Source organism: Rutidosis leptorrhynchoides, chromosome 10 (assembly GCF_046630445.1).
Source record: "Rutidosis leptorrhynchoides isolate AG116_Rl617_1_P2 chromosome 10, CSIRO_AGI_Rlap_v1, whole genome shotgun sequence".
NCBI classification, from domain to species: Eukaryota; Viridiplantae; Streptophyta; class Magnoliopsida; order Asterales; family Asteraceae; genus Rutidosis; species Rutidosis leptorrhynchoides.
Genome location: NC_092342.1, coordinates 107,802,456 through 107,874,544, shown reverse-complemented (window position 1 = coordinate 107,874,544; position 72,089 = coordinate 107,802,456).

Genomic DNA, 72,089 nt, shown 5'->3' with positions numbered 1-72,089 from the left:
TTTGTTTTGCGCAATTATAATATTAATTTATTTAAATTAACTAAATAGCATGTTCTAACTAAATTAATATAAATTAAGAGGAAGTATAATATTTAACTAATTATAAACTAATTACTAATTATAAATTATCATAATTAATACTAATTATAAATTAATAACTTAAATATAATAATAAAATATTTAAAACCCTAAATTTTAACCTAGTATGCTACAGTATTCGTATTATACTTACGCATTACGCGTAATGATGTACGCGTTCCGCGTATGTTTTGAATGATACGTGTATTGTGTAGAATTATACGCGATCCGCGTATGTTATAATCCAGGTGACAAACAGTACTGGTACAAACTTGAATTATTATGTTGTATTTTTTTTCTTTTTAGTTTTACTGAATAAATGTACGTGAATAATAAAAATAATAATTAACAATAAATAAATGGGAGTGTTTACTTAAATGTGTCACCTCTAGATCCATGGATTGTTTTAAGTTTAAGCTCGTATTAAAATGTTTATTATAAAACTTATATTTTCCTTTCGAAAAAATAATAAGTTTGACTAACTAAATTAAGTCTAATTTTCATTGGATTATATTTAGATAGTTACTAGTCCTTAAGTATTTAAATTGAGACCCAACCCAGTTTTGACCTTCGCCAAAACCCAAATCATAACGGTTTCCCTTTTTACAATTTCATTATTATATGACTCGTGATATTACCCAAACCACCGAACCTTACTTTTTAATTTAGTGTTAGTAAATTAGTTATAAGTTCGTCTAGATCACTTTTAATGTTGAAGCTTAATTTTTATAAATAAAAATAACTTTCGTTATTTTAATCTTACAAATTAAGTGACAGGAGTAAAATATCCAAATACATAATAATGGTTCTTTTAATTAGGCTCAATGTTAAAAAATACTAAAGTTACATTTTAATTTTTACAAGTGATAACAATCCATTTCACTAGGGGCTCTACATTTAAGCAAACACTAGGGAGATTAGTGAAACGACCCATCCTAATCCATTCAGACGAAGTCCGTATCGATTATAAACGATTCACAACAGTTGATTATATCGCGAGGTACTTGACCTCTATATGTGATAATGCTAAAAACGAACATATATTTCATAGCATTATTCCTCAAGAAAGACAAGCTTTTAGTTGCAATTGTTCTATTTACAAGTGATATTCGTTTAAATAATAAAAGGTGAAGACAAAAGACAGATTCGACGAATTGAAGACGCAAACGACCAAAAAGCTCAAAAGTACAAAAGACAATCAAAAAAGGTTCCAATTATTGATAAGAAACGTCTCGAAATTACAAGAGTACAAGATTCAAAACGCAAAGTACAAGATATTAAATTGTACGCAAGGACGTTCGAAAATCCGGAACCGGGACCAGAGTCAACTCTTAACGCTCGACGCAACGGACTAAAAATTACAAGTTAACTAGGCATATAAATATAATATAATATATAATTAATTATATTAATTATATATATATTATATATATATTATAAAACCGTCGGCAGAGAAAGACTCCAAGGGTGTGAGCTGTAAATTCATTCTCCGCGACTCGCGGAGTTTGAAGAGGATTTTGCCGCGAGTCGCGGAGCCCCAAAAATCAACTTTTCCTATAAAAGCAACCGAATTCTGATCGCAATTTTATCTATCTTTCTCTCTTCTCTCATATATACGTAAAATATATATATATAATTTATATTTTAATTTTAATTTTAATTATAATTCTAATAATAAGGGTATGTTAGCGAATGTTGTAAGGGTGTAAGTCGAAATTCTGTCCGTGTAACGCTACGCTATTTTTAATCATTGTAAGTTATGTTCAACCTTTTTATATTAATGTCTCGTAGCTAAGTTATTATTATGCTTATTTAAAACGAAGTAATCATGATGTTGGGCTAATTACTAAAATTGGGTAATTGGGCTTTGTACCATAATTGGGGTTTGGACAAAAGAACGACACTTGTGGAAATTAGACTATGGGCTATTAATGGGCTTTATATTTGTTTAACTAAATGATAGTTTGTTAATGTTAATATAAAGATTTACAATTGGGCGTCCCTATAAATTACCATATACACTCAATCGGACACGATGGGCGGGGTATTTATATGTACGAATAATCGTTCATTTAACCGGACACGGGAATGGATTAATAGCCACTAGAATAATTAAAACAGGGGTGAAATTACATTCAAGGGTAATTGGTGTAATTGTTAACAAAGTAGTAAAACCTTGGTTTACACGCAGTCGATAACCTGGTGTATTCATTAAACAAAGTATTAAAACCTTGTTACAATTCGAATCCCCAATTAGTTGGAATATTTAACTTCGGGTATAAGAATAATTTGATGAGGACACTCGCACTTTATATTTATGACTGATGGACTGTTATGGACAAAAACCAGACGGACATATTAAATAATCCAGGACAAAGGACAATTAACCCATGGGCATAAAACTAAAATCAACACGTCAAACATCATGATTACGGAAGTTTAAATAAGCATAATTCTTTTATTTCATATTTAATTTCCTTTATTTTATATTTAATTGCACTTCTAATTATCGCATTTTTTATTGTTATTATATTTAATTGCATTTTTAATTATCGTACTTTTTAATTATCGCAAGTTTATTTTATCGCACTTTTATTATTCGCAATTTCATTATCGTTATTTACTTTACGCTTTAAATTAAGTCTTTTATTTATTTAATATTTTACATTAGGTTTTAACTGCGAATAAAGTTTTAAAATCGACAAACCGGTCATTAAACGGTAAAAAACCCCCCTTTATAATAATAATATTACATATATATATATTTGTATTTTTATAAAAGTAAACTAATATAGCGTTGAGCTTTGTTTAAAGATTTCCCTGTGGAACGAACCGGACTTACTAAAAACTACACTACTGTACGATTAGGTACACTGCCTATAAGTGTTGTAGCAAGGTTTAAGTATATCCATTCTATAAATAAATAAATATCTTGTGTAAAATTGTATCGTATTTAATAGTATTTTCTGCTAAAATTAATAACTATTTTATATACACCTCGCATAACATCAAGTATTTTTGGCGCCGCTGCCGGGGACACTCTTAAACGCCAGAAGCGCAACGCTAATATAAAAAAAAAAAAAAAAGATTTTTAGTTAACTTTTATTAAAATTCGTTTTTATAAAAATACGTTTTAATTATTCAAAAATATAAAAAGAAAAACAAAAATATAAGTATTTTTAAGATTTTGTTAAATATTTAAGTTTTATAAGTTTCTTTATTTTTATTTTAGTTTATAAAAATATAAGTTTTATTAACTATCTTTTATTTATAGAAAAAAAAATTAAAAACAGAAAAAAAAAAAAAAAAAACGAGTAAAAATTTCAAACTGCTCCAGATCTGAAATTCTGAACCCCGCGACTCGCGGGTTTTGAAGCATTAAATACCGCGACTCGCGGAGACTTTCTGACACGCCGACAGAAGCCCTAATTCAGCATTTATTACGGATTATTATTAATTATTATTAATATAAACCCTAATTATGTATTATTATTATAATTAAGTTTTATTTTAAAATTTCTTTTTATTTAATTTGTTTTATTTTGTTTAAATTAGTTTTATTAAATTGTAAAATTAGTAGTTTTATTAAAAAAATAATAATATAAAAATAATATTTTTATAAAAATTGTACTTTTTACAACTTTTTGTATATTTTTATATTTTGTCCCTTTTTAATCGTTGTAGCGTAATATTTGTATTTTTAGCTCATATTTAATTTTAAACTTAGTTTTTGCTATAGTAATTTTTACTCCTAGATTTTTAGGCTTTGCCGTAGAATTCCTTAAGTTCTTTTTCTTTAGACTAAGATTTAGGTACTTTAAAATTTTGCGACGCCTTTTTAAGTTTTAGTTTCTTTTTAAGTTATTTCCATTTGGGATTTAGTTTTTCCTGTAAGCTTTAATATTTTTAGACGACTTTTACTATGTACCAATTATCATTCCAATTAGTAATTTCAATTTGCGATTATAATTTTAAGTTAGTTGTAGTAATAAGATTAGGTTAGTTAAGTATTTTTAAGTTTTTATAAGTTTCTTTTATTTTTCCGTCACCTTTTATTTTTCAACCATTTTTTTTCTTTTTTGACCTTTTGCGACGAACTCTTTTTCTCTCTTATTTCTCGCCATTCTAGTTTTTAGGACTTAGAATTTTTTCTACTTCTTATCTAAATTTCTTAAAATTACGAAAATTTATTTTAAGTGGTTAAATTAATAGACATCAAAATTTTCTGGTTCGTAGTAATAGTTGGATTTGTACGTGGACCGGGTTATTGGAGCCAAACAGTCCTCAATTATATTGAGACCAAACGAATCCTGCCCCTCTGCTGCATCTTTTGGCTATTCGAAACGTGGGCAAAATCAGAAAAGTCTATTGATTGGATAACTTATTATATTTTTTCTTTCCTTTTTAAAAACTAATAGGATATTCAGTGAATGCACCGAGCAAGACGTTCATCACCTTTTGTACGTTCACCACCTGTAACTAGATCAAGACATTTAGCAAATATAACCGCCGTTGATTTTTCTTTAGAATCGTCATCCAGTCGACCAAGTACTTCAGTTCAAATTTCCGATAATCCATTTTTTGAACCCAACCTCACAATTGAGACTCCGGAAAATATTCAGGAACGGTTCGTAGATCCTGAACCACTAAACTTTCCTCCGGAGCCACCAATCATTCAAACAGAGATTGTTGAGGAACGAACCATTAAATCAGAATCATCTAGTGATACCGATTCAACAAATTCAATTATGGAGAATCTGGAACCTCTAAGTATGGAAGACCGAATGAGAGCTAAACGCACTGGCCAAGGTCACGCAATTACTCATCCAGACATTAATGCGCCAGATTATGAAATCAAAGGACAAATTCTACACATGGTGACTAATCAATGCCAATTTAGTGGTGCGCCGAAGGAAGATCCAAATGAACATCTACGTACCTTTAATAGGATCTGCACACTATTTAAAATCCGAGAAGTAGAGGATGAACAGATATATCTCATGTTATTTCCCTGGACTTTAAAGGGAGAAGCCAAAGATTGGTTGGAATCGTTACCTGAAGGGGCGATTGATACATGGGATGTTTTAGTTGACAAATTTCTTAAACAATTCTTTCCTGCATCTAAAGCTGTAAGACTTCAAGCAGAAATTGTTACGTTCACACAGAAACCAAATGAAACTCTATATGAGGCGTGGACAAGATATGGAAAGTTGTTAAGAGGATGTCCGCAACATGGTTTAGACACCTGTCAAATAGTACAAATATTCTACCAAGGATGCGACATCACTACAAGGAAAGACATAGATATAGCAGCTGGTGGTTCTATTATGAAGAAAACCGAAACTGATGCTTACAAAATTATTGATAACACTGCTTCCCACTCACATGAGTGGCACCAAGAAAAAGATATCATTAGATCATCTAAAGCAGCTAGAGCCGATTCTAGTCATGACTTAGATTCCATTTCCGCAAAGATAGATGCTGTGGAGAGACGAATGGAAAAGATGACTAAAGATATTCACTCAATACGAATTAGTTGTGAGCAGTGTGGAGGACCACATTTGACAAAAGATTGTCTCAGTATTGAATTAACAATGGAACAAAGAGAGAATATTTCATACATAAACCAAAGGCCTGGAAATAATTATCAGAATAATTATCAACCGCCAAGACCGATTTACAATCAAAACCAGAATTATAACCGAAATATTCCATACAACAACCAACAAGGTCCTAGCAATCAACAAGTATCCAATAATACTTACAATCAGCAAAGACCAAATTTTCAAAACAAACCACCACAACAAACCGATGATAAAAAGCCGAATTTAGAAGATATGATGACGAAGCTAGTTGAAACTCAAACGCAGTTTTTCACATCTCAAAAACAAACTAATGAACAAAATGCTCAAGCATTTAGAAATCAACAAGCTTCTATTCAAAATCTGGAACAAGAAGTAAGTAACCTAGCAAGGTTAATAGGTGAAAGAAAACCGGGAAGTCTACCTAGTGATACAAATGCTAACCCCCGGAATGAAACAGCTAAAGCTATTACCACAAGAAGTGGTACAACACTTAAATCACCTGAAATACCTGTAACTTCTGATGAAACTATTCCTACTCCACAAGAACCACAACCTGATCAAGATAAGGAAAAAGAATCGGTAGTTGAGAAGGTTAATGAAGATAACACAGTTAAGGATAAACCTTATGTTAAACCATACCAACCACCACTTCCTTACCCGAGTAAAATGAAGAAAGAAAAACTTGAAGCCGAGCAATCCAAATTTTTGGATATGTTTAAACAGATAAATGTAAATCTTCCTTTCATTGATGTGATTTCAGGAATGCCAAGATATGCTAAATTCTTGAAAGATCTAATCTCAAATAGAAAGAAAATGGAAGAACTCTCGGCTGTTACTATGAATGCTAATTGTTCAGCAGTGTTGTTGAATAAGATACCAGAAAAATTATCTGATCCAGGAAGTTTCACAATTCCATGTTTTCTGGGTAGTCTTAGTTCAATAGAAGCATTGGCAGACTTAGGTGCTAGTATAAATCTAATGCCGTATTCACTATACGCTAAACTAGACCTTGGAGAATTGAAACCAACCAGAATAAGCATACAACTAGCCGATAGATCAATAAAATATCCTAGAGGGATAATGGAGAACATGCTAGTTAAAGTTGGTACTTTAGTATTTCCAGTAGATTTTGTTGTTTTGGACATGGAAGAAGATTCTCAAGTTCCTCTCATATTAGGAAGACCATTCTTAAACACGGCTAAAGCAATGATAGACGTGTTCGGTAAGAAATTGACCCTAAGTATAGAGGATGAGAGTGTTACCATTTCAGTTGATAGAGCAATGCAACAACCACAATCTGCAGATGATACATGTTATTATATTCAAACTATAGATGCACATGCAGAATTATTAGAAGAATTTCCAGAATTACAAGGAACAGGAGAATGTTCTTTAGGAGAAGGTAATGAACCAATTGATAAAGCTGAAATGTTAGCTACACTTATAGCTAATGGATATGAACCAACAACAGAAGAAATTCAAATGCTAAAAGAAGAAGACAGATATCGATATAAATCATCGATAGAAGAACCTCCGAAATTAGAGTTAAAGCCACTTCCAAACCATTTGGAATACGCTTATTTACATGGTGAATCTGAATTACCTGTAATAATATCGTCTTCTCTTACTGAAAATGAGAAATCACAACTCATTTCTGTGTTGAAAGCTCATAAACCAGCCATTGCATGGAAGATTCATGATATTAAAGGAATAAGTCCTTCGTATTGCACACATAAAATCCTTATGGAAGAAGGTCATAACACGTATGTGCAACGCCAACGAAGACTAAATCCTAATATGCAAGATGTAGTTAAGAAAGAGATTATTAAACTGCTAGATGCAGGTTTGATATATCCAATTTCTGATAGTCCATGGGTAAGCCCAGTTCAATGCGTACCTAAGAAGGGTGGGATGACTGTCATTACAAATGAGAAAAATGAGCTTATTCCTACTAGGACTGTAACAGGATGGCGTGTATGTATTGATTATAGAAAATTAAATGACGCCACCAGAAAAGATCACTTTCCCTTACCTTTCATAGATCAAATGTTGGAAAGATTAGCCGGAAATAGTTACTATTGTTTTCTAGATGGATTTTCCGGATATTTTCAAATTCCAATAGCACCCGAAGATCAAGAGAAAACCACATTCACGTGCCCTTATGGTACTTTTGCTTACAAACGCATGCCATTTGGACTTTGTAACGCCCCTGCAACCTTTCAAAGGTGCATGATGGCGATTTTTCACGACATGATAGAAGAATGCATGGAAGTATTCATGGATGACTTTTCAGTCTTCGGTGATACATTTAAATCATGTCTAGTTAATCTGGAACGAATGCTAATTAGATGCGAACAATCAAATCTAGTACTTAATTGGGAGAAATGCCATTTCATGGTTAAAGAAGGCATCGTTCTTGGACATAAAATTTCAAAAGAAGGAATTGAAGTGGATAGAGCTAAAGTAGATGTAATTGCTAAACTTCCACATCCCACCAATGTTAGAGGAGTTAGGAGTTTTCTAGGGCATGCCGGTTTTTACCGACGTTTCATAAAAGATTTTTCTAAAATTGCCACTCCTATGAATAAACTCCTAGAAAAGGATGCACCATTCATCTTTTCAGATGAGTGTATCAAATCTTTTAATATTCTTAAAGAGAAACTCACTAATGCACCGATCATGATAACACCAAATTGGAATCTACCATTTGAACTAATGTGCGATGCAAGTGATTTTGCAATGGGAGCCGTTTTAGGACAAAGGATTGAAAAACGATTTCAACCTATATATTATGCTAGTAAGACGTTACAAGGAGCACAAACGAACTATACAACTACTGAAAAAGAACTCCTTGCTATTGTCTTTGCTTTTGACAAATTTCGATCATATCTCGTTCTAGCAAAAACGGTGGTCTATACTGACCATTCTGCTCTTAGATACCTATTTTCAAAACAAGATGCTAAACCAGGATTAATCCGTTGGATCTTACTCTTACAAGAGTTTGATATTGAAATCCGAGATAAAAGAGGAGCAGAAAATCTCGCCGCTGATCATCTTTCTCGTCTTGAAAATCCTGAGTTAGAAGTTCTAAATGAATCGGCCATACAAGACAACTTTCCTGATGAATATCTATTGAAGATAGATTATAAAGAAATCCCATGGTTTGCAGACTATGCAAACTACTTAGTTTGTGGATTCCTTGAAAAAGGATTATCGTACCAAAGACGAAAGAAATTCTTCAGTGATATAAAACACTATTTTTGGGAAGATCCACATCTGTTTAAAAGTTGTCCCGATGGAATAATACGCCGATGTGTATTTGGAGATGAAGCTAGTAAAATTTTAAACCATTGTCACACAGGACCAACAGGAGGGCATTATGGGCCTCAACTAACAGCAAGAAAAGTTTATGAAGCTGGATTCTATTGGCCTACAATTTACAAAGACGCACACCTTCTTTGCAAATCTTGTGATGCATGTCAAAGGGCCGGAAAAATAAGTCAACGTGATGAAATGCCACAAAATGTCATCCAAGTATGTGAAGTATTTGACATTTGGGGTATTGACTTTATGGGTCCATTTCCAAAATCTAATAATAATCTATATATACTCGTAGCCATTGATTATGTATCTAAATGGGCGGAAGCACAAGCTCTCCCAACTAATGATGCACGAGTTGTAGTCAACTTTTTAAAACGTCTTTTTGCAAGGTTTGAAACACCGAAAGCTTTAATAAGTGATCGGGGTACTCATTTCTGTAATAATCAACTTGAAAAAGTTCTTAAAAGATATGGAGTAACTCATAAAATCTCCACCGCATATCATCCACAAACAAGTGGACAAGTTGAAAATACCAACCGAGCTTTAAAACGTATTCTAGAGAAAACCGTAGGATCAAATCCGAAGGAATGGTCCATTAAATTGGAGGATGCACTCTGGGCTTTTAGAACAGCCTACAAAACTCCAATTGGAACCACACCTTTTAGACTTGTTTATGGAAAAGCATGTCATCTTCCAGTAGAAATTGAACACAAAGCATTTTGGGCTTTGAAAACATGTAATCTTGATTTACATGAAGCTGGATGTCTACGATTAAGTCAACTAAACAAATTAGAAGAATTAAGACATGAAGCATACGAAAATTCGTTAATCTATAAAGAAAGAACGAAGAAATGGCATGATAAAAGAATCAGAAGTTCAAAAGAATTTAAAGAAGGAGACAGAGTTCTTCTTTTCAATTCACGATTCAAGCTATTTCCTGGAAAATTGAAATCAAGATGGTCTGGACCATTCATAGTCAAAAGAGTTTTCCCATACGGAACGATAGAATTAATAAATTCAAATGGGATTGAATTTAAAGTTAATGGTCACAGAGTTAAATATTACATACATGGTCCGATGGAAGTCGACAACGAAGTTAATCACAATTTCGACACCACAGCTAACTAAGTGTGGGGAGAATCAAGTCTTTAAAGGATAATATGTATTTCTGTTAGAGTTATATTGTCTGTTTTCGTGTAGTTCTCGAAAATGGAACCCGAATGGTCTTTCCCTAGCAGACCCTAAAGAACTAGTCTTCTCCCCCCATTCTGAATTTTTATTTTTTTTAGGTTTTTACAAAATGAAGACTGCCTGTGAGCTAAACCATGGTCTAATGCTACACGCTTTGATCACTAAACGTAATAATGACATACTACCGAGTGAAATAGTATCAGTAATCAGAGAAAGAATGGACGGAGTTAGAAAAGAATCCAGATGCGAAGATAATAAGTTACAATTTGGTAAAGGAAAATCAAAATTCGCAGCGAAAAGAAGAGCACGACACCTAGAACGATGTCACAAATGCGGAAAATGGTCACATGGAGGTAAATGTTCAAATAATCAAACCTATTCAAATACCGAATTTGTTACTTTATGTAGAGACGGACCGTTCATATGTTTAGAAGAAAAGATACTGAATGCTCGAGGTTACGCCTATGTAGCCATGGAAAACCAATTAAACCGACTATCTTATGAATGGGATAGATCATATAACTAAGAAATCTATTTCACAGGTATGTCTGTACAGTTTTTATTTTTATTTTTATTTTTAACCTTTTGATAATAAACGCTAATTTGTTCGCTAAAAAGTATTAAATTGGTATTAAATAAAATTAGGTTTGGCGACCGAAATTATTGATATCATTCAAAAATTTATTACATCACTGCGAAATTTAACGTTTATTCTTAAGGTATAAATATCTTTAAACAATCAAACCAAAATATTTCAAAAATTCGTCATGAGTTAAATTAGGTCTTGAAACCGAAATTACTTTACCGAAAAGAGGGGCGCATATTTTTGATAATATTTGATTGATTAAAGTGGGATAAAAAGACAAAAAGATTTTTAATTTTATTTTTACCATGTTTTTAATCTTAATATTTAAATCTTAAATTAATATTGTAAACTTTGTAAAAACAATATATTTAAAATTGTAAATATTTGAAAAATTAATATAAGTTTGGTGTGAATTTATAATATGAATTTTTAAATTAAGATTGGTGTGAACTTTTAATTTTTAAAATATGAATTTTTAATTTTATGCATTTCAAATTTTAAGTTTGGTGTGAATTTTTAATTTTGAATTTTATATTTAAGTTGTGTGAATTTAAAAACAAAAATTTACTTTATCTCATTAAGTTAAGAATATGATTTTTAAAATTCGTCGTAAGTTGAAGACTAGGTCTTTGAACCGAAATTGCTTTACCCGAGGGAGGGACGAGAACTTTTATTATCATTATTTTTAATCTTATTGAATTAGAGTATGCCAAAAACATTGAAAAAACCCAAAAATCTTAGCTTTTAAAACAATCGCTACAAAAAGACAAATTTTAAAATTTTGTCGAAGGACGGACTAGGACATCGATCCGAAACGACCTCGTCCTAAATAACAAGGGAAACAAAATTTTAAAATTAATTACTTAATTGTTTTAATAAGTTAATGATTATAAAAAAAAAAAAAAAAAATACCAAACTCCGCGAGTCGCGGAGTTTGGAGGGTAAATCCCCGCGACTCGCGGGAGGACCGGATTACAGAAAAAAAATAAGAGCTGCAACAGCTCAGTTTCACACTCAACAAACTCAAAAACAGCTGCGAAATACTCCGAAAAACCACCCAAAAACACCCCAAAAATCACAATTTTTAACCGTTAATCACCAAATCTTTTGCTAAAATCATGTTGAGAAGGATGCTATCTAAGAATTACTCAAGAAAAACGGTAAATTTCTACACCTAAACACCATTTAATTCGAAATTTGATGTTCTTGAGCAATTTTGTCCCCAATTTGATTTTGATGCTTTTTAGTGTAATTAGGCTTAAATTGTTTATGTATTATGCTTGTATAACCTAGATTGATGCTGTTTAACATGATTAGAAGCCTTAAACTTCAAATTTTGAGTAATCTAGGGTTTGTGTTCTTGAGCAATTTGGGGCTTTTTGATATAAACAGGTTATGGCCGATTTTTGTCATGAATTGTTGCTAAATTGAGTAGTGTAACATGTCTAGGTAGTTAAATGATCCAAACTTTGAGCCTAAACATGATTTTGAGAATTAAAGTGGACTTTTTCAAGTCTAAAATTCATGAACTTGATTTTTGAAAGATAATGCCATTTGAGACTTGTTTAATTGCTAGTAATGATTATTTTGACATGTTATTTAAGTTGAATGCTTATGAACTTGGCGAACATTTTCGTATATGCTTATTTGAAAAAGTGTAGATTTGATAAAAATGTGAAAATGAGCTTAAGTTTGATATAAATTGATAATGTCATTGTAATTATTTTGATTGATGATTTTGCTGACACTAATGCATATTTGGATGCACAAAAATTGTGTTTGATGTGTTTTGCAGAATGAAAGGGGTGAATCTTCATCCCAAGCCCGCAATGCTCCTGCTGAGAATTTGGAACAACAGGAGGTGGATAACTACTACAAGCAGGATATACCTCATCCAGTCATGACCTTTTCTGATATGCACTTGGAAGAGTTGCACCCGAACCTGAGATTTGACAGACTTTGGATAGATTATCCAAAATATCAAAGGGGTTTGCATACTCTTCATTCTAAGGTTGTTGAGGTACCGAGGGTCATAGAATGGGGACCCTTAGAAGCTGTAGAATTGGCCGGGCCAATTAGGGAATTACTTGTACAGAGGTATGGTAATTCTTCTTTTAATGACTGGGTATGTTTATTCACCATACGTAGACCTGTATATAAAGTATGGTGTGAAGAATTGTTATGTAGTATAGAGTTGAATGATCGGGTAGCTAGTTTAACCGATCGTTCTTTTATTAGATTTTTGTTAGGCGGTTCGATGCGCCACATGTCTTTACTGGACATGGCTCAGGCTTTACGTATATATACGCCTGAGGAGTTAGCGTCTGCCGATTGTAGAGGATTGATACTAAACGGTAGAAAGATAGATGAGAATTTTGATACACACGGTGTGTGGAGTCAAATGACAAGCCATCACCGTTTCAAAGGGGGAAATTAATCTTATTTGGATATAGATAGAGCCGAATTAAGAGTGATACATAGGTTTTTAGCTAATTCGATTACACAAAGGGGTAAGAACAAAGAAAAAGTAAATGAACAGGATTTGTTTTACCATATGTGTATTCGAGACCCACAAAGCGCTGTAAGTATACCATATTGTGTGGGTTATTATTTATCAGCTATGGTTCGGGGGATGCGACCACATAGCATAATAGGAGGTGGTATTTTTATTACTTTGATTGGTGAATATCTCGGTGTGGATATAAGTCGGGGGGGATTATTACTAGAAGAGCCGGAACCCCGCGATACTATAGGTTTAAATGTATACCATGGTGCGAAAGTTTTGAAGAGGCGAAATAACGCCGCAGTACGATACCATGGTAGACATCCACAGGTGGAGAGAAACCAGCAGCAAGGTAATGTAGGAGGGGGGAATGAGATGCAAGAAATGCATAGGTTTATAGCTTCTCAGGAATACGAAAATGCTAGACAGAGAGCATTTGAAGATTGGCAAGTTCATCAGAACCAAATCATAGCTCATTGCCAACATATAGGTAGAAACTATATTCCTACACCGAAACCCATCTTCCCTCCTTGGTCTATAGAGATGCAGCCACCATATCCTACGTATGACCCTGCCGAAGCATTCTATAGCACCTATGGTTATGCCTGGAACCCCTATTGGTACCAATATCATCCTTAGTTTACTTATTATTTTTTTTTATTTTGTAATTTGTAATTATTGATATGTTTAATACTTTTGTTAATATTGTAATCATTTTTATAATTATCTAACTTTTATCCTTAGATTTTAATAATTTTTGAATGTGGGGTAATATACCAAACTTCAAAAATATGTATATATGTTTGCAGTTTATCTTATGTACACAACAGGGTAAAACAACGCATTTTCAAAGACTGGCATTAAGTTCAGCAAAAGCAACTAATTTTGACGACAAGATGCAAAATATATGTGAAATAATAACAAGACGGAATGAACAAATGATGTGCACCATTTATCATTCAGCAAACAAACGCCAATATATTTGGAACCTTTGGTAAAAATTTAATCATTTTCACACAAATCACCCTCAATAATTTAAATTGTTACTAATTTCTTGCAAATGAGGGCATTGCAAGATCTTAAGTGTGGGAAGGGGTTAAATTCTTTCGGATTTTAAAATTTTTATCTTAAACACTTGGTTACCATTAAAAATACTAGTAAAGCAGTAGTTGTATTAGAATCTAGTGCTCTCTGATAAAAAAGAACAGCCCTAGTCTTATATACTGACTACCCAATTCTAGTAAAATTTTTCAAAATTTTCAATTAAATGAATTCAAAATCATGTTTATACATATTTATGAACGATAAAACTAGGTTTTAACACCGAAATTATTGTTACCTCGGAAAGGACATAAATTAAGAAACAAACTAAAATGTTAAAATTCATTTAAAATGGAATAGAGGACGATAAAAAGGAAAATAAAAGCCAAGTGTGGGAAAATTTACCAAGTTATCTTAAACATATGTCACATATATCTGTAACAAATAACTGAAAATACTTTTGCTTTGGACTAAACTAAACTGTTTTACCCGATGAAAGAAAAGAAGAGATGGATCTACACGATGAATCAATTCCATCATTAAAAGGAAGTAAAGTCTTCCGAAAAAGACACGCGCTTCTTGATTTAGGTCATGAAGTTGTCGTCCAGACCAGCTGTAGGTTGACGAAAAATCTAGAAAAGTCATCACTAAAATCAGCAGGAAATCCACGGACCTCAGCATTAAACAGGGTCGCCATGTGGTCAGATTTATCCTAACCATGAGAAGGATTTATCTCGTACAATGGGGGGGCACCGTGCAAATTAGCTTGATAAGACTAATGAATCAGATCCCCAGAAAGGATAATCTCCTTAAAGATTAAAAATTAGCTTTTAAGACTGATATTACTCAATCCTAGAGATTGACCTTAAAGATTGAGAATTACAAACTCATGGAATTCAATGATATCTAAACTCGAGCTTGAACGAGAAAATATTTTGATCAAAATTACAAACCGATTTGTTTTCTGAAAACCCTATTTTCAATGCGTTCATTACCATTGAACGTAAAATCCTAGGAATTCACCTGGAATTCATTAGGTCACCTGAACTAAATCGGGTGTCAACCGTAAGAACGGTGGTTGCATAGTGGTCAAAGACAAGACCTTGTGCCAGACCGAAAAATTATAAGGGTGAGCTTTACTATTGCTCATACCAAGGATAGTAATTGCGTCCGACACGTTATAGACCATAATCAAAAGCATGTCACGGGACATTGCCTTAACAGTTGCTTGTTCAACGCTTTCCTTTACAACCGGACGGTAGTTTGCCGAAAGGTAATATACGGAACAAGTAAACTGGACGTGTTGCTTTCCTAATACAAGGTTAGCAAGTGGGTGACACAAAACAGCAAGTTTTGAGCTAAAATTTTCAATTCTGAACCCCACCAAACCCACAAAAATATTTTGCAAACACCGGTAAAGGGGTTATCCCGGAAAACTTATCTAGGGTAAAAACTAGATTTAATTTTCAAAAGATCAAATGTTTTCATAAAGATCCAATTTCCTTAATGGATCTAAATTTTTATAGTCATGTGGGACTGTAAACCATATCGTTACTACCATTGTTTATACCGCCGTATAGAAATCACTGATGTACAAAGTGTGAAGAATAAAGAAGTGATTCTAGTATTTCAAGACAATATTGCTTGAGGACAAGCAACGCTCAAGTGTGGGAATATTTGATAATGCTAAAAACGAACATATATTTCATAGCATTATTCCTCAAGAAAGACAAGCTTTTAGTTGCAATTGTTCTATTTACAAGTGATATTCGTTTAAATAATAAAAGGTGAAGACAAAAGACAGATTCGACGAATTGAAGACGCAAACGACCAAAAAGCTCAAAAGTACAAAAGACAATCAAAAAAGGTTCCAATTATTGATAAGAAACGTCTCGAAATTACAAGAGTACAAGATTCAAAACGCAAAGTACAAGATATTAAATTGTACGCAAGGACGTTCGAAAATCCGGAACCGGGACCAGAGTCAACTCTTAACGCTCGACGCAACAGACTAAAAATTACAAGTTAACTAGGCATATAAATATAATATAATATATAATTAATTATATTAATTATATATATATTATATATATATTATAAAACCGTCGGCAGAGAAAGACTCCAAGGGTGTGAGCTGTAAATTCATTCTCCGCGACTCGCGGAGTTTGAAGAGGATTTTGCCGCGAGTCGCGGAGCCCCAAAAATCAACTTTTCCTATAAAAGCAACCGAATTCTGATCGCAATTTTATCTATCTTTCTCTCTTCTCTCATATATACGTAAAATATATATATATATATATATATATAATTTATATTTTAAATTTAATTTTAATTATAATTCTAATAATAAGGGTATGTTAGCGAATGTTGTAAGGGTGTAAGTCGAAATTCTGTCCGTGTAACGCTACGCTATTTTTAATCATTGTAAGTTATGTTCAACCTTTTTATATTAATGTCTCGTAGCTAAGTTATTATTTTGCTTATTTAAAACGAAGTAATCATGATGTTGGGCTAATTACTAAAATTGGGTAATTGGGCTTTGTACCATAATTGGGGTTTGGACAAAAGAACGACACTTGTGAAAATTAGACTATGGGCTATTAAAGGGCTTTATATTTGTTTAACTAAATGATAGTTTGTTAATGTTAATATAAAGATTTACAATTGGGCGTCCCTATAAATTACCATATACACTCAATCGGACACGATGGGCGGGGTATTTATATGTACGAATAATCGTTCATTTAACCGGACACGGGAATGGATTAATAGCCACTAGAATAATTAAAACAGGGGTGAATTTACATTCAAGGGTAATTGGTGTAATTGTTAACAAAGTAGTAAAACCTTGGTTTACACGCAGTCGATAACCTGGTGTATTCATTAAACAAAGTATTAAAACCTTGTTACAATTCGAATCCCCAATTAGTTGGAATATTTAACTTCGGGTATAAGAATAATTTGATGAGGACACTCGCACTTTATATTTATGACTGATGGACTGTTATGGACAAAAATCAGACGGACATATTAAATAATCCAGGACAAAGGACAATTAACCCATGGGCATAAAACTAAAATCAACACGTCAAACATCATGATTACGGAAGTTTAAATAAGCATAATTCTTTTATTTCATATTTAATTTCCTTTATTTTATATTTAATTGCACTTCTAATTATCGCATTTTTTATTGTTATTATATTTAATTGCATTTTTAATTATCGTACTTTTTAATTATCGCAAGTTTATTTTATCGCACTTTTATTATTCGCAATTTCATTATCGTTATTTACTTTACGCTTTAAATTAAGTCTTTTATTTATTTAATATTTTACATTAGGTTTTAACTGCGACTAAAGTTTTAAAATCGACAAACCGGTCATTAAACGGTAAAAAACCCCCCTTTATAATAATAATATTACATATATATATATTTGTATTTTTATAAAAGTAAACTAATATAGCGTTGAGCTTTGTTTAAAGATTTCCCTGTGGAACGAACCGGACTTACTAAAAACTACACTACTGTACGATTAGGTACACTGCCTATAAGTGTTGTAGCAAGGTTTAAGTATATCCATTCTATAAATAAATAAATATCTTGTGTAAAATTGTATCGTATTTAATAGTGTTTTCTGCTAAAATTAATAACTATTTTATATACACCTCGCATAACATCAATATGATACATTTTACAACATTGCATTCGTTTTGAAAAGACAATCTTTCATTACATCTAAAGTTGACAGACATGCATACCATTTCATAATATATCCAACTATAATTGACTTAATAATGATCTTGATAAACTCAATGACTCGAATGCAACGTCTTTTGAAATATGTCATGAATGACTCCACGTAATATCTTTAAAATGATCAAATGCACAGCGGAAGATTTCTTTCGTACCTGAGAATAAACATGCTTTCAAGTGTCAACCAAAAGGTTGGTGAGTTCATTAGTTTAGCATAAATAATCATTTCATAGTTTAATAGACCACAAGATTTCATATTTTCATTTCTCATAAACATACGTCCCATGCATAGAGACAAAAATAATCATTCATATGGATTGAACACCTGGTAACCGACATTCACGATATGCATATAAGAATATCCCCATCATGCCGGGATCCTCCTTCGGACATGATATAAATTTTGAAGTACTAAAGCATCCGGTACTTTGGATGGGGCTTGTTGGGCCCGATAGATCTATCTTTAGAGTTCGCGTCAATTAGGGTGTCTGTTCCCTAATTCTTAGATTACCAGACTTAATAAAAAGGGCATATTCAGTTTCGATCATTCAACCATAGAACGTAATTTCGATTACTTGTGTCTATTTCGTAAAACAGTTATAAAAGTTGCGCATGTATTCTCAGCCCAAAAATATAAAGAGTAAAAGGGATCAAATGAAACTCACCATACTGTATTTTGTAGTAAAAATACATATGACGTCATTTAACAAGTGTAGGGTTGATCTCGGATTCACGAACCTAAAATAATTATATATATTTCAGATAATATTAACACATATAATAATAGCGAACAGTATATATTTTATAGCGTATTAAGATTTATATCTTTTTAATATATTTATATTAATATTAATATATATATATATATATATATATATATATATATATATATATATATATATATATATATATATATATATATATAAGTTGTACGTATAGTAATAAAGTTAATATTAATAAAAGAGTCATATTTTATAACGATAATGATAATAATAATACTTATAGTAATAATGATAATACTTAAAAATAATCTTAATAATAACAATAATAATAATAAAAAAATGGTAAAAGTAGTAATGATAATAGTAATAATAGTTTTTAATAATAATAAAAATAATAATTAATAATAGTGATTATTTTTAATAATTTTTATAATGATAATGATAATAATAATAACTATAATAACTATAATAAAAGTTTACTAATGATAATAATAATGATAATAATATCAATATTAATAATGTTAATGATAAAAATATTAATATAATGATATTTAGAAAAAATCATATTATTTATAATACTCTTAATAATAATAATAATGTAAATGATAAAAGTAATAATAATAATAATGTTAATGGGAAAAATAATAATAATAATGATAAAAATAATAATAATGATAATTACTACTATTTTAATAACAACAATAATAACTATACTTATATATTAATTATTCATCTTATATAATTAATCGTAACCTCAATAACAATAGAATTAATGATAACCTTACTAATAATAAAGTTAGTAATAATAATAACAATAGTTAATAATAATAATGATAATAATAATAATATCAAATAATACCTTAGATACATTAAAAGACTGAAACTGACTAGGAAGGGACTCGAACCCGCGACCTCTTGTCCCTCAACATCCCCTTCTAATCATCTTACCATATCTGTTTTTCTTGCTTCATATTACGCACAAACTAATATAACCCGACTTCCATATCAACTAGTTACGGAACTCAGTTAACCATGGCCCCATCCCTTCAGCCCAATAAATAATAACAACCCAAGTAATAGCTAACGGCCCAACAGCAGCAAAAAACGAAATTCGGCCCAACTTTGTTTCAATTTAAATCGAATATGGGTAAGTGGGAGGTGGGGTTCGGTAGTTAACAAAAAAATATAGAAAAGGCAAGTTGCAGGATCACTTTTCATTATTAATATGGTCATAAAATCTTATCTTCATTTTTTTTTATCATCACAGATTCACATCATCATTAATTTCGTTATATTATCAGTATTAGAATAGAATCAGGAACAGAGAACACACGAAGTAGCAGTAATTCTCAAGTGACTTTCGGTTATGATGGTTGATCCAACGGCGGTGGTGAGGTGGTCACGAAGAGAAAGAAACAATAAGGTTGGTGGTTGTCTAGTGGTTTCACGAAGAAGAGATGATGGGAAAAGACGGGGGTGGCCACGATGGTTTGTGGCGTAAAGAAATAAAAAGAATATGTATATTAACCGTAAAAAAATATAATGAAGGTGGTTATACAAGGTGTTCATGGTGGCGGGTGAAAGGTTGTAACGTGATGGATGGTTTCTCTTTTCTGTCTTGCATTACACTTGTACATATATATATATATATATATATATATACATAATATACTCCGTATGAATTTAGGATGGTGAATTACGGTTTGGTGTTTGTTTGAATTAGAACCCAGGAAAAACAAGGAGACGAGTAACAAGTGAGTTTGTCTAGTGTTCGATGATAGTAGTTTCAACAGAAAAAAAAACGAAGGTAGTGATGTGAATAGACATAAGTTGGTGTCCGGTGTTTATTGGGTTTAGAAGTCAATGGCAGTTGAAGTGTTGCTCGGCAAAAGAAGAAAATAAAATGGACGTTCATGTTGACACCCCGTGGTCTTGTTTGAAGGTGATGGATGTGGGGGTTCTTGAGTGATGGTGAAGGTGATGACTAAAGATGATGAGGGTTTAGTGATCATGGTTGGTGATGATAATCGAGTTTCACAATAGAGAATAGTGAGGTGAACCAAGGTGTAGTGCGTATGGGAGGTTGAAGAAGAAAGAATAAGGTAGTGTAGAAAGGAGATGATGTGTTTGTGATCATGAATCAAATAGAAGTAAGATAGTATGCGGTTTTTTTTTTTTTTGTTTTGTTTTGTTTTGCATCTATATGTTAAGTATGTATATTTTCTATAGAAGAGATAAGTGATATATGGTCAACCACAGTATCTTTATCAATCTTTCACAATGCAATTGAGAATAGACGTGTAACAAACAAACAAAAAAAGACAAGAAATGGAATATGAGCACAGTGATATCCAAACTTTAAATCAAACGAATCTCCCATGTGATGTTAATAATAATATAATATTAATAATTATATTCAAATAAGAACAATAGAATTAGCATAATTGAATTAAGCAGCCATGTATTTGGAATGTTACTACCGACAGTTTATCCCGGACTACTATTTCGTACACCATTGTTAGTCAGTGGCGCATAAAAGTCTTCAGGAAAAATCCCAAAATTTTAAATTAAATGTCTTTATTTATTTAGGTCATTATGGTATAAAAGTTAGTCATTAATTTAATAAATAAAAAGTACATCAACTGTCCCTCTCATTTATGAGTAAAATATAAAAAGTGTTAAAATTGAATAATTAGATCCTAAATATACTTTTAATAAGACTATAACTTATATAACTCATTTTCGGATCACCGTTTATTTTAATATCATATAAGTTTGAATTACACTTGCTTAATATCAATCGGGACATCAAACGAGTATTACAATCATTAAATATTTATTTTCAACATACTTTATTTATATATATAGATATATTTTAAATAATAATTATTATAATACCCTATTTTTATTTTATTAATTATTAATAATAACAACATATAATACTTCAAATTATATTTCGAATTAATACTTCAAATTATATTTCGAATTATTATTTATATATACGTACACACATCTCTATTTACAATTAATTGTTCGTGAATCGTCGAGAGCAGTCGAAGGTCAATTGAATATATGAACATCGTTCCAATGTTTTCTAGACTCAACATTACTACTTTGCTTATCGTATCGAAATCATATAAAGATTAAGTTTAAATTTGGTCGGAAATTCCCGGGTCATCACAATTAGCTACTCATTATACTAAGGAAAACTTGAAAATATAAATGTACAAATATAATAATAACGATAAAAACTGATAACGATAATTTTAACAGAATATACTTACGAAAATCTTTACTCTCAATTACTTTAAACGGTAGAAAATTACAATAATAACACCCCTTTAGTGCATACAATAATACCCTTAATCGCAAACAATACCCTTAAAAACTGAAACTATCCTAAAAATTGAACCTTGAAGCTGAAAATAATACAGATTACAAAATACACTCGAAAATAAATTTGATGTGTACTGTATTAAATTGTATGTGTGAAAATATGTCTCTTGAAATGTGTACTGAATTCTCCTCCTTTGTATCTCTCCTCTTATGTCTTTTTGTACTGTAAGTGTACTCCGTATTATAAGTTTTAGATTCAAGTAGTAGTAGGTGAAATGAGTGTATACTCCTTTCTTGCTGTACCATTGAAAAAAAGAAATTATATAAAACATAAAAGCAGCCGTCCCATTTGCATTTGAATCTGGATCTAGACAGGCTATTACGCGTTTCGCGTAGATGCCCACACGATACGCGTACGGCTTAAATACTACGCGTTTCGCGTAGACTTTCACACGTTTCGCGTAAGTGTAACCGACAGTTTTCTAATTTTTATTTTATGTTTTGCTCTCTGTTTATCCCGTGTTTACGTATATCGACTTGGAACTTTTTATTTGAACTCTTCTCTTCGATCATCTTGAACTTGCATTCGGGTAAACATTATCTTGATACATATTTGGTTTGAATCCGTCGTTTTATCGTTGTTTTATCAAACTTCAAGCTCGTGTTTACTTTTGTCATTTTTCTCGTGAATTATACATTTGAATGTCTTCGTTTCAGTAAAAGCTGATGAAATATAAATGTTATTGCGTCGGAATATATGTATGTTTAAAGCAATATCAATCATCCTTGATCCTATATTATTTGTGTACGCGTGATCCATTACTGTGCACTCAAGGTGAGTTATAGTCCCACCTTTTTCTAATGTTTTAAATATTTTCGGATGAGAATACATGCTTTTTGTTTTACCTATTAGACACAAGTGGAAAATCATGGTAAATTATTCATTGTGAGTTGAAACACAAATATTCCCTAATTTGGTAACTTTTAATTACTGGTTCTTGCTGGTAAACGCGAATCCTATGGATAGATCTATCGAGCCTGGCCACCCCATTCTGTGCTAGTCCTGCTAGTTTTTAACAGAATGTCTTGTACTTCGTTAGAAGATACACATGTTTCTGTGTATATTATATATTGAAAGGGTAAATAAAATGAGACAAGTTAAGTTGCCAAGTGCTCACGGAAGATGTAATAAAATTTTTAAGACGTTTCTCAACATTAAATCTTGTGGTCTAATTTTATACAGTTGTTATACTAAACCTATAATTCACTCAACATTTTTATTGACTTTTACTCGCATGTGTTATTCTCAGGTGATGATTGATTATTTGTTTCCGCTGGCTAGAGAGTCTGCATATTGTGTCGCAGCTTTTTAATTAAACATGTATAATAATGCATTCAGTTTTCATACATTCGGCTATTATGGTTGTTGGTTGATGTTGGAGCCAACGTTTATTTTTTTGGTTGTCTTTAAGACTTTTTAAATGTTTGGACTTCCTTTTTGGGTAGTCCATTTAAATAAATGAATGCAATGATTGTTTAAAATGTTCATATAGAGTTTTCGATCAAGGTTATGGGACCGAGTAAATGTTGGTCATCATGGATTTTTATGACGGGACGTTTCAGTTGGTATCAGAGCTTTGGTTGTAGGGAACTAGGCGGTCGTAATGTGGTCAACCCTGGGTCAATAGGGTACATTAGAGTCTAGTCTACAGCCTGACCTTTTTATGATTATAGCATTATTATGCGTTAAATGAACATTATCTGATTTATTATAAGTTAGATTTTAATGTTATCTCTGCTATATATATGCATGTGATTTACGTGACTAACCGTGATTTCTTCTTATCTTATCTTTCTTTATTCTCGTGCTTGAGCTGTCATGTTAGATGTCAAACTCCGAGGAATCAGCTAACGCAAGAATGGAACCTGAGCTTGTTCCGGCACCTAACAGTCCTGACTATTAGCGGGATCCTGAGGGTTATACGAGATCGTGTCGATGCTATTAGCGGGATCCTGAGGGTTACACCACATTCGGAAGTGACCGAGCAGTTACAAGAGCGGCTGACGTTCTGGACTGAGTACAATTGTAGGCTAGAAGGTATGCTGATAGCACTAATTGATCAGTGTGCGGAGCATTTTGCACAGTACGAGGCAAGGATATCAAGTCTTGAGACAGCTTTAGCCGAAGCTAAGAGAAATGATGGTCATTCTCACTATACTCGTTCGAAGAAGAAGTGAGGGGATGTGATGGATGATGATTTGTTTATTTCATAGACTTATTTCCTTATTTCATATTCTTATGGAATATTTACGGTGTTTTGCCGAGGATTATGTTATGACTTATTTACATTTCAGTTATGGTTGATGTATTTCTGTTTATATCATCTGTTTATCTATCATCATCATCATGAATTTCTTTATACTGCGTGTGACGGTGGTTTTGACATGTTATGTGTGGTTCATGTATGTTAGGTGCTATATATATATATATATATATATATATATATATATATATATATATATATATATATATATATATATATATATATATATATATATATATATATATATATATATATATATATATATATGAGGTGTGATTTTTGTCATAATATATATACATTGAATGGTTATTAGCTTATAACTATTATGACTATCATGTTACTACTCAATTCTATTCATTGACTGTTATTTTAAATGGTTAATTTCTATATCTGATATATACTCAATCTATAACACAGTCATTATTCAAAATGCTAACTATGGTGTTATTTGTTTTGAAGATCATGCCTCCTCGTGAATCTGCCGAAGCTCGCTTTCAGCGATTGTTAGCAGAGGGTATCGCTGCTGTCACTACTGCTATGGCCACAACTCTTCAGAATAATATCAATAACAACAACAATGGCAATAATGGGAATGGAAATGGGAATCATGATGGCTGTTCTCACAAGACCTTCATGGGGAGTAAGCCTCAAGAGTTTTGTGGTACTGAAGGATCAGTTGGTCTTTCGCATTGGTTTGAGAAGTTGGAATCTATATTCTGAGTTAGCAGGGTCCGAGAAGAGGATAAGGTGAACTTCGCCAGCTGCACTTTGAAAAATAGTGCATTGACCTGGTGGAATAATCATGTTAGTGCTACTGGGAATGATGTGGCATATGCCTTACTTGGGAAGCTTTCAAGTAAAGAATGATCACCAGCTATTGTCCGAGAGCTGAACTTAAGAAAATAGAGACTGAGCTGAAAAATCTAAAAATGAAGGGAAATGACATTGATGCTTATGATCAGTGGTTCTTTGAGTTGACTCTTTTGTGTCCAACTGCTTTTCCTACCGAAGACCTCAAGATCGAGGCTTATATTGAAGGATTGTCTGACTTGATTGAAGTTGGGGTTGAATCCAGTAAACCTCAAACTATTGAAGCTGCCATAGCTATGGCGCACAATCTAAATGACAAGATTTTGCGTAAGGCAAAGAAGATTTCGTCTGGAGAGACTAGCAATGAGGTTGCTAAGAAAGATGAGAGCGGGAAGCAGAAATGGGAAAGTAACCGCAACTCAAATCACAATCAGCATAAGAAGCATAATAACTCAGGTTCTATGCAGGGTAATCAGCATAAAACGTGCCCAAGGTGCTACAAGCACCATACTGGGTACTGTACAGTTGTGTGTTCCAAGTGCAACAAACAGGGACACATAGCTAAAGATTGTAAGAGCTCTATTTCTAATACTGCTGCAAAGGAACCTATTAATGGGAAGGATAAAGTTGCTGCACCGAGGGTTTGTTATGGGTGCGGAAAACCAGGGCATTTTATCGATTCGTGAAATGTCCCGTTCTTATTGATTAAAAACGTTCCATATTAATTGATTTCGTTGCGAGGTTTTGACCTCTATATGAGACGTTTTTCAAAGACTGCATTCATTTTTAAAACAAACCATAACCTTTATTTCATAAATAAAGGTTTAAAAAGCTTTACGTAGATTATCAAATAATGATAATCTAAAATATCCTGTTTACACACGACCATTACATAATGGTTTACAATACAAATATGTTACATCGAAATCAGTTTCTTTAATGCAGTTTTTACACAATATCATACAAACATGGACTCCAAATCTTGTCCTTATTTTAGTATGCAACAGCGGAAGCTCTTAATATTCACCTGAGAATAAACATGCTTTAAACGTCAACAAAAATGTTGGTGAGTTATAGGTTTAACCTATATATATATCAAATCGTAACAATAGACCACAAGATTTCATATTTCAATACACATCCCATACATAGAGATAAAAATCATTCATATGGTGAACACCTGGTAACCGACAATAACAAGATGCATATATAAGAATATCCCCATCATTCCGGGACACCCTTCGGATATGATATAAATTTCGAAGTACTAAAGCATCCGGTACTTTGGATGGGGTTTGTTAGGCCCAATAGATCTATCTTTAGGATTCGCGTCAATTAGGGTGTCTGTTCCCTAATTCTTAGATTACCAGACTTAATAAAAAGGGGCATATTCGATTTCGATAATTCAACCATAGAATGTAGTTTCACGTACTTGTGTCTATTTTGTAAATCATTTATAAAACCTGCATGTATTCTCATCCCAAAAATATTAGATTTTAAGAGTGGGACTATAACTCACTTTCACAGATTTTTACTTCGTCGGGAAGTAAGACTTGGCCACTGGTTGATTCACGAACCTATAACAATATATACATATATATCAAAGTATGTTCAAAATATATTTACAACACTTTTAATATATTTTGATGTTTTAAGTTTATTAAGTCAGCTGTCCTCGTTAGTAACCTACAACTAGTTGTCCACAGTTAGATGTACAGAAATAAATCGATAAATATTATCTTGAATCAATCCACGACCCAGTGTATACGTATCTCAGTATTGATCACAACTCAAACTATATATATTTTGGAATCAACCTCAACCCTGTATAGCTAACTCCAACATTCACATATAGAGTGTCTATGGTTGTTCCGAAATATATATAGATGTGTCGACATGATAGGTCGAAACATTGTATACGTGTCTATGGTATCTCAAGATTACATAATATATAATACAAGTTGATTAAGTTATGGTTGGAATAGATTTGTTAACAATTTTCACGTAGCTAAAATGAGAAAAATTATCCAATCTTGTTTTACCCATAACTTCTTCATTTTAAATCCGTTTTGAGTGAATCAAATTGCTATGGTTTCATATTGAACTCTATTTTATGAATCTAAACAAAAAAAGTATAGGTTTCTAGTCGGAAAAATAAGTTACAAGTCGTTTTTGTAAAGGTAGTCATTTCAGTCGAAAGAACGACGTCTAGATGACCATTTTAGAAAACATACTTCCACTTTGAGTTTAACCATAATTTTTGGATATAGTTTCATGTTCATAATAAAAATCATTTTCTCAGAATAACAACTTTTAAATCAAAGTTTATCATAGTTTTTAATTAACTAACCCAAAACAGCCCGCGGTGTTACTACAACGGCGTAAATCCGGTTTTACGGTGTTTTTCGTGTTTCCAGGTTTTAAATCATTAAGTTAGCATATCATATAGATATAGAACATGTGTTTAGTTGATTTTAAAAGTCAAGTTAGAAGGATTAACTTTTGTTTGCGAACAAGTTTAGAATTAACTAAACTATGTTCTAGTGATTACAAGTTTAAACCTTCGAATAAGATAGCTTTATATGTATGAATCGAATGATGTTATGAACATCATTACTACCTTAAGTTCCTTGGATGAACCTACTGGAAAAGAGAAAAATGGATCTAGCTTCAATGGATCCTTGGATGGCTCAAAGTTCTTGAAGCAAAATCATGACACGAAAACAAGTTCAAGTAAGATCATCACTTGAAATAAGATTGTTATAGTTATAGAAATTGAACCAAAGTTTGAATATGATTATTACCTTGTATTAGAATGATAACCTACTGTAAGAAACAAAGATTTCTTGAGGTTGGATGATCACCTTACAATATTGGAAGTGAGCTAGCAAACTTGAAAGTATTCTTGATTTTATGAAACTAGAACTTTTGGAATTTATGAAGAACACTTAGAACTTGAAGATAGAACTTGAGAGAGTTCAATTAGATGAAGAAAATTGAAGAATGAAAGTGTTTGTAGGTGTTTTTGGTCGTTGGTGTATGGATTAGATATAAAGGATATGTAATTTTGTTTTCATGTAAATAAGTCATGAATGATTACTCATATTTTTGTAATCTTATGAGATATTTCATGCTAGTTGCCAAATGATGGTTCCCACATGTGTTAGGTGACTCACATGGGCTGCTAAGAGCTGATCATTAGAGTGTATATACCAATAGTACATACATCTAAAAGCTGTGTATTGTACGAGTACGAATACGGGTGCATACGAGTAGAATTGTTGATGAAACTGAACGAGAATGTAATTGTAAGCATTTTTGTTAAGTAGAAGTATTTTGATAAGTGTATTGAAGTCTTTCAAAAGTGTATAAATACATATTAAAACACTACATGTATATACATTTTAACTGAGTCGTTAAGTCATCGTTAGTCGTTACATGTAAGTGTTGTTTTGAAACCTTTAGGTTAACGATCTTGTTAAATGTTGTTAACCCAATGTTTATAATAACAAAAGAGATTTTAAATTATTATATTATCATGATATTATGATGTACGAATATCTCTTAATATGATATATATACATTAAATGTCGTTACAACGATAAACGTTACATTTATGTCTCGTTTCAAAATCATTAAGTTAGTAGTCTTGTTTTTACATATGTAGTTCATTGTTAATATAATTAATGATATGTTTACTTATCATAATATCATGTTAACTATATATATAACCATATATATATGTCATCATTTAGTTTTTTTTTTTACAAGTTTTAACGTTCGTGAATCACCGGTCAACTTGGGTGGTCAATTGTCTATATGAAACCTATTTCAATTAATCAAGTCTTAACAAGTTTGATTGCTTAACATGTTGGAAACATTTAATCATGTAAACATCAATCTCAATTAATATATATAAACATGGAAAAGTTCGGGTCACTACAGTACCTACCCGTTAAATAAATTTCGTCCCGAAATTTTAAGCTGTTGAAGGTGTTGACGAATCTTCTGGAAATAGATGCGGGTATTTCTTCTTCATCTGATCTTCACACTCCCAGGTGAACTCGGGTCCTCTACGAGCATTCCATCGAACCTTAACAATTGGTATCTTGTTTTGCTTAAGTCTTTTAACCTCACGATCCATTATTTCGACGGGTTCTTCGATGAATTGGAGTTTTTCGTTGATTTGGATTTCATCTAACGGAATAGTGAGATCTTCTTTAGCAAAACATTTCTTCAAATTCGAGACGTGGAAAGTGTTATGTACAGCCGCGAGTTGTTGAGGTAACTCAAGTCGGTAAGCTACTGGTCCGACACGATCAATAATCTTGAATGGTCCAATATACCTTGGATTTAATTTCCCTCGTTTACCAAACCGAACAACGCCTTTCCAAGGTGAAACTTTAAGCATGACCATCTCTCCAATTTCAAATTCTATATCTTTTCTTTTAATGTCAGCGTAGCTCTTTTGTCGACTTTGGGCGGTTTTCAACCGTTGTTGAATTTGGATGATCTTCTCGGTAGTTTCTTGTATAATCTCCGGACCCGTAATCTGTCTATCCCCCACCTCACTCCAACAAATCGGAGACCTGCACTTTCTACCATAAAGTGCTTCAAACGGCGCCATCTCAATGCTTGAATGGTAGCTGTTGTTGTAGGAAAATTCTGCTAACGGTAGATGTCGATCCCAACTGTTTCCGAAATCAATAACACATGCTCGTAGCATGTCTTCAAGCGTTTGTATCGTCCTTTCGCTCTGCCCATCAGTTTGTGGATGATAGGCAGTACTCATGTCTAGACGAGTTCCTAATGCTTGCTGTAATGTCTGCCAGAATCTTGAAATAAATCTGCCATCCCTATCAGAGATAATAGAGATTGGTATTCCATGTCTGGAGACGACTTCCTTCAAATACAGTCGTGCTAACTTCTCCATCTTGTCATCTTCTCTTATTGGTAGGAAGTGTGCTGATTTGGTGAGACGATCAACTATTACCCAAATAGTATCAAAACCACTTGCAGTCCTTGGCAATTTAGTGATGAAATCCATGGTAATGTTTTCCCATTTCCATTCCGGGATTTCGGGTTGTTGAAGTAGACCTGATGGTTTCTGATGCTCAGCTTTGACCTTAGAACACGTCAAACATTCTCCTACGTATTTAGCAACATCGGCTTTCATACCCGGCCACCAAAAATGTTTCTTGAGATCCTTGTACATCTTCCCCGTTCCAGGATGTATTGAGTATCTGGTTTTATGAGCTTCTCTAAGTACCATTTCTCTCATATCTCCAAATTTTGGTACCCAAATCCTTTCAGCCCTATACCGGGTTCCGTCTTCCCGAATATTAAGATGCTTCTCCGATCCTTTGGGTATTTCATCCTTTAAATTTCCCTCTTTTAAAACTCCTTGTTGCGCCTCCTTTATTTGAGTAGTAATGTTATTATGAATCATTATATTCATAGATTTTACTCGAATGGGTTCTCTGTCCTTCCTGCTCAAGGCATCGGCTACCACATTTGCCTTCCCCGGGTGGTAACGAATCTCAAAGTCGTAATCATTCAATAATTCAATCCACCTACGCTGCCTCATATTCAGTTGTTTCTGATTAAATATGTGTTGAAGACTTTTGTGGTCGGTATATATAATACTTTTGACCCCATATAAGTAGTGCCTCCAAGTCTTTAATGCAAAAACAACCGCGCCTAATTCCAAATCATGCGTCGTATAATTTTGTTCGTGAATCTTCAATTGTCTAGACGCATAAGTAATCACCTTCGTTCGTGCATTAATACACAACCGAGACCTTGCTTTGATGCGTCACAATAAATCACAAAATCATCATTCCCTTCAGGCAATGACAATATAGGTGCCGTAGTTAGCTTTTTCTTCAATAACTGAAACGCTTTCTCTTGTTCATCATTCCATTCAAATTTCTTCCCTTTATGCGTTAATGCAGTCAAGGGTTTTGCTATTCTGGAAAAGTCTTGGATGAACCTTCTGTAGTAACCAGCTAGTCCTAAAAACTGGCGTATGTGTTTCGGAGTTTTCGGGGTTTCCCACTTTTCAACAGTTTCTATCTTTGCCGGATCCACCTTAATACCTTCTTTGTTCACTATGTGACCGAGGAATTGAACTTCTTCCAACCAAAATGCACACTTTGAAAACTTAGCGTACAATTCTTCCTTCCTCAATACTTCTAACACCTTTCTCAAATGTTCACCGTGTTCTTGGTCATTCTTTGAGTAAATAAGTATGTCATCAATGAAAACAATGACAAACTTGTCAAGGTATGGTCCACACACTCGGTTCATAAGGTCCATGAACACAGCTGGTGCATTAGTTAAACCAAACGGCATGACCATAAACTCGTAATGACCGTAACGTGTTCTGAAAGCAGTCTTTGGAATATCATCTTCTTTCACCCGCATTTGATGATACCCGGAACGTAAGTCAATCTTTGAATAAACAGACGAGCCTTGTAGTTGATCAAATAAGTCGTCGATTCTCGGTAGTGGGTAGCGGTTCTTGATGGTAAGTTTGTTCAACTCTCGGTAGTCGATACACAACCTGAATGTACCATCTTTCTTCTTGACAAACAAAACAGGAGCTCCCCACGGTGATGTGCTTGGTCGAATGAAACCACGCTCTAAAAGTTCTTGTAATTGGCTTTGCAGTTCTTTCATCTCGCTGGGTGCGAGTCTGTAAGGAGCACGAGCTATTGGTGTAGCTCCTGGTACAAGATCTATTTGAAATTCAACGGATCGATGTGGGGGTAATCCCGGTAATTCTTTCGGAAATACATCGGGAAATTCTTTTGCAATGGGAACATCATTGATGCTCTTTTCTTCAGTTTGTACTTTCTCGACGTGTGCTAGAATAGCATAGCAACCTTTTCTTATTAGTTTTTGTGCCTTCAAATTACTAATAAGATGTAGCTTCGTGTTGCCCTTTTCTCCGTACACCATTAAGGGTTTTCCTTTTTCTCGTATAATGCGAATTGCATTTTTGTAACAAACGATCTCCGCTTTCACTTCTTTCAACCAGTCCATACCGATTATCACATCAAAACTCCCTAACTCTACTGGTATCAAATCAATCTTAAATGTTTCGCTAACCAGTTTAATTTCTCGATTCCGACATATATTATCTGCTGAAATTAATTTACCATTTGCTAATTCGAGTAAAAATTTACTATCCAAAGGCGTCAATGGACAACTTAATTTAGCACAAAAATCTCTACTCATATAGCTTCTATCCGCACCCGAATCAAATAAAACGTAAGCAGATTTATTGTCAATAAGAAACGTACCCGTAACAAGCTCCGGGTCTTCCTGTGCCTCTACCGCATTAATATTGAAAACTCTTCCACGACCTTGTCCATTCGTGTTCTCCTGGTTCGGGCAATTTCTAATAATGTGGCCTGGTTTTCCACATTTATAACAAACTACATTGGCATAACTTGCTCCGACACTACTTGCTCCGCCATTACTCGTTCCGACACCATTTGTTCCTTTCGTTCTATTAACCCCTGGTCCGTAGACCTCACACTTCGCCGCACTATGACCATTTCTTTTACACTTGTTGCAAAATTTGGTGCAGAACCCCTAGTGATTCTTTTCACACCTTTGGCATAGCTGCTTCTGATTGTTGTTGTTGTTGCGGTTATTATTGTTGTTGGGATGATTGTTGTAGTTGCTGTTGTTGTTGTTGTTGTTGTTGGGCCGTTTGTTGTAGTTGCGATTGATGTTGCGATTGTTGGGATAATTGTTGCGATTATTGTTGTAATTGCTGTTGTTGTTGTATTGGTGATTCTTATCACCGTTTTCCTCCCACTTTCTTTTGACTTGCTTCACATTGGCCTCTTCAGCAGTCTGTTCTTTAATTCTTTCTTCAATCTGGTTCACTAGTTTGTGAGCCATTCTACATGCCTGTTGTATGGAGGCGGGCTCGTGTGAACTTATATCTTCTTGGATTCTTTCCGGTAAACCTTTCACAAACGCGTCGATCTTCTCTTCCTCATCTTCGAATGCTCCCGGACACAATAGGCACAATTCTGTGAATCGTCTTTCGTACGTGGTAATATCAAATCCTTGGGTTCGTAACCCTCTAAGTTCTGTCTTGAGCTTATTGACCTCGGTTCTGGGACGGTACTTCTCGTTCATCAAGTGCTTGAATGCTGACCACGGTAGTGCGTACGCATCATCTTGTCCCACTTGCTCTAGATAGGTATTCCACCATGTTAACGCAGAACCTGTGAAGGTATGCGTAGCGTACTTCACTTTGTCCTCTTCAGTACACTTACTTATGGCAAACACCGATTCAACCTTCTCGGTCCACCGTTTCAATCCGATCGGTCCTTCGGTTCCATCAAATTCCAAAGGTTTGCAGGCAGTGAATTCTTTGTAGGTGCATCCTACACGATTTCCTGTACTGCTAGATCCAAGGTTATTGTTGGTATGTAGCGCAGCCTGTACTGCGGCTATGTTTGAAGCTAGAAAAGTACGGAATTCCTCTTCATTCATATTCACGGTGTGTCGAGTAGTCGGTGCCATTTCCTTCAAAATAGTTAAATGGAAAAAGTTAATCATACAGAATATTAAGAGTAGTTAATAGTATTTCGTAGCATAATATGAACTCATTTATAAAAGCTTTTTCTTCATATTAGCGTTTTATAAGTTTAAATTCGGGTAGTACCTACCCGTTAAGTTCATACTTAGTAGCTAATATACAATTCAACTACTACAATTCTATATGAAAAACTGATTATAATAATATTTCGCGTTCAAACTTTTATACAATATTTTACAAACTTACAATACCGCTTATTTTACATAAAGCATGAAATATAGCACACAATAACTTTGATACAAGATAGTTGTGAAGACAATTCTAGCTAGTACACAAGTCGTTCAGCAAAGGCAATAAAGACACGTAATTCATACGTCCAGAAACAAGTCATGCATTCTGGTTTTACTAGGACTACTTCCCATCCTTGGTCTTGTGCAACATAACCGTTATGGCCGTTGATAAGACAGCGTGTTGTAACGTCATCAAAGGGACGAGGGTTACGTAATGTCCGACAGTCCCGTAATAATCTAAAAACCTCATTTCTTACCCCAATTACCGACTCCGTCACTTGTGGAAACGTTTTGTTTAATAGTTGTAGCCCGATGTTCTTGTTCTCACTTTGGTGAGAAGCGAACATTACTAATCCGTAAGCATAACATGCTTCTTTATGTTGCATGTTAGCCGCTTTTTCTAAATCACGAAGTCCAATATTCGGATATATTGAGTCAAAATAATTTCTTAACCCGTTGCGTAAAATAGCATTTGGGTTCCCCGCAATATATGCGTCAAAGTAAACACATCGTAACTTATGGGTTTCCCAATGTGATATCCCCCATCTTTCAAACGAAAGTCTCTTATAAACCAAGACATTCTTGGAACGTTCTTCGAATGTCTTACAAACTGATCTCGCCTTAAATAGTTGTGCCGAAGAATTCTGGCCGACTCTAGACAAGATTTCATCAATCATGTCTCCGGGTAGGTCTCTTAAAATATTGGGTTGTCTATCCATTTTGTGTTTTTAAACTGTAAAATAGACAAGAGTTAGATTCATAAAAAAATACTTATTAATACAAGCAATTTTTACATATATCATAAAGCATAAGAACACTATATTCCATATATTACACCACACGAATACAACTATCTTATTCCGACTCACTCGTTTCTTCTTCTTCGGTTTTGGTTCGTTTTGCCAAGTTTCTAGGGATATATGATGTTCCCCTAATACGAACCGTCGTTGTCCACATTGGTTTAGAAAAACCTGGTGGTTTAGAGGTTCCCGGGTCATTGTTACAACTTAAGGACTTCGGGGGTTGACGATACATATAAAGTTCATCGGGGTTGGAATTAGATTTCTCTATTTTTATGCCCTTTCCCTTATTATTTTCTTTTGCCTTTTTAAATTCAGTTGGGGTAATTTCTATAACATCATCGGAATTCACGTCGGAATCCGATTCATCGGAGAATTGGTAATCCTCCCAATATTTTGCTTCCTTGGCGGAAACACCATTGACCATAATTAACTTTGGTCGGTTGGTTGAGGATTTTCTTTTACTTAACCGTTTTATTATTTCCCCCACCGGTTCTATTTCTTCATCCGGTTCCGATTCTTCTTCCGGTTCTGATTCTTCTTCCGGTTCCGACTCTTCTTCCGGTTCCTCTTCGGGAACTTGTGAATCAGTCCACAAATCATTCCAATTTACATTTGACTCTTCATTATTATTAGGTGAGTCAATGGGACTTGTTCTAGAGGTAGACATCTATCACATAATATCAAACACGTTAAGAGATTAATATATCACATAATATTCATATGTTAAAAATATATAGTTTGCAACAAAAATGTTAAGCAATCATTTTTAAAGAAAACACGGTCGAAGTCCAGACTCACTAATGCATCCTAACAAACTCGATAAGACACACTAATGCAAATTTTCTGGTTCTCTAAGACCAACGCTCGGATACCAACTGAAATGTCCCGTTCTTATTGATTAAAAACGTTCCATATTAATTGATTTCGTTGCGAGGTTTTGACCTCTATATGAGACGTTTTTCAAAGACTGCATTCATTTTTAAAACAAACCATAACCTTTATTTCATAAATAAAGGTTTAAAAAGCTTTACGTAGATTATCAAATAATGATAATCTAAAATATCCTGTTTACACACGACCATTACATAATGGTTTACAATACAAATATGTTACATCGAAATCAGTTTCTTTAATGCAGTTTTTACACAATATCATACAAACATGGACTCCAAATCTTGTCCTTATTTTAGTATGCAACAGCGGAAGCTCTTAATATTCACCTGAGAATAAACATGCTTTAAACGTCAACAAAAATGTTGGTGAGTTATAGGTTTAACCTATATATATATCAAATCGTAACAATAGACCACAAGATTTCATATTTCAATACACATCCCATACATAGAGATAAAAATCATTCATATGGTGAACACCTGGTAACCGACAATAACAAGATGCATATATAAGAATATCCCCATCATTCCGGGACACCCTTCGGATATGATATAAATTTCGAAGTACTAAAGCATCCGGTACTTTGGATGGGGTTTGTTAGGCCCAATAGATCTATCTTTAGGATTCGCGTCAATTAGGGTGTCTGTTCCCTAATTCTTAGATTACCAGACTTAATAAAAAGGGGCATATTCGATTTCGATAATTCAACCATAGAATGTAGTTTCACGTACTTGTGTCTATTTTGTAAATCATTTATAAAACCTGCATGTATTCTCATCCCAAAAATATTAGATTTTAAAAGTGGGACTATAACTCACTTTCACAGATTTTTACTTCGTCGGGAAGTAAGACTTGGCCACTGGTTGATTCACGAACCTATAACAATATATACATATATATCAAAGTATGTTCAAAATATATTTACAACACTTTTAATATATTTTGATGTTTTAAGTTTATTAAGTCAGCTGTCCTCGTTAGTAACCTACAACTAGTTGTCCACAGTTAGATGTACAGAAATAAATCGATAAATATTATCTTGAATCAATCCACGACCCAGTGTATACGTATCTCAGTATTGATCACAACTCAAACTATATATATTTTGGAATCAACCTCAACCCTGTATAGCTAACTCCAACATTCACATATAGAGTGTCTATGGTTGTTCCGAAATATATATAGATGTGTCGACATGATAGGTCGAAACATTGTATACGTGTCTATGGTATCTCAAGATTACATAATATATAATACAAGTTGATTAAGTTATGGTTGGAATAGATTTGTTAACAATTTTCACGTAGCTAAAATGAGAAAAATTATCCAATCTTGTTTTACCCATAACTTCTTCATTTTAAATCCGTTTTGAGTGAATCAAATTGCTATGGTTTCATATTGAACTCTATTTAATGAATCTAAACAAAAAAAATATAGGTTTCTAGTCGGAAAAATAAGTTACAAGTCGTTTTTGTAAAGGTAGTCATTTCAGTCGAAAGAACGACGTCTAGATGACCATTTTAGAAAACATACTTCCACTTTGAGTTTAACCATAATTTTTGGATATAGTTTCATGTTCATAATAAAAATCATTTTCTCAGAATAACAACTTTTAAATCAAAGTTTATCATAGTTTTTAATTAACTAACCCAAAACAGCCCGCGGTGTTACTACAACGGCGTAAATCCGGTTTTACGGTGTTTTTCGTGTTTCCAGGTTTTAAATCATTAAGTTAGCATATCATATAGATATAGAACATGTGTTTAGTTGATTTTAAAAGTCAAGTTAGAAGGATTAACTTTTGTTTGCGAACAAGTTTAGAATTAACTAAACTATGTTCTAGTGATTACAAGTTTAAACCTTCGAATAAGATAGCTTTATATGTATGAATCGAATGATGTTATGAACATCATTACTACCTTAAGTTCCTTGGATGAACCTACTGGAAAAGAGAAAAATGGATCTAGCTTCAATGGATCCTTGGATGGCTCAAAGTTCTTGAAGCAAAATCATGACACGAAAACAAGTTCAAGTAAGATCATCACTTGAAATAAGATTGTTATAGTTATAGAAATTGAACCAAAGTTTGAATATGATTATTACCTTGTATTAGAATGATAACCTACTGTAAGAAACAAAGATTTCTTGAGGTTGGATGATCACCTTACAATATTGGAAGTGAGCTAGCAAACTTGAAAGTATTCTTGATTTTATGAAACTAGAACTTTTGGAATTTATGAAGAACACTTAGAACTTGAAGATAGAACTTGAGAGAGTTCAATTAGATGAAGAAAATTGAAGAATGAAAGTGTTTGTAGGTGTTTTTGGTCGTTGGTGTATGGATTAGATATAAAGGATATGTAATTTTGTTTTCATGTAAATAAGTCATGAATGATTACTCATATTTTTGTAATCTTATGAGATATTTCATGCTAGTTGCCAAATGATGGTTCCCACATGTGTTAGGTGACTCACATGGGCTGCTAAGAGCTGATCATTGGAGTGTATATACCAATAGTACATACATCTAAAAGCTGTGTATTGTACGAGTACGAATACGGGTGCATACGAGTAGAATTGTTGATGAAACTGAACGAGAATGTAATTGTAAGCATTTTTGTTAAGTAGAAGTATTTTGATAAGTGTATTGAAGTCTTTCAAAAGTGTATAAATACATATTAAAACACTACATGTATATACATTTTAACTGAGTCGTTAAGTCATCGTTAGTCGTTACATGTAAGTGTTGTTTTGAAACCTTTAGGTTAACGATCTTGTTAAATGTTGTTAACCCAATGTTTATAATAACAAAAGAGATTTTAAATTATTATATTATCATGATATTATGATGTACGAATATCTCTTAATATGATATATATACATTAAATGTCGTTACAACGATAAACGTTACATTTATGTCTCGTTTCAAAATCATTAAGTTAGTAGTCTTGTTTTTACATATGTAGTTCATTGTTAATATAATTAATGATATGTTTACTTATCATAATATCATGTTAACTATATATATAACCATATATATATGTCATCATTTAGTTTTTTTTTTTTACAAGTTTTAACGTTCGTGAATCACCGGTCAACTTGGGTGGTCAATTGTCTATATGAAACCTATTTCAATTAATCAAGTCTTAACAAGTTTGATTGCTTAACATGTTGGAAACATTTAATCATGTAAACATCAATCTCAATTAATATATATAAACATGGAAAAGTTCGGGTCACTACAGTTCGTGCCCGGATAAGAAGAAAAATGGTGGGAACGCGTGTGGTAGAGCGTTCAACGTTAATGTCAGAGATACGGAAGAGGATCCTGAGTTGGTTACTGGTACGTTTTCAGTCAATAATTTCCTACTTCATGTTCTATTTGATTCTGGTGCGGATTTATGTTTTGTGTCTAGCAAACTAAGTCCTAAAATCATCACTCCATTATCTACCTTAGACAGAAAGTATACTGTAGAGGTAGCTAGTGGTAAATTACTTAAGGCTGAAAAAGTGTATCGTAATTGTAGTATAACTTTGGGTGATAGAAGTTTTGAATTAGACTTGATACCTATTGAGTTAGGAAGTTTTGATGTAATCATTGGTATGGATTGGCTATCTAAGAATCGAGCTGAGATTGTTTGCTATGAGAAGGCTATTCATATTCCTCAAGTAGATAGAGAACCGTTAATGATCTATGGTGATAGGAAGTTCAAGCAGTTGAACTTCATTAGCTGTTTGAAAGTTTAGAAGTATCTCAGGAAAGGGTCTCATGCTATTCTTACTCACGTAAGTAAACCTGGTCTGAAAGAAAGACAGTTGAGTGACGTAGCAATCGTCTGCGACTTTCTCGAAGTGTTTCCTGAAGATTTACCCGAAATTCTACCGCACCGAGCGGTCGAGTTTCAAATTGATCTAGCACCGGGTGCTACTCCTGTAGCCCGTGTGCCTTATAGACTTGCTCCATCCGAACTCTAAGAACTTGCAAGTCAACTTCAAGATTTATTGGAGAAAGGTTTCATTCGTCCCAGCTCTTCCCCATGGGGAGCTCCTGTTCTGTTTGTCTAAAAGAAAGATGGTTCGTTTCGTTTGTGTATTGATTATCGTAAATTGAACAAGCTTACTGTTAAAAACCGTTACCCTCTTCCTAGAATTGATGATATGTTCGATCAGCTTCAAGGTTCGTCTGCTTATTCTAAGATCGATCTTCGTTCCGGTTATCATCAACTGCGTGTTAAAGAATCTGATATTTCGAAAACCGCTTTCCGCACCCGTTATGGTCACTACAAATTCCTTGTTATGCTGTTCGGATTGACAAATGCACCTGCTGTGTTCATGGACCTTATGAACCGTGTGTGTAGACCCTATCTGGACAAATTCGTTATTATTTTAATCGACAACATTCTTATTTATTCCAAGAGTGATGAAGAACACGAAGAACATTTGAAGTTGGTACTTGATTTGTTGAGGAAAGAAGAGTTGTACGCTAAGTTCTCTAAGTGTGATTTCTGGTTAAGAGAAGTTCAATTCCTTGGACATGTTGTTAGTAAACAGGGAATACAAGATGATCCTGCCAAGATTGAGGCAATTGAGAAGTGGGAAATTCCAAAGACTCCTACACAGATTCGTCAGTTTCTAGGGTTGGCAGGTTACTTTAGAAGATTCATTCAAGATTTCTCTCGTATAGCGAAACCTCTGACTGATTTAATGCACAAGGGGAAGAAGTATGAGTGGAAGGATGAACAAGAGACTGCTTTTCAAACTCTGAAGAAGAAGTTGACTACCGCTCCAATATTATCACTACCTGAGGGTAATGATGATTTTGTTGTTTATTGTGATGCATCGCGTTAGGGCTTTGGCTGTGTTTTGATGCAGTGAAAGAAAGTCATTGCGTACGTGTCACCTCAGTTGAAGATCCATGAACAGCATTATACAACCCATGATTTAGAGTTGGGGGCTGTTGTATTTGCGCTTAAGATTTGGAGACATTATCTTTATGGGGTCAAAAGTACAGTGTACACTAATCACAAAAGTCTTCAACATATCCTTGATCAGAAACAGTTGAATATGAGGCAGCGTAGGTGGGTCAAGATGTTGAATGATTATGATTGTGAACTTTTATATCATCCAGGGAAGGCTAATGTTATGGCCGATGAGTTAAGTCGTAAAGAAAGGGCTGAACCTCGCAGGTTTAGGGCCATGAATATGACAATCCGAACTAACCTCGCTAGGAAGATTCTTAAGGCAGAACAAGAAGCCTTGAAGGAGGAGAATTTTGTGAACGAGAAAGTCAGAGGTATGGCTAAGAAGTTTGAGGTACGACTCGATGGTACTCGGTATTTTGCAGGACGCTTTTGGGTTTCAAAGTTTGGTGATCTACGACAACTTGTTTTAGATGAGGCTCATAAGTCTAGGTACTCTATTCATCCTGGTTTAGGAAAAATGTATCATGATCTTATGGAGCTGTATTGGTGGCCTAATTTGAAAGCTGATGTTGCTACATATGTGGCTAAGTGTTTTACCTGTGCTAAGGTTAAAGCTGAACAAAAGAAACCATCTGGACTTTTGGTGCAACCTGAGATTCCCGAGTGGAAGTGGGAAGGTATTACGATGAACTTTATTACGAAGTTGCTGATAATTGTGGGTGGTTATGATACCATTTGGGTGATTGTTGACCGACTCACAAAGTCAGCTCATTTCTTGCCGATTAAGGAAACAGATTCGATGGAGAAGCTTACTCGTTTGTATTTGAACTAAATTGTTTCAAGACATGGTGTTCCTGTATCTATTATTTCAGACCGAGACAGTCGATTTATATCGAGGTTTTGGCAATCCTTACAGGAAGCTTTGGGAACTAAGTTGGATATGAGCACCACTTATCATCCGCACACGGATGGTCAGAGTGAAAGGACCATTCAAATGTTGAAAGACATGTTACGAGTGTGCGTCATTGATTTTGGTAACGGGTGGGATAGATATTTGCCACTAGCTGAATTTTCTTATAATAACAGTTTTCATGCAAGTATTAAAGCCGCATCGTTTGAAGCTCCGTATGGTAGAAAGTGTAGGTCTCCTATCTGTTGGAATGAGGTTGGGGATGCTCAACTCACAGGCCCAGAAATTATTCATGAGACTACCGAGAAGATCGTACATATTAAAGAAAGATTGAGAACCGCCAGAAGTCGGCAAAAGAGTTATGCCAATAAGAGAAGGAAAGATATAGAATTTCAAGTTGGTGATCATGTCATGTTGAAGGTATCACCTTGGAAAGGTGTGGTACGATTTGGTAAGAGGGGAAAGTTAAGTCCTTGATTTGTTAGACCGTTTGAGATTACTGAGAGAGTTGGACCCGTGGCTTATCGTTTGAAATTGCCACGAGAACTTAGCACTGTTCATGACGTTTTTCATGTGTCTAATTTGAAGAAGTGTTTGGCCGAGGCCGATGAGACCATTCCTCTTGATGAACTTCATGTTGATAAACAACTCCAATTTATTGAGGAACCTGTCGAGATTATGGATTGAGAGGTTAAGACACTCAAGCAGAGTAAGATTCCAATTGTCCGAGTTAGATGGAATGCTAGACGCGAACCCGAGTTCACTTGGGAGGGTGAAGATCAGATGAAGCAGAAATACCCGCATTTGTTCCCAAATGACGAGTCAACCCCTGCACCTGCTTAAATTTCGGGACGAAATTTCTTTAACGGGAAGGTACTATCATGACCCTAATTTTTCCGTTATCTTTTTCTATTAAATATTTAACTTTCGTTAACTGATATCTTTGCCATGTCATTTCTATATGATTTATTATATTCTAAATAATTTAAATAATATTCCAATATTATTTATTGGATGGAAATGTGTAAATATGTGTTATTACGTTCCTACGTATAATGTTTTTATTCAAAGAATCGTCTCAGTTAAGTTTCTAAACCAACGATCATATTTTTGTGATTTCTAAATCCGAATTATTTTTATAAGACATTCCAATGTCATATGGATTTAATAAAAAATTTCTATATTTTATTTCGTGGATCCTTATCCTTCTCCCGTAATTTAATCGCGTTACATTTAATCTTTCGGAGAAATTATAAAAATATATATATTTTGGAACTATATAAGTTACATAAATTTCTTGTATAATTCGCATCATCCGTATTTAACATTTTTGATGCAGTTCATGTGTCACATTTCATATGTCTATGTTACTTGTAGTATTGAGTCCGTTTATTAAAATTTTGGTCACAACTAGCATGGAATATTAAACGAATTTAAATGAGGAGATATGGTCAAATATAAACAACCAATCCCGTCATTTATGGCACATATACTAGCAAGATCTTTTTATCATTATATATAAAAAAGGGAATTCATCAACAATGAGAATACAAAATTCAAATGGTAACTAACATATTCCTGGACTAATTTGAGTTAGTCAACTAACACACACCCTTTAACTATTATATGAACTTGATCCTATAAGTTAAATTCAAGCAAGATAGTGATGTAAATATAAGTATGTAATTAAAATAAATAAACGACCAAAACATCCTAATCGGAGATGTAGCAGGTAACATATAGAGGATTTGGTCATCTACTTTAGTTAAAAGTATTAGTTACTTAAATAAATTAATTAAATATTATAATATCAAATTGATTGAGATCGTGATATGGACATAATTTTCTAGAATTTTTATTTCTAGTACGCAGTTTTATTGTTTGCATCCTTGTCTCAATTCCTTAAACCGATGCATCTCGATGTGTGATTACGAATCCATGTAAAAATAATAATAATAAATATTTGTGGCAAAAAGTGAATTATTTAATATCTCCCACTTTAATAAGTCACTAAGCTTAAATAGTTGTAATATGCTTTTGTTATCTTATGAGTAGTTATTCTAAAGGAGAATAATGACTTTAATAATTGTGATAATAATAATATCTCTAATACTATCTAAACGCATAAAAATGAAAAGTACAGCTAGACACTTTGAAAATTTTAAACTCAAGATAAGCTAGAGATTGAAAGTTAGATGGTGTCAAAATACACGTAACCTCCAACCCCAAATATATTAGGATTTTTGAGCTTAAACATCAAGTTATAAGGAACTACCTCTCACTACATTTTTCAATTGCCAAACTCATTTTTATAAATTGTTTCACCCAACTTCTTCATCCAAAACTAATTCAATCACATAAAGAAGTTACCAAGTTAGAAGTTCACAACCATAGGAGTGACAAAAATTGAAGAAGTGCTTTACGATCGTAATTCGGTCTTCTTTTAAGGTAAACATTTACCAAATTCGAATACATATATGTTTTTAAGCATTGTTAATCTTTTAGTACGTATATCTTGATTATATAAATGGAATTAATTCTCATATGTTAGATTCACTTACCAATTTAAAATACTACGTTAATTAGTAGAACTTTAGAATTAAAGGTGATGATTTGAATTAGTGTAAATAAATTACATATACAAGCTATGATGAAAAATTTAAGGGAAGGGACTTTAGAAGTCTCTGCTTGTTTTAGGTATACGTAGGAATATCAAAAACAAGAAGATGATAATTAATTCCTACACTTCACACCTTTGGTACATGTTATGTTACAAAAATTAAATGTATGAAAAATCCCCTTTTTGAGTTAACCCTATATGAAATGTCAACAGTTAAAATATGTATACTCATTGAAAGATAAACGAATCGTCATTCAGTGGAAGGAATTTGCTATTTTATGAATTACTTATTTAGTCTTTAAAGTATATACATGGTTACAAGAAAAGGAAACAATTTAATATATGTAAACCTAGTCACTAGGACTATCATGCATTAACCCGACCTAAGATAGACTTTTATTGACATATTCTCGTATATAGGTTGGAGTCTTGATCATCCTTGATCCTATATTATTTGTGTACGCGTGATCCATTACTGTGCACTCAAGGTGAGTTATAGTCCCACCTTTTTCTAATGTTTTAAATATTTTGGGATGAGAATACATGCTTTTTATTTTACCTATTAGACACAAGTGCCAATTCATGGTAAATTATTCATTGTGAGTTGAAACACAAATATTCCCTAATTTGGTAACTTTTAATTACTGGTTCTTGCTGGTAAACGCGAATCCTATGGATAGATCTATCGGGCCTAGCCGCCCCATTCCGTGCTAGTCGCGCTAGTTTTTAACGGAATGTCTAGTACTTCGTTAGAAGATACACATGTTTCTGTGTATATTATATATTGCAAGGGTAAATAAAATGAGACAAGTTAAGTTGCTAAGTGATCTGTAATAATATTTTTAAGATGTTTCTTAATATTAAATCTTGTGGTCTAATTTTATACAGTTGTTATACTAAACCTATAATTCTCTCAATATTTTTGTTGACTTTTACTCGCATGTGTTATTCTCAGGTGATGATTGATTATTTGTGCCCACTGGTTAGAGAGTCTGCATATTGTGTCGCAGATTTTTATTTAAACATGTATAATAATGCATTCAGTTTTCATACATTCGGCTATTATGGTTGTTGGTTGACGTTGGAGCCAACGTTTATTTCTTTTGGTTGTCTTTAAGACTTTTTAAATGTTTGGACTTCCTTTTTGGGTAGTCCATTTAAATAAATGAATACAATGGTTGTTTAAAATGTTCATATAGAGTTTTCGATCAAGGTTATGGGACCGAGTAAACGTTGGTCGTCATGGATTTTTATGACGGGATGTTTCAATTATGATGAACCCTCTAGCTACGGTGAAGCCATGTCAGATCCAGAATCTGACAAATGGCGAGATGCTATGAAGGCAGATATGCAGTCCATGAAATATAATCAAGTATGGGACTTGATTGATCTTCCACCCAATTGCAAGACAGTGGGGAGTAAATGGGTCTTCAAGAAGAAGACTGACATGGACGGTAATGTAAATACTTTTAAGGCTCGGTTAGTGGCAAAAGGTTATACTCAAACTCAAGGAATTGATTTTGAGGAAACTTTTTCACCAGTCGCGAGCATTAAATCGATTAGGATACTTATTGCCATAGCTGCTTTTCAAGATTATGAAATATAGCAAATGGATGTCAAAACCACCTTCCTAAATGGCGACCTAAGCGAGGACGCATATATGGTTCAGCCGGAAGGGTTTGTAAATCCCAAACATCCTAATAAAGCATGCAAGCTTCTAAAATCCATTTATGGATTAAAGCAAGCATCCAGAAGCTGAAATCTTAAGTTTGATGAGAAAATTAAAGAGTTTGGTTTTTCTCAAAATGGAGATGATTCCTGTGTTTACATTAGAGCTAGTGGGAGCAAAGTTGTCTTCTTAATTTTGTATGTTGATGACATACTACTTATTGAAAATAACAGTCCTACTTTGCAAGATGTCAAATCTTGGCTTGGAAAATGCTTTGCCATGAAAGATCTTGGAGAAGCTAAGTATATTTGTAGTGACCCGAAATTTTTTATGTTTATATATTAATTGAAAACTATATTTGCATGATTAAATGTTTCCAACATGTTAAGCAATCAAACTTGTTAAGACTTGATTATTTGAAATGAGTTTCATGTAGACAATTGACCACCCAAGTTGACCGGCGATTCAAGAACGTTAAAAACTTGTAAAAACTACATGATATATATATATATATATATATATATATATATATATATATATATATATATATATATATATATATATATATATATATATATATATATATATATATATATATATATAGTTAACATGAGATTTTTATAAGTAAGTATCTCACTAAGTATATTAACAATGAGTTATATACATAAAAATGAGACTATTGAATTAAGAAACTCAAAACGATATATATAACGATTTTCGTTATAACAACGTCTTACTAAATACATATGAATCATATTAAGATATTGATACATTATGTATAACATGATAAAATGATAATTAAATATATCATTAAGTGTGTTAACAATGAACTACATATGTAAAACAAGACTACTAACTTAAGTGTTTCGAAACGAGTTATATATGTAACGATTTTTTTTGTAACAACTTTTTAATATATATATATATATATATATATATATATATATATATATATATATATATATATATATATATATATATATATATATATATATATATATATATATATATATATATATATATATATATATATATATATATCGTATTAAGATATATTCATACACCATGTTATCATGATAATATAATAATTTAACATCTCATTTGATATAATACACAATGGATTAATTACATTTAACAGGATCATTAAGTTAAAGGTTTCGAAACAACACTTACATGTAACGACTAACGATGACTTAACGACTCAGTTAAAATGTATATACATGTAGTGTATTAAGATATATTAATGCACTTTTGAAAGACTTCAAGACACATATCAAAATACTTCTACTTAACAAAAATGGTTACAAATACATTTCCATTCATTTTCATCAAAAATTCTACTCGTATGCACCCGTATTCGTACTCGTACAATACACAGCTTCTAGATGTATATATTATTGGTATACACACATAATAATTCAGCTGTTAGTAGCCCTTGATGAGTCAACAAACATATGGAACCAACAATTAGACAACTAGAATGACTTATGAGTAAGGAAACAAAAACAAGAACTCCTTTTAACCCCACTCACCCTTCACCACTCACCACCCACTCCATTTCACTTCCAATTCCCTTTCTAATTCTCTCTAAACACACACACACACACACATACACACACACACACACTCTCAAGAACGAAATTTCCAGTAAACTAATCATCATCTTCATCAAAAATTACTTTAAGAATCAAGCTATAATCATCAGAGGAAGAACACTTCAAGAACACTTTGAAAATCCTTTCAAGTTTGCTAGTTTACTTTCAATCTTGCAAATCCATTTGAAGTGATCATCTAACCTCAAGAAATCCTTATTATTTACAGTAGGTTATCTTTCTAAATCAAGGTAATACTCATATTCAAACTTTGATTCGATTTGATAACTATAACTATCTTAATTCGAGTAGTAATCTTACTTGAAATTGTTTTTGTGTCATGATTCTACTTCAAGAACTTTCAAGCCATCCAAGATCCTTTGAAGCTCTAGATAATTTCTTGTCATTTTCAGTAGGTTTACCTACTAAACTTGAGGTAGTAATGATGTTCATAACATCATTCGATTCATATATATAAAACTATCATATTCAAAGATTATAACATGTAATCACTAGGACATAGTTTAGTTAATTCTAAACTTGTTCACAAACAAAGTTAATCCTTCTAACTTGACTTTTAAAATCAACTAAACACATGTTATATATCTATATGATATGCTAACTTAATGATTTAAAACCTGGAAACACGAAGAACACCGCAAAACCGGACATACGCCGTCGTAGTAAAACCGCGGGTTGTTTTGGGTTAGATAATTAAAAACTATGATAAAATTTGATTTAAAAGTTGTTCTTCTGGGAAAATGATTTTTCTTATGAACATGAAACTATATCCAAAAATCATGGTTAAACTCAAAGTGGAAGTATGTTTTTCAAAATGGTCATCAAGACGTCGTTATTTCGACTGATATGACTACCTCTTACAAAAACGACTTGTAACTTATATTTCTGACTATAAACTTATACTTTTTCTATTTAGTTTCATAAATTTCAGTTCAATATGAAACCATAGCAATTTGATTCACTCAAAACGAATTTAAAACGAAGAAGTTATGGGTAAAACAAAATTGGTTAAAAATGGTTAATTTGACTACGGAATGAAATTACAAAAATCTATGCTAACCACATCCTATATAACTTATATTGTATTATACATGTATTCTAACATATATTATGTAACCTTGATAGACCATTGACACGTATACAATATTTTGACATATCATATCGACGCCATCTATATATATTATTTGGAACAACCATAGATACCCTATATGCTGTAATGCTCGAGTTCGCTATACAGGGTTGAGGTTGATTCTAAAATAATATATACTTTGAGTTGTGATCTAGCCTGAGACTTGTATACACTGGGTCATGGATTGATTCGAGATAATATATATTGATTTATTTCTGTACTACTAACTGTGGACAACTAGTTGTAGATTACTAACGTTGGACAGCTAACTTAACAAACTTAAATCATTAAAATGTAATAAAAAATGTTGTGAATATATTCAATCATACTTTGATATATATGTACATATTTTTTGTAGGTTCGTGAATCGACCAGTGGCCAAGTCTTATTTCCGGTAAAGTAAAAATCTGTGAAAGTGAGTTATAGTCCCAATTTTAAAATCTATTATTTTTGGGATGAGAATACATGCAGTTTATAAATGTTTTACAAAATAGACACAAGTAATCGAAACTACTTTCTATGTTGAATTATCGAACTGAATATGCCTCTTTTTAGCTTGGTAGCCTAAGAATTAGGGAAATGACCCCTAATTGACGTGAATTCTAAAGATAGATCTATTTGACCCAACAAGCCTCATTCGAGTTACGGATGCTTTAGTACTTCGATTTATCATATCCGATGAGAGTCCCGGAATGATGGGGATATTCTATATGCATCCTGTTAAGGTCGGTTACCAGGTGTTCAACATATGAATGAATTTTATCTCTATGCAGTTTGCGAAATGCCTGATATGAGATGTATATTTATGGAAAAAATAAAATCTTGTGGTCTATTATTATGATTTGATAATATATAGGTTAAACCTATAACTCACCAACATTTTTGTTGACGTTTTAAGTATGTTTATTCTCAGGTGATTATTAAGAGCTTCCGCTGTTGCATGCTAATTTAAAGACAAGAATCAGAGTTATCATGCTTGTATAATACTGTTTAAAAACTGCATTCGAAGACTTAAATTGTTGTGTAATATTATTGTAAACCATTATGTAATGTTCGTGTGAGAACGCTATATTTTAGATTATCATTATTTGATAATCTTCGTAATGTTTTAAACCTTTATCGATAAAATAAAGGTTATGGTTTATTTTAAAAATGAATGCAGTCTTTGAAAACGTCTCATATAGAGGTCAAAACCTCGCAACGAAATCAATTAATATGGAACGTTTATAATCGATATGAACGGGACATTTCAGTTGGTATCCGAGCGTTGGTCTTAGAGAACCAGAAATTTGCATTAGTGTGTCTTATCGAGTTTGTTAGGATGCATTAGTGAGTCTGGACTTCGACCGTATTTTCTTTAAAAAACGATTGCTTAACACTTTTTGTTGGAAACTACAAATTGTTAACATGTAAATATTATGTGATATATTAATCTCTTAACGTGTTTGATATTGTGTGATATATGTCTATCTCTAGTACAAATCCCATCGACTCACCTAATAATAATGAAGAGTCGAATATATATTGGGAAGATTCGCAAATTCCCGAAGAGGAACCGGAAGAAGAGGTTCCGGAGGAGGAAATATTAGGAACCACTGAAAAACAGATAAATAAAAGAAAACCCTCAACTAATGGACCAAAATTAATAATGGTCAATGGTGTTTCCGCCGAGGAAGCAAAATATTGGGAAGATTACCAATTTTTTGATGAATCGGATCCCGATGAAGATTCCGATGATGTTCTAGAAATTACCCCGACCCAATTTGAAAAGGCAAAAGAAAATAATAAGGGAAAATGCATCAAAATAGAGAAACCTAATTCCAACCTCGAGGAACTTTATGTTAACATGAAATATCCCGATGGAAAATACTGTCAACACCCGTATTTCTTAAGTTTTAGCTATAACCCAGGAACATCTATGCCACCAGATTTTACTAGACCATTTGTGAAAAGAACGGCTCGTATTAGGGGAGCACCATATATCCCTAGGAAATTAGCGAACGAACCAAGTCCGAAGAGGAAGAAACTAGTGAGTCGGAATAAAGAGTTGTAAGCATGTTATGTAATATATGTATTGTAGGGTGCTTGTATCTTTATGTTATATGTAAAAATTGCTTGTATTATTTGTTAATTATCTTTTACGAATCTAATCATCGTCTGTTTTACAGTATAAAAACACACAATGGACGTTAAGGATAGACAACCGAATATTATAGAAGACCTACCCGGGGACATGATTGATAAAATCTTATCTAGAGTCGGTCAGAATTCTTCGGCACAATTATTTATGACAAAATTAGTTTGTCAAACATTTGAAAGACGTTCCAAGCATGCCTTAGTTTATAAAAGACTTTCCTTTGAAAGATGGGGTATATCACATTGGGGAGACTTTAAGTTACGCCATGTTTACTTTAAAGCATTAAATGCGGGGAACCCAAATGCAATTTTAAGCTACGTGTTAAGAGCCTATTTTGACTCCACATATCCCAACATAGGACTTCGTTCATTAGAAAGAGCTTCCAACATGCAACTTAGAGAAGCATGTTATGTTTACGGGTTAGTGATGTTCGCTTCTCACCAAATTGAGAAAAAGAACATCGGATTACAACTGTTAAATAAAACATTCCCACAAGTGATGGATGCAGTAGTTGGGGTGAGAAACAAGGTTTTTAGATTGTTACGGGGCTGTTGGGCATTACGTAACCCTCGTCCTTTTGACGACGTTACAACATGCTTTCTAGCCAACGGTCACAACGGTTATTTTCCACAAGACCAAGGATGGGAAATAATACTAGTAAAACCCGAATGCATGACTTGTTTCTTGACTTATGAATTACGTGTCTTTATTGCCTTTGCTGAACGACTTGCGTATTAACTAGAATTGTCTTTGCAACTGCCTTGTATCAAAATTATTGTGTGCTATACTTCATGCTATATGTAAAATAGCGGTATTGTAAATTTGTAAAAATATTGTATAAAAGTTTGAACGCGAAATATTATTTGTATTTAGTTTTTCATATAGAATCGTAGTAGTTGAATTGTATAGTAGCTACTAAGTATGAACTTAACGGGTAGGTACTACCCGAATTAAAACTATAAAACGCTAATATGAAGAAAAAGCTTTTATAAATAAGTTCATATTATGCTACGAAATACTATTGACTACTCTTAAATTCTATATGATTAACTCAATTCTTTTAGCTATTTTTGAAGGAAATGGCACCGACGACTCGTCAGAACTTGAACATGAGTGAGGAAGACTTCCGTGTTTTCCTTTCTGTGAACATAGCCGCAGTGCAGGCCGTAATGCAAAATAACAACAATAACTCTGGTTCTAGCAGTGAAACTAATTCCACAAGAAATCGTGTAGGATGCTCCTACAAAGAATTCACTGCCTGTAAACCTTTGGAATTCGATGGAACCAAGGGTCCAATCGTATTAAAACGGTGGACCCAAAAGGTTGAATCGGTGTTTGCCATAAGTAAATGTACTGAAGAATACAAAGTAAAGTACGCTACGCATACCTTCACAGGTACTGCGTTAACATGGTGGAACACCTATCTCTAGCAGGTGGGACAAGATGCTGCTTACGCACTACCGTGGTCAGCATTCAAGCACTTGATGAACGAGCAGTACTGTCCCAGAAATGAGGTCAATAAGCTCAAGGTAGAGCTTAGAGGATTACGAATGCAAGGTTTCGACATCACCACGTACGAACGACGATTCACAGAGTTGTGCCTATTGTGTCCAAGAGCGTTCGAAGATGAAGAGGAGAAGGTTGACGCATTTGTAAAAGTTTTACCAGAAAGGATTCAAGAAGATGTGAGTTCACACGAGCCCGCCTCCATACAAAAGGCAAGTCGAATGGCTCACAAACTCATAAATCAGATTGAGGGAAGGATTAAAGAACAGGCGGCCGAAGAGGCCAACATGAAACAAATCAAGAGAAAGTGGGAAGAAAATAGTGACAAGAGTCACCAACACAACAACAGTAACTATCGCTTCAACAATCAACACCACATTCACAACCACAATCGCACCATTTTCCGCAACAACAAAAGCAACAAAAACCATCCTAACAACAACAACTACAACAATCGTCCCAACAACAATACCAACAGCAACAACAACAATCCCAACAACAATCCCAGCAACAATCTCAATAACAATACTAGTAATCAAAATCATAAAATTCTGTGCGTAAGGTGTGAAGGGTACCATCCAACTACTTTTTGTTCGGCATCATGCATCAAATGTAATAGAAAGAGTCATGATGCAATGAAGTGCGAAGTTTATGGACCAGCGGGTAAAGGAACAAGTAATGCCCACATTATTTGTTATGGATGCGGGAAGAAGGGCCACTACAAAACTACGTGCCCTACCAGGGAAATAATAATGGGCAAAGCCGTGGAAGAGTTTTCAACATTAATGCGGAAGAAGCGCAGGAAGACCCGGAGCTTGTTACGGGTACGTTTCTTATGGATGAAAAACCTGCTTATGTTTTATTTGATTCAGGTGCAGATAGAAGCTATATGAGTAGAGATTTTTGTGCTAAATTAACTGGTCCATTGACGCCAATGAATAATAAATTTTTACTCGAATTAGCAAACGGTAAATTAATTTCAGCAGATAAAGTATGTCGGAATCGAGAAATTAAACTGGTTAGCGAAACATTTAAGATTGACTTGATACCAGTAGAGTTAGGGAGTTTTGATGTGATAATTGGCATAGACTGGTTGAAAAAGGAGAGGGCATAGATCGTATGTTACAAAAATGCAATTCGCATTGTACGAGAAGAAGGAAAACCCTTAATGGTGTACGGAGAAAAGAGCAACGCGAAGCTACATCTTATTAGTAATTTGAAGGCACAAAAGCTAATAAGAAAGGGTTGCTATGCTGTTCTAGCACACGTCGAGAAAGTACAAACCGAAGAAAAGAACATCAATGATGTTCCCGTCGTAAAAGAATTTCCCGATGTATTTTTGAAAGAATTACCGGGACTACCTCCACAACGATCTGTTGAATTTCAAATAGATCTTGTACCGGGAGCTGCACCAATAGATAGTGCTCCATACAGACTCACACCCAGCGAAATGAAGGAACTCCAAAGCCAATTACAAGAACTTTTAGAGCGTGGATTCATACGACCAAGTACATCACGTGGGGAGCTCCTGTTTTGTTTGTCAAAAAGAAAGATGGTACATTCAGGTTGTGTATCGACTACCGAGAGTTGAACAAACTTACCATCAAGAATCGTTACCCACTACCGAGAATCGACGACTTATTTAATCAACTACAAGGCTCGTCAGTTTATTCGAAGACTGATTTACATTCTGGGTATCATCAAATGCGGGTGAAGGAGGATGATATTCCGAAGACTGCTTTCAAAACGCGTTACGGTCATTTTGAGTTTATGATTATTCCGTTTGGATTAACTAACACATCAACTGTGTTCATGGACCTCATGAACCGAGTGTGTGGGCCATATCTTGACAAGTTTGTCATTTTTTTCATCGATGACGTACTTATTTACTTAAAGAATGAACAAGAGCACGGAGAACATTTGAGAAAAGTGCTCTAATTGTTGAGGAAAGAAAAATTGTACTCTAAGTTTCAAAGTGTGCATTTTGGTTGAAAGAAGTTCAATTCCTCGGTCACGTAGTAAACAAGGAAGGTATTCAGGTGGATCTGTCAAAGATTGAAACCATTGAAAATTGAGAAACGCCGAAAACTCTGAAGCATATACGCCAATTTTTGAAACTGGCTGGTTACTACAGAAGGTTCATCCAAGATTTTCCCAAAATAGCAAAACCCTTGACTGCATTAACACATAAAGGGAAGAAATTTGAATGGAAGGATGAGCAGGAGAAAGCGTTTCAATTGTTGAAGAAAAAGTTAACTGCAACACATATATTGTCATTGCTTGAAGGGAATGATGATTTTGTGATATATTGTGATGCCTCAAAGCAAGGCCTCGGTTGTGTATTAATGCAATGAACGAAGGTAATTGCTTATGCGTCCAGACAATTGAAGATTCACGAGCAAAATTATATGACTCACGATTTGGAATTGGGCGCTGTTGTTTTTGCATTAAAGACTTGGAGGCACTACTTGTAGTGACCCGAACTTTTCCATGTTTATATATATTAATTGAGATTGATATTTACATGATTAAATGTTTCCAACATGTTAAGCAATCAAACTTGTTAAGACTTGATTAATTGAAATATGTTTCATATAGACAATTGACCACCCAAGTTGACCGGCGATTCACGAACGTTAAAACTTGTAAAAACGACATGACGATATATATATGGATATACATATGGTTAACATGAGATTATGATAAGTAAGTATCTCCATAAGTATATTAACAATGAGTTATATACATATAAACAAGACTACTAACTTAAGGATTTCGAAACGAGACATATATGTAACGATTATCGTTGTAACGACATTTAAATGTATATATATCATATTAAGATATATTAATATATCATAATATCATGATAATATAATAATTTAACATCTCATTAGATATAATAAACAATGGGTTAACAACATTAATTGAGATCGTTAACTTAAAGGTTTCAAAACAACACTTACATGTAACGACTAACGATGACTTAACGACTCAGTTAAAATGTATATACATGTAGTGTATTTAGATGTATTAAAATACTTTTGGAAGACTTCAAGACATATATCAAAACACTCATACTTAACGAAAATGGTTACAGTTACTTTCCCATTCTTTTCTTTCATCAAGAATTCTAGTCGTATTCTTACCCGTATTATACACAGCTTCAAAACGTACTTACTATGGGTATATACCAATAGGAACTAGCATGGGATTCCACTCTTGATTATGTCATGTATGACTAATCAATTTTAACTTCTACCATGAGCTAGTCAACTAACTAGAACTCCTTTTAACCCCACTCACCACTCACCAATTACCACTCATCATTCACTCCATTTCACTTCCAATTCTCTTTCTAATTCTCTCTCAACACACACACACACTATTATGAACGTATTTTTCCAGTAGTTAATCATCATCTTCATCAAAAATCACTTCAAGAATCAAGCTATAATCATCATAGGAAGAACACTTCAAGAACACTTCAAAAAATCCCTTCAAGTTTACTAATTTACTTCCAAGCTTTCTAATCCATTCTAAGTAATCATCTAAGATCAAGAAACCTTTGTTATATACCGTAGGTTATCTTTCTTATTCAAGGTAATATTCATATTCAAACTTTGATTCAATTTCTATAACTATAAACTATCTTAATTCGAGTAAAAATCTTACTTGAACTTGTTTTTGTGTCATGATCCTACTTCAAGAACTTTCAAGCCATCCAAGATCCTTTGAAGCTAGATCATTTCTTGTCACTTCCAGTAGGTTTACCTACTAAACTTGAGGTAGTAATGATGTTCATAACATCATTCGATTCATATATATAAAACTATCTTATTCGAAGGTTTAAACTCGTAATCACTAGAACATAGTTTAGTTAATTCTAAACTTGTTCGCAAACAAAAGTTAATCCTTCTAACTTGACTTTTAAAATTAACTAAACACATGTTCTATATCTATATGATATGCTAACTTAATGATTTAAAACCTGGAAACACGAAAAACACCGTAAAACCGGATTTACGCCGTCGTAGTAACACCGCGGGCTATTTTGGGTTAGTTAATTAAAAACTATGATAAACTTTGATTTAAAAGTTGTTATTCTGAGAAAATGATTTTTATTATGAACATGAAACTATATCCAAAAATTATGGTTAAACTCAAAGTGGAAGTATGTTTTCTAAAATGGTCATCTAGACGTCGTTCTTTCGACTGAAATGACTACCTTTACAAAAACAACTTGTAACTTATTCTTCCGACAATAAACCTATACTTTTTCTGTTTAGATTCATAAAATAGAGTTCAATATGAAACTATAGCAATTTGATTCACTCAAAACGGATTTAAAATGAAGAAGTTATGGGTAAAACAAGATTGGATAATTTTTCTCATTTTAGCTACGTGAAAATTGGTAACAAATCTATTCCAACCATAAGTTAATCAACTTGTATTGTATATTATGTAATCTTGAGATACCATAGACACGTATACAATGTTTCGACCTATCATGTCGACACATCTATATATATTTCGGAACAACCATAGACACTCTATATGTGAATGTTGGAGTTAGCTATACAGGGTTGAGGTTGATTCCAAAATATATATAGTTTGAGTTGTGATCAATACTGAGATACGTATACACTGGGTCGTGGATTGATTCAAGATAATATTTATCGATTTATTTCTGTACATCTAACTGTGGACAACTAGTTGTAGGTTACTAACGAGGACAGCTGACTTAATAAACTTAAAACATCAAAATATATTAAAAGTGTTGTAAATATATTTTGAACATACTTTAATATATATGTATATATTGTTATAGGTTCGTGAATCAACAGTGGCCAAGTCTTACTTCTCGACGAAGTAAAAATCTGTGAAAGTGAGTTATAGTCCCACTTTTAAAATCTAATATTTTTGGGATGAGAATACATGCAGGTTTTATAAATGATTTACAAAATAGACACAAGTAAGTGAAACTACATTCTATGGTTGAATTATCGAAATCGAATATGCCCCTTTTTATTAAGTCCGGTAATCTAAGAATTAGGGAACAGACACCCTAATTGACGCGAATCCTAAAGATAGATCTATCGGGCCCAACAAGCCCCATCCAAAGTACCGGATGCTTTAGTACTTCGAAATTTATATCATGTCCGATGGAGGATCCCGGAATGATGGGGATATTCTTATATATGCATCTTGTTAATGTCGGTTACCAGGTATTCACCATATGAATGATTTTTATCTCTATGTATGGGATGTGTATTGAAATATGAAATCTTGTGGTCTATTGTTACGATTTGATATATATAGGTTAAACCTATAACTCACCAACATTTTTGTTGATGTTTAAAGCATGTTTATTCTCAGGTGAATATTAAGAGCTTCCGCTGTTGCATACTAAAATAAGGACAAGATTTGGAGTCCATGTTTGTATGATATTGTGTAAAAACTGCATTCAAGAAACTGATTTCGATGTAACATATTTGTATTGTAAACCATTATGTAATGGTCGTGTGTAAACAGGATATTTTAGATTATCATTATTTGATAATCTACGTAAAGCTTTTTAAACCTTTATTTATGAAATAAAGGTTATGGTTTGTTTTAAAAATGAATGCAGTCTTTGAAAAACGTCTCATATAGAGGTCAAAACCTCGCAACGAAATCAATTAATATGGAACGGTTTTAATCAATAAGAACGGGACATTTCAGTTGGTATCCGAGCGTTGGTCTTAGAGAACCAGAATTTTGCATTAGTGTGTCTTATCGAGTTTGTTAGGATGCATTAGTGAGTCTGGACTTCGACCGTGTTTACTTGAAAAATGATTGCTTAACAAATTTTGTTGGAAACTATATATTTTTAACATGTGAATATTATGTGATATATTAATCTCTTAACGCGTTTGATATTATGTGATAGATGTCTACCTCTAGAACAAGTCCCATTGACTCACCTAATAATAATGAAGAGTCAAATATAAATTGGAATGATTCGTGGACTGATTCACAAGTTCCCGAAGAGGAACCGGAAGAAGAGTCGGAACCGGAAGAAGAATCGGAACCGGAAGAAGAATCGGAACCGGTGGGGGAAATAATAAAACAGTTAAGTAAAAGAAAATCCTCAACCAACCGACCAAGGTTAATTATGGTCAATGGTGTTTCCACCAAGGAAGCAAAATATTGGGAGGATTACCAATTCTCCGATGAATCGGATTCCGACGAGAATTCCGATGATGTTATAGAAATTACCCCAACTGAATTTAAAAAGGCAAAAAAAATAATAAGGGAAAGGGCATAAAAATAGAGAAATCTAATTCTAACCCCGATGAACTTTATATGTATCGTCAACCCCCGAAGTCCTTAAGTTGTAACAATGACCCGGGAACCTCTAAACCACCAGGTTTTTCTAAACCAATGTGGAAAACGACGGCTCGTATTAGGGGAACATCATATATCCCTAGAAACTTGGCAAAACGAACCAAAACCGAAGAAGAAGAAACAAGCGAGTCGGAATAAGATAGTTGTATTCGTGTGGTGTAATATATGTAATATAGTGTGCTTATGCTTTATGCTATATGTAAAAATGGCTTGTATTAATAAGTATTTTTTTTTATGAATATAACTCTTGTCTATTTTACAGTATAAAAACACAAAATGGATAGACAACCCAATATTTTAAGAGACCTACCCGGAGACATGATTGATGAAATCTTGTCTAGAGTCGGTCAGAATTCTTCGGCACAACTATTTAAGGCGAGATCAGTTTGTAAGACATTCGAAGAACGTTCCAAGAATGCCTTGGTTTATAAAAGGCTTTCGTTCGAAAGATGGGGGATATCACATTGGGAAATCCATAAGTTACGATGTGTTTACTTTGACGCATATATTGCGGGGAACCCAAATGCTATTTTACGCAATGGGTTAAGAAATTATTTTGACTCAATATATCCGAATATTGGACTTCGTGATTTAGAAAAAGCGGCTAACATGCAACATAAAGAAGCATGTTATGATTACGGATTAGTAATGTTCGCTTCTCACCAAAGTGAGAACAAGAACATCGGGCTACAACTATTAAACAAAACGTTTCCACAAGTGACGGAGTCTGTAATTGGGATAAGAAATGAGGTTTTTAGATTGTTACGGGACTGTTGGACATTACGTAACCCTCGTCCCTTTGACGACGTTACAACACGCTGTCTTATCAACGGCCATAACGGTTATGTTCCACAAGACCAATGATGGGAAGTAATCCTAGTAAAACCAGAATGCATGACTTGTTTCTGGACGTATGAATTACGTGTCTTTATTGCCTTTGCTAAACGACTTGTGTACTAGCTAGAATTATCTTCACAACCATCTTGTATCAAATTTATTGTGTGCTATATTTCATGCTATATGTAAAATAAGCGGTATTGTAAGTTTGTAAAATATTGTGTAAAAGTTTGAACGCGATATATTATTATAATCAGTTTTTCATATAGAATTGTAGTAGTTGAATTGTATATTAGCTACTAAGTATGAACTTAACAGGTAGGTACTACCCGAATTTAAACTTATAAAACGCTAATATGAAGAAAAAGCTTTTATAAATGAGTTCATATTATGCTACGAAATACTATTAACTACTCTTAATATTCTGTATGATTAACTTGTTCCATTTGACTATTTTGAAGGAAATGGCACCGACTACTCGACACACCGTGAATATGAATGAAGAGGAATTCCGTACTTTTCTAGCTTCAAACATAGCCGCAGTACAGGCTGCGCTACATACCAACAATAACCTTGGATCTAGCAGTACAGGAAATCGTGTAGGATGCACCTACAAAGAATTCACTGCCTGCAAACCTTTGGAATTTGATGGAACCGAAGGACCGATCGGATTGAAACGGTGGACCGAGAAGGTCGAATCGGTGTTTGCCATAAGTAAGTGTACTGAAGAGGACAAAGTGAAGTACGCTATGCATACCTTCACAGGTTCTGCGTTAACATGGTGGAATACCTATCTAGAGCAAGTGGGACAAGATGATGCATACGCAATACCGTGGTCAGCATTCAAGCACTTGATGAACGAGAAGTACCGTCCCAGAATCGAGGTCAATAAGCTCAAGACAGAATTTAGAGGGTTACGAACCCAAGGATTTGATATTACCACGTACGAAAGACGATTCACAGAATTGTGCCTATTGTGTCCGGGAGCATTCGAAGATGAGGAAGAGAAGATCGACGCGTTTGTGAAAGGATTACCGGAAAGAATCCAAGAAGATATAAGTTCACACGAGCCTGCCTCCATACAACAGGCATGTAGAATGGCTCACAAACTAGTGAACCAGATTGAAGAAAGGATTAAAGAACAGACTGCTGAAGAGACCAATGTGAAGCAAGTCAAAAGAAAGTGGGAGGAAAACGGTGATAAGAATCACCAATACAACAACAACAGCAATTACAACAATAATCGCAACAATTATCCCAGCAATCGCAACATCAATCGCAACTACAACAAACGGCCCAACAACAACAACAACAACAACAACAACAACAACAGCAACTACAACAATCATCCCAACAACAATAATAACCGTAACAACAATAACAATCAGAAGCAGCTATGCCAAAGGTGTGAAAAGTATCACTCGGGGTTCTGCACCAAATTTTGCAACAAGTGTAAAAGAAATGGTCATAGCGCGGCGAAGTGTGAGGTTTACAGACCAGGGGTTAATAGAACTAAAGGAACAAATGGTGTCGGAACGAGTAATGGCGGAGCAAGTAGTGTCGGAGCAAGTTATGCCAATGTAGTTTGTTATAAATGTGGAAAACCGGGCCACATCATTAGAAATTGCCCGAACCAGGAGAACACGAATGGACAAGGCCGCGGAAGAGTTTTCAATATTAATGCGGCAGAGGTACAGGAAGAACCGGAGCTTGATACGGGTACGTTTCTTTTTGACAATAAATCTGCTTACGTTTTATTTGATTCGGGTGCGGATAGAAGCTATATGAGTAGAGATTTTTGTGCTAAATTAAGTTGTCCATTGACGCCTTTGGATAGTAAATTTTTACTCGAATTTGCAAATGGTAAATTAATTTCAGCAGATAATATATGTCGGAATCGAGAAATTAAACTGGTTAGCGAAACATTTAAGATTGATTTGATACCAGTAGAGTTAGGGAGTTTTGATTTGATAATCGGTATGGACTGGTTGAAAGAAGTGAAAGCAGAGATCGTTTGTTACAAAAATGCAATTCGCATTATACGAGAAAAAGGAAACCCCTTAATGGTGTACGGAGAAAAGGGCAACACGAAGCTACATCTTATTAGTAATTTGAAGGCACAAAAACTAATAAGAAAAGGTTGCTATGCTGTTCTAGCACACGTCGAGAAAGTACAAACTGAAGAAAAGAGCATCAATGATGTTCCCATTGCAAAAGAATTTCCCGATGTATTTCCGAAAGAATTACCGGGATTACCCCCACATCGATCCGTTGAATTTCAAATAGATCTTGTACCTGGAGCTGCACCAATAGCTCGTGCTCCTTACAGACTCGCACCCAGTGAGATGAAAGAACTGCAAAGCCAATTACAAAAACTTTTAGAGCGTGGTTTCATTCGACCAAGCACATCACCGTGGGGAGCTCCTGTTTTGTTTGTCAAGAAGAAAGATGGTACATTCAGGTTGTGTATCGACTACCGAGAGTTGAACAAACTTACCATCAAGAACCGCTACCCACTACCGAGAATCGACGACTTATTTGATCAACTACAAGGCTCGTCTGTTTATTCAAAGATTGACTTACGTTCCGGGTATCATCAAATGCGGGTGAAAGAAGATGATATTCCAAAGACTGCTTTCAGAACACGTTACGATCATTACGAGTTTATGGTCATGCCATTTAGTTTAACTAATGCACCAGCTGTGTTCATGGACCTTATGAACCGAGTGTGTGGACCATACCTTGACAAGTTTGTCATTGTTTTCATTGATGACATACTTATTTACTCAAAGAATGACCAAGAACACGGTGAACATTTGAGAAAGGTGTTAGAAGTATTGAGGAAGGAAGAATTGTACGCTAAATTTTCAAAGTGTGCATTTTGGTTGGAAGAAGTTCAATTCCTCAGTCACATAGTGAACAAAAAAGGTATTAAGGTGGATCCAGCAAAGATAGAAACTGTTGAAAAGTGGGAAACCCCGAAAACTCCGAAACACATACGCCAGTTTTTAGGACTAGCTGGTTACTACAGAAGGTTCATCCAAGACTTTTCCAGAATAGAAAAACCCTTGACTGCATTAACGCATAAAGGGAAGAAATTTGAATGGAAGGATGAACAAGAGAAAGCGTTTCAGTTATTGAAGAAAATGCTAACTACGGCACCTATATTGTCATTGCCTGAAGGGAATGATGATTTTGTGATTTATTGTGACGCATCAAAGCAAGGTCTCAGTTGTGTATTAATGCAACGAACGAAGGTGATTGCTTATGTGTCTAGACAATTGAAGATTCACGAGCAAAATTATACGACGCATGATTTGGAATTAGGCGCGGTTGTTTTTGCATTAAAGACTTGGAGGCACTACTTATATGGGGTCAAAAGTATTATATATACCGACCACAAAAGTCTTCAACACATATTTAATCAGAAACAACTGAATATGAGGCAGCGTAGGTGGATTGTATTGTTGAATGATTACGACTTTGAGATTCGTTACCACCCGGGAAAGGCAAATGTGGTAGCCGATGCCTTGAGCAGGAAGGACAGAGAACCCATTCGAGTAAAATCTATGAATATAATGATTCATAATAACCTTACTACTCAAATAAAGGAGGCGCAACAAGGAGTTTTAAAAGAATGAAATTTAAAGGATGAAATACCCAAAGGATCGGAGCAGCATTTTAATATTCGGGAAGACGGAACCCGGTATAGGGCTGAAAGGATTTGGGTACCAAAATTTGGAGATATGAGAGAAATGGTACTTAGAGAAGCTCATAAAACCAGATACTCAATACATCCGGGAACGGGGAAGATGTACAAGGATCTCAAGAAACATTTTTGGTGGCCGGGTATGAAAGCCGATGTTGCTAAATACGTAGGAGAATGTTTGACGTGTTCTAAGGTCAAAGCTGAGCATCAGAAACCATCAGGTCTACTTCAACAACCCGAAATCCCGGAATGGAAATGGGAAAACATTACCATGGATTTCATCACTAAATTGCCAAGGACTGCAAGTGGTTTTGATACTATTTAGGTAATAGTTGATCGTCTCACCATATCAGCACACTTCCTACCAATAAGAGAAGATGACAAGATGGAGAAGTTAGCACGACTGTATTTGAAGGAAGTCATCTCCAGACATGGAATACCAATCTCTATTATCTCTGATAGGGATGGCAGATTTATTTCAAGATTCTGGCAGACATTACAGTAAGCATTAGGAACTCGTCTAGACATGAGTACTGCCTATCATCCACAAACTGATGGGCAGAGCGAAAGGACGATACAAACGCTTGAAGACATGCTACGAGCATGTGTTATTGATTTCGGAAACAGTTGGGATCGACATCTACCGTTAGCAAAATTTTCCTACAACAACAGCTACCATTCAAGCATTGAGATGGCGCCGTTTGAAGCACTTTATGGTAGAAAGTGCAGGTCTCCGATTTGTTGGAGTGAAGTGGGGGATAGACAGATTACGGATCCGGAGATTATACAAGAAACTACCGAGAAGATCATCCAAATTCAACAACGGTTGAAAACCGCCCAAAGTCGACAAAAGAGCTACGCTGACATTAAAAGAAAAGATCTAGAATTTGAAATTGGAGAGATGGTCATGCTTAAAGTTGCACCTTGGAAAGGCGTTGTTCGATTTGGTAAACGAGGGAAATTAAATCCAAGGTATATTGGACCATTCAAGATTATTGATCGTGTCGGACCAGTAGCTTACCGACTTGAGTTACCTCAACAACTCGCGACTGTACATAACACTTTCTACGTCTCGAATTTGAAGAAATGTTTTGCTAAAGAAGATCTCACTATTTCGTTAGATGAAATCCAAATCAGCGAAAAACTCCAATTCATCGAAGAACCCGTCGAAATAAAGGATCGTGAGGTTAAAAGACTTAAGCAAAACAAGATACCAATTGTTAAGGTTCGATGGAATGCTCGTAGAGGACCCGAGTTCACCTGGGAGCGTGAAGATCAGATGAAGAAGAAATACCCGCATCTATTTCCAGAAGATTCGTCAACACCTTCAACAGCTTAAAATTTCGGGACGAAATTTATTTAACGGGTAGGTACTGTAGTGACCCGAACTTTTCCATGTTTATATATATTAATTGAGATTGATATTTACATGATTAAATATTTCCAACATGTTAAGAAATCAAACTTGTTAAGACTTGATTAATTGAAATATGTTTCATATAGACAATTGACCACCCAAGTTGACAGACGATTCACGAACGTTAAAACTTGTAAAAACGACATGACGATATATATATGGATATACATATGGTTAACATGAGATTATGATAAGTAAGTATCTCCATAAGTATATTAACAATGAGTTATATACATATAAACAAGACTACTAACTTAAGGATTTCGAAACGAGACATATATGTAACGATTATCGTTGTAACGACATTTAAATGTATATATATCATATTAAGATATATTAATATATCATAATATCATGATAATATAATAATTTAACATCTCATTAGATATAATAAACAATGGGTTAACAACATTAATTGAGATCGTTAACTTAAAGGTTTCAAAACAACACTTACATGTAACGACTAACGATGACTTAACGACTCAGTTAAAATGTATATACATGTAGTGTATTGATAAGGCTAAAAAGGAACATATATTTCATAGCATTATCCCCCAAGAAAGACAAGATTTTAGTTGCAATTGTTCCATTTTCAAGTAATTTTCGTTTATTTTAAATAAGTGCGAAGACAAAAGGCGAAAACGACGATTTGAAGACAAAAAGGTCCAAAAAGCTAAAAAGTACAAGATACAATCAAAAAGGTTCAAATTATTGATGAAGAACGTCTAAAATGACAAGAGTACAAGTTAGAAAACGCAAAGTACATGATATAAAATTGTACGAAAGGACGTTCGAAAATCCGGAACCGGGACATGAGTCAACTCTCAACGCTCGACGCAACGGTGTAAAAATTACGAGTCAACTATGCACAAGAATAAAATATAATATTTAAATAATTCATAATAAGAATAATATTAAATAATAAAAAGTTGTTAATTGAGCATAGTTCAGGGGTCATAAATGAAAATTCAAATTTATAATTTGCCTATAAAAGGCTATGTAATTCGATCGATATAGGGAGACCTTTTTTCTATCATTTTTCTATCGATCTATCTATCTATTATCAATATCAATTATCAATATCTATATTCTATATCTCTATCATAATGTTAACTTAATAAGATATAACAATAATCTTAATTTTAATTTTAAATTATGATAATAATAAGATTTATGATAGAGATCGTTTGAGTGTGTAAGTCGAAATTCTGTCCGTGTAACGCTACGCTATTTTTAATCATTGTAAGTTATGTTCAACCTTTTTACATTAATGTCTCGTAGCTAAGTTATTATTATGCTTATTTAAAACAAAGTAATCATGATGTTGGGCTAATTACTAAAATTGGGTAATTGGGCTTTGTACCATAATTGGGGTTTGGACAAAAGAACGACACTTGTGGAAATTAGACTATGGGCTATTAATGGGCTTTATATTTGTTTAACTAAATGATAGTTTGTTAATGTTAATATAAAGATTTACAATTGGGCGTCCCTATAAATTACCATATACACTCAATCGGACACGATGGGCGGAGTATTTATATGTACGAATAATCGTTCATCTAACCGGACACGGGAATGGATTAATAGCCACTAGAATAATTAAAACAGGGGTGAAATTATGTACAAGGACACTTGGTATAATTGATAACAAAATATTAAAACCTTGGGTTACACTCAGTCGACATCCTGGTGTAATTACTAAACAAAGTATTAAAATCTTGTTACAGTTTAAGTCCCCAATTAGTTGGAATATTTAACTTCGGGTATAAGAATAATTTGACGAGGACACTCGCACTTTATATTTATGACTGATGGACTGTTATGGACAAAAACCAGACGGACATATTAAATAATCCAGGACAAAGGACAATTAACCCATGGGCATAAAACTAAAATCAACACGTCAAACATCATGATTACGGAAGTTTAAATAAGCATAATTCTTTTATTTCATATTTAATTTCCTTTATTTTATATTTAATTGCACTTCTAATTATCGCATTTTTATTGTTATTGTATTTAATTGCACTTTTAATTATCGTACTTTTTAATTATCGCAAGTTTATTTTATCGCACTTTTATTATTCGCAATTTCATTATCGTTATTTACTTTATGCTTTAATTTAAGTCTTGTATTTATTTTTAATATTTTACATTTGGTTTTAACTGCGACTAAAGTTTTAAAATCGACAAACCGGTCATTAAACGGTAAAAACCCCCCTTTATAATAATAATACTACTTATATTATATATTTTTGTAAAAATATAGTTTTATAAAAATATAGTGTTAAACTTCACTGCGTCCCTGTGGAACGAACCGGACTTACTTAAAACTACATTACAGTACGATTAGGTACACTGCCTATAAGTGTTGTAGCAAAGTTTAGGTATTTCCCATCCGTAAAAATAATAAAACTTGTGTAAAATTTCGTCGAATTTCGTATTAAAAATAAACACTATTTCGTACCCCTCGCGACACATCATCAAGTTTTTGGCGCCGCTGCCGGGGAGCACTAAAACGCTATATTTTTAATTTATATTTTCAAAAATATAAAAACGTAAAAAAAAAAAAAAAACGTAAAAAAAAAAACGTAAAAAAAAAAAAAACGTAAAAAAAAAATACAAAAACGTAAAAAAAAAAAAACCTAAAAAAAAAAATTATTTTAAGTTTTATTACCTTTAGATTTTTAGACTCAGTCACAACTTTTAGTATTAAGTTTAGTTTTGCCATAGTTATTTTCATTTTTAGATTTTTAGGCTTTGCCGTAAAATCCCTTAAGTGCTTATTCCTTAGACCAAGTTTTAGGTGCTTTAGAATTTTGCGACGCCATTTTTCGCGCTATTTTCTTATTTTTATTTTTCGACGCGTTTACCTATGTATCAATTACAATTCCAATTAGTGATCTCCATTTGTAGCATTAATTTTAAGATAGTGATCGTTATAAGGTTGGATTAACCGCGTGTTTACAAACCACTCTTCGTCTTTTTCATTTTTCGACACTTTTCGACGCGCACTCTTTTTCTCTCTTATTTCTCGCCATTCTAGTTTTTAGGACTTAGATTTTTTTCTACTTCTGCTCTAAATTTCTTAAAATTACGAAAATTTATTTTAAGTGGTTAAATTGATAGACATCAAAATTTTCTGGTTCGTAGTAATAGTTGGATTTGTACGTGGACCGGGTTATTGGAGCCAAACAGTACTCAATTATATTGAGACCAAACGAATCCTGCCCCTCTGCTGCATCTTTTGGCTATTCGAAACGTGGGCAAAATCAGAAAAGTCTATTGATTGGATAACTTATATAATTTTTCTTTCCTTTTTTAAAAACTAATAGGATATTCAGTGAATGCACCGAGCAAGACGTTCACCGCCGGTCATACGTTCACCACCTGTAACTCGATCAAGACATCGTTTAACAAATATCGCCGCCGTTGATTTTTCTTTAGAATCGTCATCTAGTCGACCAAGTACTCCAATTCAAATTTCCGATAATCCATCTTTTGAACCCGATTTCACAACTAAGAACCCGGAAGATATTCAAGGACAATTCCAAGATCCTGAACCCCAAACCGTTAAATCAGAATCCTCTAGTGATTCGGATACAACAAATCCAATCATGGAAAATCTAGAACCTCTAAGTATGGAAGAACGAATGAGAGCTAAGCGCACTGGCCAAGGTTACGCCATTATTAAGCCAGACATTAATGCGCCAGATTATGAAATCAAAGGACAAATCCTACACATGGTAACTAATCAGTGCCAATATAGTGGTGTGCCGAAGGAAGATCCAAACGAACATCTTCGTACGTTTAATAGGATCTGTACACTATTCAAAATCCGAGAAGTTGAGGATGAACAGATCTATCTCATGTTGTTTCCCTGGACTTTAAAGGGAGAAGCCAAAGATTGGTTAGAATCGTTACCTGAAGGGGCGATTGACACATGGGATGTTTTAGTTGAGAAATTTCTTAAAAGATTCTTTCCGGCATCTAAAGTCGTGAGACTTCAAGGAGAAATTGTTACGTTCACACAAAAGTCAAATGAAACTCTATATGAGGCATGGACAAGATTTGGAAAGTTGTTGAGAGGATGTCCTCAACACGGTTTAGACACTTATCAAATAGTACAAATATTCTACCAAGGTGTCAACGTTGCTACACAAAAAGACATCGACATAACAGCTGGTGGTTCCATTATGAAGAAAACCGCAACTGAAGCTTACAAAATTATTGATAACACAGCCTCCCACTCTCATGAGTGGCACCAAGAGAAAGATATATATCGTTCATCTAAAGCGGCTAGAGCGGATTCTAGCCATAACTTTGATTCCGTTTCCGCAAAAATAGATGCTTTCGAGAGACGAATGGAAAAGATGAATAAAGATATTCACGCAATACGAATTAGTTGTGAGCAATGCGGTGGACCACACTTAATGAAAGACTGTCACATTGAACAAACGATGGAACAACGTGAGAATGTTGTCTACATGAACCAAAGGCTGGAAAATAGTTATCAAAATAATTATCAACCACCAAGGCCAAACTTCAATCGAAATCAAAACATTCTTTACAATCCAAAAGCACCCGACAATAACTCGTATAACCAACAAGATCCGAATAACCAACCAACTCAAAACAACACTGTCAATCAACAAAGACCTGGCTTGTATAAACCACCACAATAAACCGAAGAGAAAAAGTCAAATCTGAAAGAAGTGGTATTTAAGCTAGTTGAATCTCAAACACAATTTATTGAAACTCAAACTCAAATGAATGAGAGGTTTGATCAGTCATTTAGAACTCAACAAGCTTCTATTTTGAATCTAGAAAAACAAGTAGGTACTCTTGTTAGATTGATGAGTGAAAGGAAACAAGGAAAGCTACCGAGTAATACTGAAGTAAATCCTCGGAATGAAAATGTTAATATGGTGTCAACAAATTCTGAAAAACCAGCACCAGAAGATGGGAAGATTTTAGATGTGAGTAACAATGAAGAAGTTACACCACCACCACCACCACCCGAGTATGTAAAGCCAGTGGTGACACCATACAAACCACCCCTTCGGTTTCCAAGAAAAGGAGTTGAGTATGAGCAAGTAATAGGTGATAAAGATTGTGATACCTCTGGAAAGAAGAAGAAGAAGAATAAAAAAGTGCAAGAAACAAAAACAGTAGAAGTAAACCCGGTGAAGACAGTTCCACCAAAACCTCCTCCTAGGATAGGTGATCCGGGTGAATTTATTGTTCCTTGTCTACTTAGTGATTGTGTCATGTATGATGCACTAGCAGATTTAGGTGCAAGTGTAAGTGTTATGCCTCTTTCATTATATAAGAGATTAGGAGTAGGTAAGTTAAGTCCAACGGATATGAGTGTTCGACTCTTTGATCAAACCATTAAACACCCAGTTGGAATTGTTGACAACCTACCCGTTCAAGTAGGCAATTTAACCTTTCTAGTCGAATTCATTGTCATTAACATAGAAGAGGACCCAAACATTCCTCTAATTTTAGGTCGACCATTCTTTGCGTCCACCAGGGCGTTATTTGATGTAAGAAATGGTAGAATGACACTTAGTAGTGATGACAAATCAATCACCTTTATGATTCGAAAGACTAAATCTCCACCAACCAAAACCGTTGAACCAGCAAAAACGATTGGTAAGAACCATGTTGTTTTACCAACTCCAACGGTAATACTTAGCAATAATGAAACGCCTAAGTGTGGGGAAAATGAAGTAACACCTAATGATGACATGATAACAAAGAACCCCGTTGTTGATACGAAATTAAATGATCCCGTTATTAATAGTTCAATGAAGAAACTTATTAAACGGATTCGCGATGCTAGAACCAAGGGGAACTTTAAGTTATGTAACCGGTTAGTATCCAATCTATCACCTAAAGAAAAGGAGAAACTAGTTGAAATTGTGGATATTACACAGGAATCCGACCAATGGCTTAAAGAAAAAGTCACGGATATGCAAGTTGATTATGGACCAAGAGAAATTAACGATGAAGTTAATCACAATTTTGACACCACGGCTACCTAAGTGTGAGGAGATTCAAATATTCTAAAAAGAAAATGCTGTTTGGAGTTAGTTGTTCTGTTCTCGTGTAGTTCCGAGAATGGAATCCGATTGGTCTTTTCCGCTAGCAGACACTAAAGAACTAGTTTTCTCCCCCCATTCTGATTTTTTTTTTATTTTGTAGGTTTTATATGAAATTAATATGCTTTTTAAATTTAAGTTTTGTGTGAATTTAAAAACAAAATTTACTTTATTTCATTAAGTAAAAAAATGATTTCTAAAATTCGTCGTGAGTTGAAGATTAGGTAGTTGAACCGAAATTACTTTACCCGAGGGCGGGGCGACAAATTTTGTTATCATTATTTTTAATTTTATTGATTTAAAGTATTCCAAAAATATTATACTTTATAAATTTTTGAAAAGTGGGGTTATAAACCAAACTTCAAATATATATATATATATATATATATATATATATATATATATATATATATATATATATATATATATATATATATATATATGTTTGTATTTTATCTTATGTACAAAACAGGGTAAAACAATGCACTTTCAAAGACTGTCATTAAAGTTCAGCAAAAGGTACTAATTTTGACGACAAGACGCAAAACAACAAATCACCCTCATGAATTTATAATTATAGTCTGATTTCATGCAAATGAGGGCATTGCATGATCTCAAGTGTGGGGAAGGGTTATAAATTCTCTCGGGTTTATACTTGGCTTATTTTCTAAATATTATGAAAATTTTTTAACTAAATGAATTCAAAATCATGTTTATACATATTTATAAACGATAAAACTAGGTGTTAATGCCGAAATTATCGTTACCTCGGAAAGGACATAAATTGAGAAACACCCTAAAACGATTGAATTCATTTAAAATGGAATAAAGGAGAATAAAAAAAGCAATGAAAGAAACTAAGTGTGGGGAGAATGTACCAATTTATTCAATTAAAAACTATCTATCACATGTTTCTGTAAAGTTATTGCAGGTACTTTTGTTTTGGACGATTTTAATCAGTTTTACCCGATTTATTATAATACTTTTGAAAGAAAAGATGGATCTACACGATGAATCAATTCCATCATTAAAAGGAAGTAAAGTCTTCCGAAAAAGACACGCGCTTCTTGATTTAGGTCATGAAGTTGTCGTCCAGACCAGCTGTAGGTTGACGAAAAATCTAGAAAAGTCATCACTAAAATCAGCAGGAAATCCACGGACCTCAGCATCAAACAGGGTCGCCAAGTGGTCAGATTTATCCTAACCATGAGAAGGATTTATCTCGTACAATGGGGAGGCACCGTGCAAATTAGCTTGATAAGACTAATGAATCAGATCCCCAGAAAGGATAATCTCCTTAAAAGATCAAAAAT